Source organism: Necator americanus, chromosome II (assembly GCF_031761385.1).
Source record: "Necator americanus strain Aroian chromosome II, whole genome shotgun sequence".
Taxonomy (NCBI): domain Eukaryota; kingdom Metazoa; phylum Nematoda; class Chromadorea; order Rhabditida; family Ancylostomatidae; genus Necator; species Necator americanus.
In genome coordinates this window covers 5,792,117-5,854,324 of record NC_087372.1, presented here as the reverse complement: position 1 = coordinate 5,854,324, position 62,208 = coordinate 5,792,117, and the positions used below count along the sequence as shown (strand labels likewise).

Sequence of the window (62,208 nt, the reverse complement as noted above, 5' to 3'; positions counted from 1 at the left end):
ACGACTTCTCGAACAGCTCTATAGGATGACGAAAAAGTTTGTTCTTGGGCAAACTGTACCTGATCTATGGGCCCTATAGATATTTGAGAGTAATTAGGAAGATATAGATTCACGGAAAATATGCCACAGTTATATAGAAAACGTTATCGCTTTCCTTTAGAAAATTTAAAAAAGAATTAAAATTTTTGAAATAATTTATTCTGACCTTCAAAATTCTTTATAGACTTTAGTGTCTTCAAGCAGCCGTCGAAACCACGGTCTTTTTTCGGTGACGCTTCATTTTTGCACCTGTTTTCTGCAGATCTCACTAGAACAACGCGGGCTTGGATTGCATTATCCTTGAGCGTGTTATTGATTCTCCCCGTCTTCTGGCTAAGATCCAATTTCCAAGGATTCGATTTTGTTCATTGATATGACTTTATTTTGGTCCCGTATGTTTTTTTTTCTTCTGAAAACAGAAAATCTGAAATCTTTTTTCTGAAATCATACAACCTGAAGTATTTTTCTGAGCCTGTACCTTGATTTCGGTTCACTTCGCTTCCTCCATTTTTCCATTTCGACAAAACCAAATATTTAAAATTATTCACACTTTTTTTTCAATTACACATTATTTATTTTTTCAACTATTCACTGTTCAAATAAATCTCTAGCCTTTTAGAGGATTAAGGATATACGTTTGGTTTGTTTGTTGTCCTTCTTGTTTGATTGTTTTATTTTTTTTGTGTTTCCCTTCCCATTTGTTGCTTTTTTTATTTTTACAGGTATTTCTTATATTTATTTTACACACTTTTATATATTTTATATATTATGTTATATTTTATGTTTTACACACATTTTTATGCATATATATTTTACATATACCTTTTTACAAGTATTTTTTGTATTTATTTTACACACATTCTATATATATATATATATATACATCCTATATATATACTTTAAGTATTATTTTATTTTTTATATTTTATATTTTACACACATTTTCATGTATATATATATATATATACTTTAAGTATTATTTTATTTTTTATATTTTATATTTTATACATTTGTCATCTATGTTACACAATTCTATGTATATATACTTTGACTATTATTTTATATTTTATATTTTATATTTTACACACATTTTCATGTATATATATATTTCACACATATTTTTTCCTTTTAACAAGTATTCTTTGTATCTATCTTACACAATTCTATGTATATATACTTTAACTATTATTTTATATTTTATATTTTATATTTTACACACATTCTATATGTACTTTAAGTATTATTTTAAATTTTATATTTCACACACATTTTTACCCTTTTTCTATTTACATGTATCTAAAGATGTACAGCTTGAAGAAACCAAGCAATTAATGTACTTTGTGCATTGTCAGTTGCTCTTGCAGCCGATTACACGTATCTCAGCTGCTGCAAATATAGCTTTCGATGAATAATTCATCAAAAACAAATGGTTTTTTTTCTTCTACATACAACACTTACAATTATAATCAGATCAGGTTTACAAGTTTAAAAATTAAAATAAAACTTAAAGATGTAAAAAAGAATCATAACAAAAAAAGTATGTAAATGATGTAAGAGATTAAAACATTTACGTTATAGACTTTGTTTGTTTCTTCCTTTTTTTTCCATTACAAAAATATCTGAGAGGATTACGGTCCTCATCCCTCATGAACTGCACACTAAACATATTATGTAGTAACATTGTAAACATGTTGAGTGACAAATAATCCATTGTTTAGTAAACATTACAGATAGAACAATAATTCACACATAGAATTCATCGACAAACGTTGCATGCGGAATGCAACGTTTGTCGATGAATGACGGTTGAAACATGGCAAGCGCATAAAAATTGAAAAAAAGGCGAAGAAGGTTTTTTTTAGGCGTCGATGCTTTACAGTAAACCATCAAAAATACTTCTAAAATAATGTTTTCTAGTAGGAAAAGCAAAATTTTTGTTGAATGTGTCGAAAACTATCGTGTACATTTATTTTGACATGTATTCGCATCCAAACACATTATTGGGATCATTGTACCTGTATGGGAATTACGATAATATTATCTAGTGTTATACTAAAATAATGGTCGGGTGTAGCGCAGTCGGTAAAAGGTTCCGCTTCCTGCATGATCGATCGGAGGTTCGAATCCGCCCTAGTGCTCACCAAGCCTTTCATCGCATCGTGGTCGATAAATTGGTACCAGACTTGTCTGGGAGGATAAAAACACTGACTTGACACATCGGCTAGCCACCGCAAATGATTGTATAGGCCAGTTAAACGTTCGTAAACTTCCGATGATTCTGAATTGAAGTGAACGTGATGGCGGATCCCAAGCGGATTGATTGACGCCAGACACTTTATCCTTCTATGACACTTTGTACTAAGGAAGGCGGTTAGGAATAGGAGTGATATAACCAGTTTAGATTCAATTTAACTGTGAACATCTCAGCACTTACATTACAAGTGTCTGATGAATCCAGATTTTGATCCTAACTCGCTCGATATGCACTCACTTTGAACCACCTGCATCAGTAACAGCACATTAATGATGAAGCTTGCAGTGCCCACTTGCAACAAGGAAAATATGTTGCAATAACTACATAGAAATATTAAAAATTTTTATGTAGGTTGTATTGAATCTTTTGGTTTTTTTTTTCTCTGCGCCATTTCTGAAGTTTATACCAATGCAGAGATTATAAATACTTTTCAAGTCATCGTATTCTTAAAGGTTCTAAAGGCTGCATACCATTGTGCGACAGCGTCTTCCCAACGACGCAACTTATTACGGGTGGTAGAACACGGGCAACCCGCAATGCGCCTACGATTGCGTGGGCGGTTATCCTAAAGCGAATAGATAGAGGTAAGGATAGTTCACGAATATAAACGTAATCACACTGAATTTCCCCTTACTAATGCAGAAAAAGGCATCAGAAACAGCACTAAAAGAGATCCGGTCCCCCTAACGATACAACTTATTACGGTTAATAAAACGAAGGCGATCCGCAACGCGTCGGCAATTGTGTGGGTGGAGCTTCCACCTCTTACTGGAGTTATATTAGTTGGACTGCGGACGTTTAGCGATGGCGAAATCGCCCACATTCTATCGCGTAATGAGTTGCATCGTAGAGTAGACGGGTGCGATTGAGGTTATTTCTCACGCCTTTTTTCTGCACTACTAGAGAGAATTGAGCGGGGCGATGTTCATATTCGTGAATAATCCGCTACTCTAATTTATTCATCGAGAGATCTCAACAATTTTCTCCTCTTTTTTCAAACTTTTTCCTTTAATTTCATTATAAGCATTAGCTGGTTTCAAATTGCTGCATTTGTGTAACCAGATGGAAGCACAAATCTTGATTATAAGATTATTTCCTGTATTCATAGGATTGAACATGATAAGGATCAAAATTGATAGACGGATATTTTTTGATTCAAGATTTGATTTGAGAAAATATTTTCACATTGCGATTAGGAGCACATAAATATTCATATTCAATGCAAAACAATGCACAATGTTCATAATTCGGGATTCCTGTTCCTTCTCCGTAGCGGGCGAAAGCGAAAGCGACGACGATCTGAGCCATTGCTGTGTTTCTGTCGGTTGTCGAAGAGAGAGCTATCGATTCGTCGTCAGTCCGGACAGACTGCATTCCACCACCACCGCCACCACCACCACCACCACCGTCTAACGCACCTCTCCTGAATCATCAACATGCACTCAGACGTTAGCAAGCGGCCAATTTTATAACGTTGGATGTTAGGATTAAAGAATAAAGTGAAAAAATGGAAGTGAATGAAGTTGAGTGGATCTCATCTTGTTTTTTTTCAATCCAGAAATGAACACAGGGCTCTTATTCCTCAAGAAACCTCATTATCTCCCACATTTGAGAAAACCATGGGTTATGCAGCAGGTACTATACAGTTTTACACAAATCAAAAGAGGTAAAGGTGTCGCTTGAGCCTCCATGGATTTTTCTAGTCCAAGAAAATTAGCCAGACAAAAGACCAGATCCACAATTTACAGGAGACTTCTCGGCTACAAAGATCCAGAATAACATAGAGATTAGTAAAGAAATTAATTCATATATACGAAACACTGTAAAATCACCATCAAAGAATTAGGAAAAGAAATTAAATCAAAGAATTGAGAAAGAAATGAAAAGAAAGGGAATTAAGCACCGTCATGGAATATTTTCAATTACCTGTTCCAAACAAATAAACCTACACGAACCTACAGAAAATCCGAAGAAATTCTAGTCACAGCTGCATCACAAGAAAACATACGAAAGTTAACGAAAGAAAGTGCAAGTGAAATTTGAAACTTATGGAGCTTTCCAGCAATTTTCATATGTTCAAACTGCTACATATTTTTCATTATGTGTATGATCAGTGGGGGAAAAAAGAGTTAAACGAAATTATTCTAGAAAATTCTGAACAGTTCTGAACAACGAATATTTTGAAGATGATAAGATGGTTATGGGATAGTTAAAGGAAGGATCTGTAGGGACGATGATCCACGAGCTCCGAGCATGCAATCACGTTAAGGACAACAATCCGAATACAACAACAAATCCGAGACATCATTCAATCGCTGGCATGAACATGCGTATGATTTTTGAGATCGCTATACTCCTCAAAAATATTGAACGAGATATTTAAAGGAAGAAGCAAAATTGATCTACAGTACAACTCTACGAAGTGTGAAAGTTTTTCGTTAGAACACAGTTTTGAAATAAATGGTCGAAAATAATGGAACGATGAACCTACTCAGGATTGGATCGATTCAGGATTAGTGTTACTTTTTGTGTGAATAGTAGGCCGTTGGGTCTACTATTTTTAAAAATATTTTTTTAAAATATTTATATATATAAAATATTTATATATTTTTAAAAAGTGTAAGTTGGGAATTGGGAGCTAAGTGCAGATCTATCCAGAAAAATCAACTTGTCTTTGATGGGATCATATTTTCCTACGATACAACGCTCTTCTATGGACAATTTATGTGATAATTTTCAATTAAAAATTTCAAGTAAAAATTTCTGGAAGAGGTCAACTCGGTCTCCAGAGATGTTTGTTAAGTGGAAGGGAAATCCATCTGTACGTACGCTTGTGAGCAGCCACTAAATTACGGTACAAGAAAAGTTGTTGGAAAATTCCTGGTCTCGCTTGGATCCTTTTCAACTGACAACGGATAGAAGCTTTTTTTTCCCGGGAAATCTTTCATAAAAAAAATTTCTAGACCCAGTTTCGGCATAGGATAGAATCGTTGCACAGTTCTTCCCAATGAAATTTTTTTTTGCTTCGATCAAAAAGAGAGGATAAAGCGGTAAGGAAAAATATTCCATTGATGGAAAAAATGGATGGAAAAAAGCTTTCAATAAGCATAGTTCCATATTCTTCTGAGGAAAGCGAAGCTGTCATCCAAAAACATATCTAAATCACGAAAATATCATTGACCTGACGGAAATCGTAGTAAACATGTGTTTTCAATCTAGGATTAGCTAAGTTTTTTTTCGATGAGAATACATATTTCGCATTATCCGTATGCGTAGTCATGATCGACTAATTTTCAGGATCTGATTGCAACGCAGCGTCGAACTGCGGACAGTACTTTGCCGGTATTAGACATTCTTTAAGGACATCGGTTCAGCTGTCAGCTGACAGTGACTATATCTGGAGTTTTGGGCTGTCCCGCGACGGAACCGTGTAGGGAAGCGGTTAAAATATGGGATTGTAGAGTTACGGTACTCCTAAGGTACGAGTTCTTCTACTCTGTGCCCTCGCCCGACCTCATAAAGACGGGCGTAGAGCAGCAGCACGACGAGCAGATGTTCTGTCGTGGGATAGTCTGGCTGCATGTGACCACCACAGAGGCGACCCATCTTTGCTGGACCTACTAAATCGATCAAAGATCGAATCCATTCGTGGATGTGGAACGGAAGGTGGGTCCGTCAACGCGGAGCAACACGATGGTCCCGTTCACCGTGTGTGACCAGTTGATTTGATCGATTCGGCTCTCAATTGAAAGTGGGGGGCGGCCTTGTGCGGGCAGAGGCATGTGTTGCACACGGCCGTCGGTGTGCGCCGAGCAGCAAATGTGATACTACCATCCGCATCGATTGATGTGAGCATCAGGCTCATCCGTTCATGTTGAGCTCCGTGCTCGTCTACTTATCATGCTCATAATGTTTTGTATCGACCTCATCCTCTTTAACATTTCCTCCTCTCTCAAAAGAGTCAAAATCAAGTTGTTATGATCATGTTGTACTCTGTTTTGTTATGGCTCAATCGATGTGCACCTTTTGTTGTTCGGCTGTCGTGATTTTTTTTTTGGAGTTCCTATAGTTTCTGGAGCAATTTCTGCCGGTGCTTTTTTCCATATCCATATATTCATCAGCTTTTTCTACATCTTTTACATAGGTGAACTAGTCCCCAAGATCATACCGATTTTATCTCCGGTTCTTCTGGATCTTTTCAACTCTTACTAGCGCAGTTAATTCGTTGCTCATTTTGATGCTATGCTCATGAATTTCCATAAAATCATATTCTTCACCGTTTCCAATTGAATTCTATCTCGTTTATCACGATGAAGCGGAACGTCCGGCACAACGTTGTTTTTGCTCACCTCGTCTCTTATCGCTTCAATGCCCGTTGCTCAATAACTTTATCTAAAGTGCTCTAAAAAAAACTTATGTACGTGCTTCCAGCCGCTCTTATATCATTTATCAGCTTAGAAAAGAGTGAGATTTGTTATTCACAGTCTTCTGTTTATTGAAAGATTTCTCGCAGAGCACAATCACGGAAATGTACTTTGGTGAAGAAAAATTTAATGGCGAAAGAGGTGCTCTGATATATTCCTGAATGCTTCTTTTTCTGGCTTGTTTACATTACACTTCCATAGACGAAAATTAATTCGAGTTTATTATTTTCTGAGGGAGCTAAATCTTCTTAACAATCTCCTAGAAAAATTCGCGAAAACTGGTCCCTATCGCCTATCTCTGCTTGAATGATTTCTGCGGTTCTAATATTAGATAGTTTTGGGATAGCCATGAAGGAATCTTGAAGAAGGGTGATCTAGATAAGTTTGTGAATTGTCGTAGTCAGTGTTAGCTTTGTTGCAGCTTGAGATGAACACGGGGACCAATTCTCGTTCAGGGTAACCTTAACCTTAATGTAAACGGATATGGTCCCGATACATTGTCCACGACATTTTCTGGGCTTTAACTTTGAAATTCTTAAGTTTTTTTAAACAATAACATAAATGTTTTATGTGTTGTTCCCATATCGATCGAGGATGGGAAATACCTATACTTTAAATCACAGCGGGAGATGGTCACGAGTGCACAGCGCGCGCTCTTTGTGCAATTGCACAACATTAACAGCTGCAGCACAAAAACCCGCATTTGTGTGGAAACGACTATTGTCGTGATCACAGGAATAGATGTACTAGGTCACGTTTTTATTAGTGTATCGAAAATTTCCGTATCACTTTATAATTGATCTACCAGTCGATAAGCATCAGTTATCGATTGGATGCAAAACATACGCGTCTGCTGCATTTCACTTCAACATAGCGAGACGTGTTTGGAAGAAAAATACGTTTACTGAGGTGGATCTGGATTAATTCTTGGCTTCCGGTGGATTTTTTTTTCATGATAATGATCTATTGAGGATTTGATTGATTGGGATTACTTCATGGATTACTCACAACGTCAGACTTATTGGAATTGCAACAAGTGCTAAGTACAGATGTAGGTTAATGATGTCTATCGTGAAATCCTTTGTTTTCCCTCCCAACAAATGCTAGTGGATTTGTGAACTGCGTTTTGGAAAACCTGCTGTTCTGGAGAGGACGCGATTATTTCAGTTCGCGTGGATTACAATTTAATTTAGGGTGTAACCGCTCTGGACACGTTAGTTCAGTTGATCGCGCGCGACCAGCGCCCGACATGAGCGGCACGCCGCGCTTGCAGAGAGAAAGGTTATCACGAGGAGGAGGTCCATGAACTAAAGCGAGGGATTGCGTCCTTCTTGACCGACTACTATCCCTCCCTCATGCTTAGAGACCTTTTCGGTTCTCAATGCTTCCGCTGAGGATTTTTCTTCGGATTTTCTTCTTGGGATACCGAAATCCGAGAAAAAATGTGAATCATTTGCCACAAAAAAGGTATCTTAAGGATAAAATGAAGTGTTATTGGCATATCTGCTTTTATTTTTCCGCGAGAAGTGTAAAACACTTAAGAAGCTGTAGTAGATGTTTTGATTTATTGATCTATAACTATCTATCTAGATCCTTGCCAGAGTTTATCTGGGAGTCTTTAGAATTTCCGTGGAAAACGAGGGGCGATAGCGATATGTATGTAGTTGAAAATTGATAAATGTTCTCGCCAAAGATCTAATACTCAAAATAATTCTCAGCACAGGTCGAAGAAAATTTTTCATCTTTTAAATTTCAGATTTGTTCCGAGCGATTGACTTTTATGTGAAGTACATGCGGATGATTTTCCAAGTTATTTTATATTTTTTACTTCTTTGAAAATGACTATCGGTGATTATTTTTTTAAGAGATTTAATTATTAAATATTGTTATTAATTGTTGAACCACTGACGACATAATGTCATAGATCGTTGTCAAATCAAATCGCAACCTCTTATTGATTATTTTCGATTTTAATCTTGCATTAGTCAGAGAAAAAGTATGGAGAAAAATGTGTTAAATATGAATTTTTGCATGAGTATGAATTTTGTATCAACATGCACGTGGCGAGTGATGTGCACGCAATGCTCGTGACTATAAAAAAGAAGCTTTTTCAAAAAAAAAACCCTAAAAAAGAGAAAATTGCAAAGATGCCGTTATTGCAAATAAAGCCGAAAATGGAGCCAAATGATAAAATACAGCTATTCAAATTTAGTAGTAAGAATGAAAAAAAAAGCAGCTGGTCTGGAAATTTTCAACGACTTTTCACTTTCTTTAGAATATTGTTAGTTCTATTGCTTTTTTATTTTTTTTTTAATGGGAAGAATAATTTGAAATCGCGCAACATATCGTAGTTGATTATTTGTCCTAACATGGACATTTGCGTAGAAAGCCTGTGGCTTTATTTCTCGTGCTTAAAGAATAATTACTTAATTATTTATTTGAATTGTTAACGATTACTAATGTTTACTAAATACTAAATTAAGGATATGAGGATATTTCCACGAATAAGTAGTGTTGGGGTTGTACTTCACGAGTATAGGTGTGATAGCGCTCAATTCCTCACACCCACGCCGAAAACATGCGTGGGAAACGGTTTTGTCGCACCAAATCTTCCTACGAAGCATCTGATGACACAACATACGTCGACGCGTCTGCGAGTGATCGAAGTATCGCTGGGCTACTGACACTGCCGCTTCTGCTCGCTGTCAGGCACGACTAGTACGCCCGCGCTCGCAGACATAGCACGTTGTTAGGTGTTTCGTATGGGGATTCAATACGACGAGGCAGCACCTCACGCCGTTTTTCTGTATATACGTGTTTTTTTTTGTCACAAATAAGCAGTAGTGCTAAAATTTTCAGCACCATGAAATTGAGGGTATTGGAGTCCCTGCAAAAAAAATACACGGACTTTAGGCACGAAATAATGTAGCGTGATGTCCCATAGAATAAAATAAATTTTTTTAAAAGAAAGGTTCCCAAATGTACTTCTTTGCATTGTTGACATTTCCAAGATGAATGTTTTCAGATTTTTCACTCTTGGAGATTATTGGTGTAAATTTTCGATCCAGAAGAACAGTTGATAAAAGAGAAATTTTGCATACCGAGTAATTTTTAAAAATCAGTGGATGAAAATGAGTTTTTTCAACATGGCAAGAATAGAGTAAGAATTTTTTTAGTGAATTTTTTCATGGTAAAAATTTTGGTGTATAAATACAGGTTTAAAAAAAATGCACAGACAAGTCCACAGATTTTGCGCACAACAGTAAATAATAGAAAAAAAAATTTCCTTTTGCGTATGGGAAAGCAGCCATGTTGGGAAACCCAAAAAAAAAGAGAAAAGGAGGAAACACTGCGGTCTATCCAGTAATAACTTTGGTTGTTATGTTGTGGATCAAATAAGAAGGCCACCGTAGTTTTTTTGTCTCAATCTATGTCGATTTATTCAAGTTATAAATGATTGTTTCGGATTTTTTTTTGAAATTAAAAAAATTAGAAATTAAAAAAAGTTAAATTAAAAATAGGAAATTAAAGTTTTTGGCATCAACGATTTTTCATGTAAATACAGAAACTCATTATAGGAAGGCAGTTATAGTGAAGGCCCATAGTCCTCTATAGAAGATATCTCGTATTGAAAAATATTCGGTTTCCAATTTTTTTTGTAAAAAAGTCTGAAATGTCTCTCTGAAAAATCTTGGCGCTGAAAAAATGTCAAACGTTCATTTATAGTATTAGGTTGAGTCGAAAGTTCTCGGACAAATTAACACAATATTTTTTATTTATTTTACAATTTTTAAACGATAACTGTAAATCGTTTGAAGCATGCCCCATTGGTATCGATGGTCTTCTGCCAACGTTTTTTCTGCCAACTTTTTAATAAATAAATAAATACATATATACTATAGTTATAGTACCTTTATATCATATTTATAGTTTATATCCATTTATAGTCCATTTTACGTAAGAAGGCGATTTTATGTCGTTGCCTCGGAAAAGCTTGAAGATCACGTGTGTACCTGTTTATGGGTTTATTTGTACAAACAGCGCAACCATAAACAAGATGCCCCGGCTAAAAATCCACATGGTCGTTATGCAAAAAATAAACAAAAACTTAGTAGTAAATAAATAATAAATGAAGTAGTAAAAGTAAGAAAAACTACATGATACATGATGTAGCTAAAAAAAATATTTCTGTTCTTCTCCGAAATAAATCATAAAATCAATCGATACGGATGTTTCGTGTTTCGAAAGGGCAAACGGATCGTCTCATTTCACGTTGAGACATGTTGAACCAGTTCACAAATCGGGTTAGAGAAACTAGTTCATGAAACAGGTTAAAACATGAATTCGACAAGTTAATAGGGCTTTACTACTAAAAAGGGGGAAAAAACGAAGGAAATTATTGGGATGGCTGTCTCGGTCGCTTTTCCAGTAAAATCCAGAAATTTCCAATTTTTCTAAGGACTTTTCTATATCAAGTATTTTTCTACGTTATCGCGATTACGGATTTAATACTTCGTGATCGCTAATCGTTTTGTTGAGTTCATAGGAACTTGTTCAGATTTAACATTCCTGGAGATATTTCTCAGCTCGATGTCTCCACTTCCTCCTCCTCCTTCGTGTGTCCCGTCCGGGGCCCCACAACTAGTTTATCAAAAAGATCTATCATCTATTCGTATAGATGAGCTCATCGAGTGATTGTGGCGGGTCCAGAATCCGGTTCTTCCAGGAGTCCGTGTTTCTTCCACTACACTCGCACACACACACACACACACAGAGACACACAGACACACATCATACAACAGCTCTTATCTTCAGCTGTCAGTTGTGTGGTTCGTTTTCGTATAAGCAATTCCCCCCGGGGGAAATTTTCCAGGGGTATAGTGTGAGAGTTTCTCGATGTTGGTTCGCGTTTCTACCGGGAAATACGAAACCTACTATGTATGTAACTTGTTTCCCTCGAAATCCGTCGCAAACCGTCCCGATTCCTTGGGAGTAGGCAAAATTTCGAATACCATTCGAAAATACCATTCGACATTGTACTTGAAGCTGAAGGGATAAACTTGTCCATTTAAAAATTTCTCTAAGAGTAAAATCCAGAGACCCTGAGGTGACCAAGTTTTTTTGGATACCAAAAATTAAGGAATTGGGGCTATGATTTTCTGGAGTTGAAAAGATAGGCTAGGAATGAACCATTTTATCCGTTAATTTATATGATAAATTAATAGTTTATAATAAAGTTAGTTCATAATCTTATTTCGAATCTATGTGCAATTCATACCATAAACAAATGTGATCTACATACAGGTGTGTTTAAAGTGTGTGTGTGTTATTTATTAGTTATTTTATAATAATATGTTAATTATTATATAATTATGTAATACGTACTTTAGTTATTTTATAATGATGTACTAATAATAGTTTTTGTACTTATACTTGATTTATTCATATTTACATATTTATTTGTAGTTCACTTATAATCTACTTTTTATTTACTTATTGACATTTAGTTTGTAATAATATATTAATAGTTCTGCACATGCAGTAGCCTTTTACGAAAACGTTATTTCTTGAACTGTGGAAAAATTTTCATCTTACGAATTTATATGATATAAAGTCATAAAATCGGTTTCTTCTGAGATCACCTTACAATTTTTAAGTAATTTCAATCATTGGTTCCGACGTAGACGGGATTTCCTAGGCTAAAATGATGTGGATCAAGTTCTGGATATAGAAACGGGTCTTGGAATTTTTCTCGGATTTTTTTGATTGGCTTTATCATATAATTTACTACTTAAGGGTAATCCTCCTACGTGGCAGCACCATTTCTGTAATCACCAACCCTTTCCAAGGGTAAAACAAATAATATTGCGCTAATTTTCCTCATTATACTGGTAACATGGAGTAAGCGGTGTATCAGTTGGAATATTTGAAGAAAGAAGACCTCCGAGATGTTCTTTATAAGCCCACTGAAGCGCCTTTCTGGAATGAAAATAATCTTACTCTGGTTATTTATTAAATAATCCCCTTAAAATGAGATTTCTGAAAAAAAACAGATATTTATGCACAAAAAGCTATCCCTCTATGTATAAATATTGAATGGAAGCACGTCAAAAAAAATCTTTGAAGAAATTCTGTTAAGAAATCCATAAACGCTCAACTGTATGAATATTTCCTGAAATCGTTTTGAAATAGAAGTTTTATTATCGTCTCAGAGAAGTTCTATTCACCTGTAGATCACATTTGTATATGGTATGATAAGAGAATTATTTCCAAAGAGTTATCCTGGAAAAAGGGGAAAAAACCGTCGAATGCTGTGCCTCAGTTTCCTTCAGCTCGACTACTATCCATAAATTTCAATAAATTGAATGAATTTAAGATGAATTCTGAACAAAATACAATTGAACGAGTTTTATTTATTTATTTTTATTTTCTTGACGTTTTGGTTTTTTTGCCGTCTTCAGGGGTCTAAATAGAAGTTGAATGAACCTCGTAGGCGCATTATTAGAAATGTAGACAGAATATGTCGAGGTTTCAAGACAAGAGAATGTTCGAATATAATAATATTATCTTTAATTGAATGAATTTTAAAGCGAACTATAATGAGTGAATTTTAAACAATTTGTAGAGAGTACTTTTTTCGGACTTCTTTTTTTTTCGAAATTTCAATCAAGTTTCAAGGGAATTGAGGTTAGATTTCGGTGGTTTTTCACTGTTAAAATGGCGTGATTTTTACTCATCGTGGGGATCGCGAAGGGAAAATTTGCACTTCCCGCTATCGAAAATCGTGGAGAATGCTGGAAAATGTAGGAACGTGAAGCGGAATTATGATTTACGTTAGGATCTAGTGCGTTGAAGAGCAGCAGGCCATTTTTTTTTCCCCACGTAGAATAGCTGGCTTTTGATGCATAAGCCATGCTAATTTTCGTCGCCTACTGGAAATTCGCAGCGCAAAAACGAGGTTCGGTTACGAGCATTGCGTTACGGCTAAGCATGAAACTAAAAAGGATCGTGATCATCGCAGAAATGGATGGAATACCACTCTCGTGAAAAACTATAGCTTCTGATTAATGTGGTACCACGACCTGATAAGACATCTACAGAGAGTACTCTCTTGTGTAATTCTCTAAATTGGATTGTATTTTGTTTTTATTACTTATTTTATTACTTTCAATTATTTTACTATTCTTTAAAAAAATTTCTATTGCTTGAAAATGCTGCTTGGAACTTTTTTTTTGCGATAAATCTCTTTTATATCGACTAAAATTAAGAGAAAAAAAAGATTTTCCCCCACAATCCTCCTTTTCTTTTTCCGTTTCGTCAACATTTTCAATTATTCTTTCTTTTATTTACAATCTTTCTTTACTCGCAATTTTTCACCACCCTCCTCTCGCATTTCCTATAAATTTCAAATGTAGCAATTTTCTCCGCTAAATGAACCGTAAACGAGGAATGTTAACTGTAGAGAACTGGTCTGTTCAAATGACGCTAATAGCCGCACAGGATATTCTGATCAGATGCGTTTCTTTTTTCTCTTTGCTACAGTACTACACGTTTTTACTGTTGAGCTGTTGAGCATAATAATGGTGGATATCAAAAATTCGTGGAGCAGAAATTTTTGATGTTGTTCAATATTTGATCTGTGATCGTAACCATTAACGTGTGTATTTCTGGATAAATTTTAGTCCGCTCACGTCAGTTGTTCAATAATTTTTTTTGTTCAAGAAGGTAACTTCTGCTCTGAATTGAAACTTGTTCGGAGTTCTCCTCGCAAAAAAAAAAACAAGTGACGCATGTAAGAGAGAGCGGGTCACGGTATTCTCGTGTATTTTTTAACGTATTAAAAAAATCTGCTCATTTACTGCGATCGTCGGTGTTATTTTGTGGGAATATTTAAGTCTGTGGAAATTCCGAGATTTTCCACAGAAATCCCTTGAATTTTAAACTTCAGCCACTCTTTATCCATTGTTCAACCTGATCGGAATCACTGTCCTTTTCAAGATCGAAAAAATCCCCTCTTTTAGTGTGTTCATTGTTTTATTTCTTAATTTTAGAGGAATACTTGAACCTCCTGGAAACCTAGCCGTTTTCCAGGGGAAGTTTCCTGTATATTAAGTTTCGATCGATGTTTATCCATGGTCCACAACGATCGGAATGGCTGTCCTTTTCGAGATTGAAAATATTGCCAATATCCTATTAGTCAAGCATTCATCCTCTAGTTACAGCCCTCCACAGCAATCTCAGGATATTCCTGTATATTTTATCATATTTGAACGAAATCTTCTCTTTTACTGTGATTATATACTTCTATTCAAGGGAAATATTTGAGCTTTATGAAAATCCATCCGTTTTCGGCAGAAATCCCTTGGACTTTTGCCTTCAACCATTCTTTATCCATAGTCCGGAGCGATCGGAGTGAATCAGTGAAGATTTTACCAATATCCTATTAGTCAAGTATTCATCCCCTGCATATATCCCTGCAATATGACCTTCAGAACGTTACGGAGAGGTCCGTGTGAGCCGATCCAGGAAGTCCCCCGCGCAATGACTGCAGCCAGCCCGTAATGACTTGAAGATCGGAAAGGATACGTTGTCGTCGTTGTCGTCGAGCCAATATGCAGTGTGTGTGTGGTGGTGGTGTGCGGTGCGTGTATGTGCGCGATTGATGGTGGAGTGACCTAGTTTGGGAGTGTTTTGTGGTGTATGGGAGAGAGAGAGCCGACGGGTTGAACCGGGCCGCGCGCCCTATTTCATGCACAATGTTCTCGCCGAGGAGCCCGGCGCCGCGGTTGTAGCAGCAGCAGCAGATAACGCCGTCGCCGTCGCTGGCCGACGCTGGCGCTCGCTCGCTCGCTCGCACACACACACACACACATACACTACGTACGTACGTACGTACGTACGTGGCCTCGACCCCCGCCTCGGCCCATCTTCGTTCAGAGCACAGCACAGCAACCACATTACTCTCTTACACCTTGCACAGGGTGTCGCTGTTCAGTGACCTCCACTTTTTCCCAACCTGCTCCTCTATATAGACATGCTCACCTATTTTCGCTTCCACGAATGAATGAATAAAGTAGATCTATTATTCTGGATCTAAGTTGGACGAGAATCTACTGCTACATTATACGGTGCATCTCCATCTTCACCTAAGGCAGCAACACGAAATCCAAATGAATCCATGAAAGAGTGAATGATCCAGTCTTGCTGAAAAAAAAACACCTTTGAGAAGATTCTGCGCATCTGTAAGCCCAGTAATTTTATATTTTTGTCATGTAATTTTGCATATTTTCTGATTTTAACACCTCTATTCACATTTGTAAAAAAAATTACTACTGTAGAAGTATTTTCGGTAGATTGTGTTATATCAGCAAACGAAAAAAAACCCTTGTGGATAGGATTTTACACTTTTTTCCCGTAATGAGCCGTATAGAGATATATAAATTAGAAAATCCAAAGTCCTAAAAATAAGTCATTCTCCAGAGCGAAGCAATAACATCCTGATTCCTAATAATTCTTCCTTAATGATTCTTTCGCCACCTTCTTAGTTTAATATATAACAGTTGGTCAAATGATTGAGAACTTGTGATACGTTCTACAGGTTTCTATGGAACCTCCACAACCTCATCCTGAATCAGGGGAACTTTGTGAAGTTTCTTTTACTGATCGCAAGTAATTATCTAATTCTACTAACTCACTAATACTAACCACTTAATAAATCTTGGAAATTTTTGTTGCATAGTTTTCGACGAGGATAAGTTGTCCAATGGGTAGATCCACGATCAGATTAGAGTTAGTGACGTCATGCAAGGATGCGGGCACCAGTTTATGAGTTGAAAATTATGTGTTCGGCTTTTTTTCATTGCTCTCGCTCCTGTAAATAATAATCAGTAGGGGGAAAATTCCTGAATGATCATTGATCAAATAGTTTTACACTTTATCCGATGCGAACAGATTATTTCATTGCGCTGCGCGTCTTTTTTTTTCGACGGATTTACGAGTTGCATGTTGCGATGGTTTTTGTAAACAGTTGAAATGACGTGAATGTATACCCACGAGATCGTGCGAATTCGCGTAAATAATAAGTAATAATAATAATATGTGGGTAAAATAATATGTAGTTATTTTCAAAGCGTACTTGTAGTCTAGGTTTTCCTGAACATTCTCTTGTTTTGTGACAAATCCTGGATTTTCGGGTGGCGTTCACTTTTTCACGTGATCCAGAATTCTCTGCGGCCTTAAGGATTCAGCTACTGGAATTTGAATTTTAGAAAGGGCTCAGATTTGGTATTCTTTTTAATTTATCTGTTCCTCAATCAAATGTTCTTACGCTCGTTAAGACCTCTACTGGGAATTTTTGAATGACGTAAGTTCGTCTTTTCTCTTTTGAATTTCTGGATTTATCTCTCCATTCAATATGGAACAATTATTTAAATTTTATGGAATTAGAAGGTTCAAATTGGACTTTCTGGAATCTTAAATATGTAGGAGTCTTCTTTTAGAGCATCTCTTCTCTGAACTTGTTACTCTTATGAGTGAAAAAAGAATGAATACATAAAAGGAAATGGAAAAAAATTGAAGTTTCAGAAATTTTCCTCCGTTACCACTTTTAATCGTTTTAAAGATTGATATTTTGTGACCTACTTCTGTATTTCTTTGTAGGATAGGAATTTTTGGAGCAGAATTTTAGGATAGATAATTTCTGGCTTGATCTAATATATTTGCTTAAATGTTTTTGTATAATAAGTGTAGAAAATTCCAATCCCTTTACATACGTCTCGAACGTACAGTCATGAGAAGCGTTTCACTAGAAAACATCGTTGCAAATTCGTAGAGAACAGCAGCAAATCCATCATAACGTTGATAACGTTGATAGACAACAAAAATCACGTTTTCCAGAAGGTTCGAAGAAAATGTGTTGGAAGCCTCGTTGGTTGCGCTTATTTTTTTTTTGAATTTCATCGTGTGGATTAGGACTTCTATCGGTTGGATTTTTTCCATTAACTCCCATAACTCTTTTTCCTTAGTTGATTCTTGTTATACAAAAGGTATTGGTCAGATTTTTGGAAAAAGTAGGATTATTTTCACGTTATTCATCAGTAGCGGTGGTAGATCACAAGTTGAAAGACGCACCGTACAAAGACTGTATAAAGCTGCGCTCCGGGCCTCGGACCGTAAAATCCCTTTCCATCCAACATCACGCCGAATCCCTCCTCGGCTTGTCCTCGTTATCGCACATCCAAGGATTCGGATTGGAATGGTAGCATCGGTTTTTTGTTGAGCACATAGATGGCTCCATACCATCACCACCACCACCACCACCACCGCCACCACCGCCACCACCACCATCACTACCATCTATTTTAGCACTAGCAGCAGCAGCAGCTGCTGCTGCAGCAACTGCAACCAGTTCTCTTCAGATACGGTGAAGAATCGATCGAAGAAAGGGACGAGCTGGATGGACGGATAGATGGATGGATGGATGGATGGATGGATGGATGGATGCCTCTTCGTGCCTGGCTAGCAATCTCTGGCAAGGTTCATACCATATCCGGTCCGTGTGCTTATCTTCCTAACTGGCATTCCAAAGCGCTGGACAACTTTGTCGATGTAACAATGACAGATTTCTAGGGAAATGCTTCGCATACATCTTAGAAAATTAGAAACTTGACGTAGACGTGTAGGAAATTTTTGAGTAGGATTTTTTTTTCGCAGAATAAGTACTTTAAGCTGTTGCACTTCATATTGCAGTTATTTGGTGGCTTTTACTGCTTTTTCTGAATTTCACGTCACTTTGAGGAGGAGAACACAACGGCAAATTAGTGGAAACATGTTCAAGTGAATAATTAAGCCCATAAAAAATATAAAATATAAATATGTAGGAATTCAGAGTTAAATAAAGAAACACAATCAAGAGGTCAAGAGGAATGGTTGAGAATATTTTCAAAAAATCGATTTTTTTCTGGAAGCAAATATGATCTGTTCTCCCCATTTTGTAGAATAATTTCCTTCAGGTTCATTTGTTCGGATTTTTCTGGTTAGGATAAAATGCTTTACTCTATTATTGACGATGAATGATCTATTTTATTAGTATTACTCTTACTAGTCTACATAGAAATTAACGTTTTTGTTTTATAGATGGAGAATTTCCTAACAAACATTTCCTCAGGGTCAACTCAAATGTACTAAAAGTAATGTTAAATGTAATGTACTCAACTTGATCCTCAATTTGATGAACTTATACTGTAACTATACTTTAGCTGTACTTGATTTAAGCCTAACTTTATCGATATTTGAGTAACGCAATGTTTTCATCAAGGTAAAGTGGAGGAAATTAAATTGAGGAAATAGGAGAAATTTAGAATTTGTGTTTAAAAATTAAAATTCACAAATCCTGGTGATGAATTTCAGTTATTCAAGCACATTCTAGTAAATGAGGTAATGCTCATATTCTCAGACATTTTTTATTTGGAAAAGTCATGACTTGACTAGTGATGAAAAGAAGTGGAACTAAATTGGTCTTCACCAAGTTTGCAGCAGCAAGCAACAACAGCAGTCCCACTGAATCGCTTCACTATTTCTTTTCTATCATTAGCATGTTGTTTTCGAATGGAGATGTGGAGAGATTCTTTCTCTCACTTCACTAAAACTAAAACTATGACGTTGGAAGAGCATTTAGTCGACATTAAGAATACGTTACAGAGAAATTATGACAGCGACAGTGTTCTTCTCATTCGCTTTTTTCATGGATTTTTCTCTTTTTTTTTCGGAAAACACTGTGCTGTCCTGTCACAAACCTTTTAGATGAAATATGATGCTTAACAATACAGTGCGATTTTGTGGGAGCAAATACTAATAATAAATAGTACTAGGTAATTCAAATACATAATGTAAATAGTAAATAGTGTCCTGAACAGAGAATTCCATAAACTGGAACACTGGATTTCGTTTTTTTTTTCGTTGAGTTGCGCTTCCTCATTAAACCTTTGTTTCGAAAAAAATCAGAAGCAAATTCTGGAGGGGAAAATTTAGCATTTCTTTCCCTGTGGCCAAAACAACCTACTACTGTTCCTGTTCACGTAGTGTTCTCATAGTGTCCGGGTTCGTCAGCGTGCTGATTTTCACTCACCTCCTTTAGAGAACGTTCCATTTTCACCGATGAGGGTAGGTTTTCCGCGGATAGTCATTTGTTCATGGAAAGAAATTATTCAGAAAACTTTCTTTATTATTAGAACGCTGATATTATTTGAAAAAGTTATGTTTTCTTGTAGATTTCATGCGTAGGTTCAGGATGAGGCCACACATTTTAGTTTAAGCATTCATGAGCTGTGCTACTTCCATGGGTAGTGACTAGAAATTGACTTCTGCAGCAACCAGCAAATAATTTGCAATCGACTACTTCAAATGAGCCCCGGACGACGATGTGTGACTTCCTGGAACTTTCCACACAATCGTCATCGATGCCAGTTGTACATTTGGAGTCGTGACCAACTCGTGTATGGCGCCTTGTTTATGAGACAAAAACGGAAACGTGATCGTATTCTAGTGTCTCAGACGGAGAGAGACGATCGTCCGTCGAAAAGGGGGGGAGAGGAGCATGTGATGGCTCACACCGCCGGCTACGCCGCGAAACTCGTCCAACCAGTTTTTATCTTCGAACGCCACCGCGCCGATGTCAGCGAGGAGCCCGACTCCGAGCGAGCGAGCGACCGTGCGAGCGCGCCTAGCCCCATTTCTGGCCCACTTCAACCATCCGCAGCCATCTCAGCAACTCATCTTGTCGACACCGATTTACGGTGTCGCACAAATTCGCGTCAATGCGGCTCCGTTGATCAGTGTTGTCGGTGAATACGTGGGGAGTTTGGTCACACTTTCATATTATTATTCCATAAATTTTACTCTATACATGGTATCCTCTATCATCGATCCACCTTGAAAATAGATTCTTCCATTTCTATCCACTATTCCTGAGTTTATGATAATTTTTTCTTCGCTTGATCCACAATATAAAAATTTGGGCCATATCCTGGACTTAATGACGCAAACATGAGTCATTTTGTTGTTCGACCATGTCCATGTCTCTTTTTTTTTCTCGTTTGTACGGTTTTTAAACTCTACTCGGCAGTAGGGGAAAAAACTCAAACTTGTTACAGTACAAAGTAAAAGGCATACCGAATTACGGAAGAAAAAATTGGCACACTGCCTAGACACGTTGCCATAAGTTTTTTCCATCAATTTCATCCCATCAAAAAAAACCTTTGCCCTTAGAAAATCATGGAACTCCTGGAATATTTACATAGTTCTTAACAGACCATTATTTATTTTACATGGATTGATCGTGCTGCTTTTTCCTTTCCTAACCTTTTTTTCTTGTAGAACGTGGGAATAAAATTTTACCACTTTCTCAAAGTAGTTTTCCAGAAAAGGTTGTCATAAAGCAGAGTGGTTCAATTAGCTTCACTTTTTTTGTAAGATGCTCTAAGGTTTGGACACCACGATCATCAATTCGTGGAAGGTATTACGGTATCCTATCATTATTTGAGAACTGAATGATAATGACTTTAGATATGCATATTTTGGGAGATTAAAGGGGGAATTACTTGAAAAATTCATATTTTTTGAAAATTATTCTAAAAAGAAGAGTTCATTTTTGTTATTATAGGATGAAGAGGACTTTAAAATAGGTTGTTACTGTTTTTTCAAAGTAAATCTCTCGAAAAAGATGTGATAAACCATGTCCTTTTGCATTAATTACAAGAACATTTTCACTTTTGGAAATCTCTCTCCTACTGTTTTACAATCCTTAAACGGGATTGGATTTCTGGAATATTCTATCGGTCGAATTTACGACCGTTCGACTAGAATAGAATTAACTTTCACTAGAGTTCCATAGGTGATTTCTTGGAATGAGATCTCAAAGGGAAAAGACTAAGTTGATATTAAGGTCTTCTATGTTCACTATTCTGAATTCTTATTTTTGAATATTTATGCAGTATTCACTTTATCCAGGAACTCATCCTGCTAAGGCTGACTTCTTTTAGTTCAAACAGAGGTCTTGAAGAGAGTACATTGAGCTGGGATAAAGCCTATTAGAGAAATTTTACCACTTCTGCAAATTAACTACTGTGAATACCCTTCAAAGATCGTTTTTTTTTCCCAAAAAGTTATGGTAATAGATACATGGATATCACATGCAGTACTTGTCTTATCCTTAGAACTGTAATGAGCTTACAGTATGCTTACACTCACCGATATGTGTGTTTAATATCGTGCTCTTCTTCTAGTTAAGAAGAAGAACTATGCGAGTAGAAAAATTTCTCTGGAATTTAATCGAGAAAAACTGATCTGACTGATGTGCTATCCGGCTTATTTAAACATAAAACAAAAGCTGCTTACTTAAAATGCTTTGAAATGAAATGTGGTGATGATAAAAAGTTTGTGTTGAAAAAAAAAGAAGTTCGGCTCGATTTGGCACGGATTCACGACACACACTTCGCCAGAAATTGTTGCGCTTTTCCAGCCAACGTACGGAAACGTTTAACTGTAAACCACACAGGGAATGAATGGATGGATGTGAAGCGCACGAAACAACACACGTCACTAAGATTACTTTCTTCGTGTACATAGGGTTCATTATCGGAGTGTTCTTAGAAATTTCTGGTTTTCGGTTGCTCGTTTGTTCGTTCCATTGTTCACATCTCATACTTCCCCATACGTGCACTAATTTCATTTGTTCATTCTTCGCCTATATTGACGTCTTAACCATTCGATTCGGTTCGTTTCGTATTATCCATCCACATATCCATGACCTCGGTTGAATTTTTCAGAATGCAACAATCCAAGTTCGTGGTAGTCGAAGTGACTACCACGACCTCCACGATGACCTTGATACAGTATCTGGTGAGCGTAACGCGCCTTGTGTGCTCAATTTTACGATTTCACGACGAAACATTGTTGAAGGATTTGATCGTATGTGCCCACACCCTATTTCAGATCACTAACGGATTTGATAAATTTGCCGTCGTCTCGGATCTATCCGATCATCCATCGTTGAAGTACAAAGTCACAACACATGCCGGAAGTTCATCACAAACATCACAGAATAACGGTCTTGAACGACAAACAGTCGGTACTGCATCGACAGTCTCGGATCGGAATGGGAAGCCGAAAGTGTCCATAAATGAAATCGCTACCGCTCTCTCGAGAAAATCCTCACCATCGCAACCACCGAAAAATGGTTTTTGTGGGGTGAGTGTCCTTCATAGAAGCGGAGAACTATGTCATATCGTTGGGCGTTTGTGTGTTACGAACAAATTCGAGGCACTACATTGCTCTGGATTCGATCCACTAACTGTTTTTCTAAAATGATTTTCTTTTCTTGAACAGCACATAAAGTTCTGGAGAAAAATTCGGATCCACTAGAAGAATTTTTTTCTCTGAAATTTTTGAGAGCTATGCGAAAAAGATCACTGCGATTGTATATTTCGAGGATTACAGTAATAACTCATAAGATTATACAAAATCGTTATAGAACTACAGTTCCCTTGACTAATCATGGCATATGAGCTTCAAATCCGAGGTAGATCTGGATGTTACCTGAATTTCTTCTAATAGTCCATTCAAAATATTTTTTACGGCTTTATCCTGGCATTTTGCAATGATACAGTGGTAAGGGGACTAGTTATCTTTTTAAAATTTTCAAAAAAAACTTTCTAGAGTCGATCAAGTCATTATTTCCGGGTTCCTCTGAGCAGAAGTTCATCTCGGTTTCAATTTCAACTAGAATTCATTTTTTTAGTTTCGAATTTTTCATAACTTTACAGCTTTTACAATTAGTTCCCACATTTAAAATAACATATATTTTAAAAAATTTCATCCTATTATCCACGAAAATTTTTTTAAGGTGGCGTTACTTGGATCTGATTACGTGATTTTTTGGTGCTTAAGAAGTGATTTGATTGGTTTGCGATTCACATACGAATATCAAACAACAAATAGATAAATAAATAAATAAATAAATAAATAAATAAATAAATAAATAAATAAATAAATAAATAAATAAATAAAGATATGTCTATAACATTTTCGAGACGTTTTAAACTCTAATGCTGATTTTAAAATTCCTTCTAAATTTAATTTAAATTTTCAAAATTGCTATGTCTTCATATCGGGTCTAAATTTCTGGTATGGAAAAAAGTGATAAGAAATTCCTTGGAAATAATCCCAAATATTTCCTTTTCGTGAATATTTTTGCAACAAATCATTTCAGTTTGGTATTTGGTAAATAGGTTTGTCACACAATGTCTAGTTTGTCCCGATTCCTTTTGTTTTCCAGAGTTTTTATATGTACTTCACGTGTATTTCACGGCACTGTTCCTTTTATAAAATCTGACATCATGTCATAGCAATTTATCTCTTTCTGTACTTGTTTACTTTTCATTGTTTTGTTGGTTTTTCTCTATTTTAATTCCTTTTCAACTGGGAGAACAGATGGAAGGGGAATGTTTCCGCGTTTTCCACGTTTATGCTGTTTGAGCTGTCTGTTTTATGGAGAAAACTATGGATATTTTGAAATTGTCAAAAAAAAAAAAAGAAATATAGGCTGGGTTATATATTTATTCTGATCACATTTTATTCCATTGTAGTTTATATATCCGCTAATTTTCATCGAATTTATCCAACTTGAGAGTTTTTAAAGCGTATTTATTAGAATTCAATGGATTTCAGGGATAATATTTGTGAATGGACGATCTCACTCCTATATCCTTGGTTTTTGAATTCAACTCTTTCTTTTTCCACAAAATTCTTTTACTTGTAGGTAAATTCACTTCCTACTAACAGTATCATTCGCTCGATGATTGCTGAAAATCCGTCAAAACAGACGAAATTTTCGGAACAGTGTGAAGGTCACGTTTGGAATAACTGCCAATTAAGAGCCGAGCAATTGTGGGTGGAGTCAAAGTACCGTAACCTTTAGTTGCGTGCGCCCGTGTCTTCCGTTTTCCAGATGCGCACATTTTGGGAGGGGCTTTATTGTTTGGGAAAGGGAAGAAGAAGGAGAAGACGAATGTTCGTGTTTGTGTTTGTATGTATGTGTGTGTGTCTGTGCCTGATTGAAACATTACAGTATCGCTCGTGCTTCACTACGCAGTGAGTCCTGTACGGATTCCGTAGAGGTTTTTTTTTCGTCTTAGTACTTTCTTTATTTTAAGAAGGTTGGAGGGAGGGATGGGAGTGAGGTTCAGGACCGTAACGAACTGTTAATCCTTGATGTTCTTGTTCTCAACAGCATTCACTTCCTCTACTTCCTTGGCTTTCTTATAGTATTAAACTATGAAGTTTGTTGTCCACAGGAATCCTAACTACAGTAGAAGCAACCATGCGACCGTTTACGTTTAAAGCAACAAACGTACACTACAGTTCTTCTCATACGCTGACATTAACTGCCTTTTGGATTTTTTCCAAGAGGAGTAGGAACTCCCATCATACTCCTTCAATGTTTTTATCGAACGTTAGTACATATTGAAGTGGCTGGAACTGGCATACACCGTGTGCGGGTGTGTGTGTGTGTGTGCAACTACAAATCTGGTCTATGGAATCTATGGAATGCTGGAAGCACTCGAAAGTTTTCCTAATGAGGTTTCCTAAATGTTATGATACTACTAATAAGGGTTCGGCTGCTTAACTTTGATTGCAGGGTGAAATTCACTGCATCTTCTTACTTTGTAGATATTTATACTATTTATGGATATATGGATAGATTCTATTATATATTATAAATATATAGATAATTTATGGATATTATTTTTTTGCTCCTTTGCATACAATGCAAAGATTTCAGGAAAACAATCGTCATGACATTCTTATTCATTACTGACGGATTTTTACACAAAAAAATCTATTGCGGTCACAAATCAAAGAAGTACAAGTTCAATTAAACAAACTATAATCAACTGAAAATCATAAAAGTAAAAATTATCGATGCTAGTTTGAAGTTTTGTGATGGTAAAAAGTTTTAATATTATTTTAATCAATTTTAATTTTACACATAGTTTTTTCTTGTTCTTTGTCCGAATCATTTCTTTTAAACTTTCATTTAGTGTCAATATGTAGTCAAGAAATTGTCTAAAAATTATACTTTTTTCCCGGAATTCTAATTGGGAAACGCTTTTGATATTCATACATTTTTTTCTGATATTTCACATATTCTTTTGATGCTGATTTTTTTTTCGATATTTTTGACCACCCTTTCATTAAAGATTTTCCTTTTTTGCTTAATAACTTGGGTGGTCAAAAATATCGAAATTTATTGACGAACCAGATTAAAGTTATTTTTATTTCAGTTGTTCAAAACACCAGAAATGCAACTAAATATAGCATTACTTAAACAGTTAGTCATCCTCAAGGCGCTTTTTCTGATCAAGTTTAGCCAATAGTCTCAATATACATCTTTTTGAAAAAAAAAACTATAAAAAAAAGTTTCTACGAATTGTTCTTACAATTTTGGTTAATGTCCTTTGACATTCACTACAGTAGTTGTTGATCATAAATCTGCAACCTGTTTAAAACAAAAAAAAATTAAAGATGTTAAGTTAAAATTACAAGTTTTAATCGACGCTTTTTGTCCTAAGCGCGTAACCATTAACTAATCTACTTGTACGTTGTTTTTTTTCAAAAGAAATGTAGAAAATAGCGAAGAAATTCATATGAGGTGTGTTATTAGAATTATTTTAATTCTATCTATGCACTTTCTGATAATATTTCTCTATTTTTGCTTTCTTTTTTTCATTTCTTGCTTTTTATTTTCTTATTTATACCTAACAAAGCATACCAGGATGGACTTTTTCCGCAAAATTCATCACCTATACTTGCTTTGTCCAGGATAAAAAAAATAGTAGTTCAGGTAAAGTTAGCAATTTTTACCGTTACTTTACTTTCCGTTAGACTTTTTAAAACGTTCTTCTTTTCACCATCAAATAAAATATATTTTATGGTCAGCCTAACTTCTTTTACTTAATGAAAGCCTTTATTTTCATTCCAGTATACTACCCCCTTAGGTGTTAGTTTGAAGTTTTCCACTAGTTTATTTTTTAGTACTTTTTACTTGTCCTTTATTTTTGGTTTCAGTATTTTTCCGATTTCTTCGCTGAAATGGGACTTTATTAATTTTGGGAAAAATGCTAAAAGTTTCCTTTGACTGATTGAAGTACTTTGAATTACCTCTTTTTGGATCTTATGCGCATCCACGTTCCGTCCACATTTGAAGTCTCATATAATTTTTTTTTTGCTAAAGTTATGATGTTGTCTGGAGCTTTGTTGTAAAGTAGAAGTCTGTCGCTTTTACTGTATTGGGCGACGTACTTGGACTCATCTTTCAAACTTTACTGCCCCACTTTGGATTAGTTATTCAGATAAAAATTCAGCCTCTTTTTTAAGAGGGAACCCTCAAATCTCACCAAAATCTCAAAAATTTCAGTTCAGAAAACCCTAAAATCTCACCAAATCTCAAAAATTTCAGTGTAGTAGCCTCCGAAAACCTCAGCGATTCATCCGAATGACTTTCCGTCTTTTCAGACATTATCCCCGCAATCGGTCCTAAAAGCTCAGCTAAATGGCGGTAACAGCTGTAAGGCAGTCAGCGCCCTGTCACGAATCCTTGAAGATCAGAGCCGAGCAAACGTGATGGAACAGAAACATGAGCATGAACGACGTGAACAAGAACGACAACAACAGGAAATTCAACGGATTATCCTTGCTCAAGCAGCAGCGGTCAGTTGTCAACCAATGGTTGACTCATTCAGTGGTGCAATGGAGCATGACGACAGTAATGGGTACGATAATTATGGTGCATTTAGTGTGTGTGTGTGTGTGTGTGTGTGTGCTTCTAGGGGCAGAAGAAAAAAAATAGGCCGCATTTGCAGATCTCCAGAACTTGACGACACTGGAATTATGGATGCGTCAACAGTTAACGCTTCCACGGGTGACCTAAATGGAGGCATGGATCTTGATGCTGGAGCGGATTCGAGCGATGGTGGGAGTGGTTTGGGACCGTCCGATGAGCAAGTACGAGCGTCGATGATACATTTGCTGAATCCGGTGCTTGGTAGTGCTTTCGGGGTAAGCAACGGAAATTAGTTTTTACTGCTTTTTACAATTTATAAAATAATTTATGAGAGAGATTTTGGGGTCACCAAGGAAGACAACTGCGTTCACGTCATTCATTCATTCATTTTGAATAATTTGTTCATAACAATAATTCGATCATTCATTTTAAAATTATTCCTTTTAAAATTTCTCCTGAGATACCACCAAATAGTGGATTATTGGTTATTTTCCAGCAAAAGTGAATCTAAAATGTGTACTCTTGTGCTTAAAATAAACTTCTGGTTCCAGAACTGTTAAAGGAAGCTGAACGTTATGAATTTTTATGCTCTAGACAGCTTAATCGCATCTTGGATTACGATAAACAACACACAGATCAGATTCAGGATAGTTTACCTCGTGTTTTAATCCTGATTTTGAAATGTCTGGACGGTGTCTATATAGCTCAACTATATCTTTATCGTAATTAACTTAAGGTATCAACTCTAGGGATTTTTGACCATATATTCTCCTTTTTACTGTTTCCACAACAGCAAGAAGCTGTTTAGTTAGAATTTAGTAAAAATGCTTCTAACTACCGTAACCGTCTTGTTTATAGGGATGTTTTTTTTTCTAACAGGCTTCAATTCTGGATGTCCTATTTTTATAAACAGAAATGTGCTTTTTACCTCTTTGTGCCAATAAATGTTGGAAATTCAGAGCTCACGGATGAGCAGAACCAACTAAAACTCCTACCTTTAAATTCTTTATTACAATCTATTTTGTGGATTTCTTCAATTGATGTATATACTTTGACGATTGGTGCCAGGAAAAAAGAAGAGAAAGAAAGAGAAGAGAAGAAAAAAGAGGATATCAAATGAAATTTGTTAAGACACTGCGCGCGAGCAACTCTAATTCTTCTCATTTCGATAAAAATCTATTATTTATGAAACAAATTTTATCACAGGTTTAACTAGAAGCCTTAGGACCCTTTATAGTCGGCGACGAATGCGTTCAACCATGTGAACGCGTGCTCTTTCTCTGCTTGACACATATTCCCTGGTCTTTCAGCCATGGATCAATCAAAAATACATTAATCCCATCCTCAGTGCAACATATTTAACGCCAACTATACAAAAGTTCTTATCAAGGACGTAACTTAGAATTCTTGGGAAATTTTCTTCCTGTTAGTACAACTTAGAAATTGTCCAAAAGAAGAGCCGGTGAAAACTTGTTAGTAACGCATACCCTGCTACCTCAAACATATTTTTCCCGAGAAAAAAAAAAGAAAATTATTGAGGTAAAGTAAGCTTCCGACACGTTATTAACCGTACAATTTATAGAGCTCCATCATTGAAGAAGTAAACAGTGGAAAAAGAAAAGGAGATGAAGGTGGAAGTAGTGGAGCATCGAAAAAACATCGTTGGATGACTGTGGATGAGCTGGAAGAAAGCCGTTTTGGTCGTAGCAAAAGTTATGGAAGAGTGCATTGCAAGGCCACATATAAATGTGCGGTGAGTCGTACAGTACGAAAAAATAAAACAATAAAGATTTTGTAATTTTATTTGGCATTTGGGAATTTTTACTACATACATCTACAGCAGCTGTTTGTTTTGTTTCCGCTGGAAGTAAACTCTGAATTTTATCTGAAACTTATACTTCCCGCCCAAATTCCAGAATTGTCAGGTTTTTTCTCTTGAAGATTTTCCAGGTGGAAGTCCTAGAAACTCAGCAACAACTTGGTTCCCTCCAAATTTCCAGGAATTCAAAAGTCCAAAAAGTTCCAGTTCCAAGTTTTAAAAATTTAAATTCATTTCATTCTCATACCATCCAATAGTTCAACGAGAGAAATCCTTCAAGGATTTTGACGTCACGGTTAATTGAACCCATTTAGCCAGTCGCTCCATTCATTTTTTTTTTAAATCACACTTGAATTAGGTGCACAAGTACTGTGACGTGAAATCTCGTGCAAATTTTATCTACTCAGAACTGAGCCCTTTTGCGTTGTACTTTTGCTGCAATTTTACACTATGTACGTTGCTAGCAATCCGGAAGAGTGGTGCAGTTTGAAGATGTGTTTTTTTTTTCGCATTTCTACGCCATGATTGTCAGCGTACATTATTAAACTAACTGCAAAGCACGCCTACGTTGGTGTAATGTTGTATTAGAAAGGAATTGGTAGCAGAAAAATCATATAGGAGAAGATGATTAAAATAAGCAGTTTTAGAGTAGAACTAGTAAAGGAGGATGGTGGTGTTAGATCGAGAAAGAGAATCTCTGTTCAATCACGTAGAAATGTAGATCAAATGAGTATAGAAATAAGATCAGAGGATGCCGAATAAACTATTACTACTATTAAGTACCTACATACACATAAGTCGCTGCCATTTTTAATTAATATCAAACGTTTTTAATTCCACGAACCCTTAACTCCAATATGTATGAAACGATCGGGTTCTGTATGTCCTAAAGTTTTCATCTTAGGAATAAAGAAATAAAAAGAAAGAAAAAAATCTTAGAAAAGTTGATATCCATTGTTTTTTTTCTTTCAAATATTTTATAGTGGTAAAATAATGCCATATTTGGGCGTTATGTGTAGAATTTAATAGCTCACGTCTACGTTTAAAGATTTCCTGAATTGGTTAGAAACTGATTTTATTTTATTGTTATTTATTACTATTATTATTATTATTATTATTATTATTATTATTATTATTATTATTATTATTATTATTATTATCGACTAAATAAACCGTTTTTAAAATGATTTTTCCAGTTTAGTCTCTGAAATTTTCGGGATCTAAAATTGGATTTTGTGCCCTTCATATTGCGGGGTTGGATGTAAAGGAAACTATCCCTTAATGCTTTATTTGGAATGAATCTGTATAGAAAAGGTTGTAAACTATCAATAATGCCCCATATTTACTACAACAGTAATTTTTGAAGAAAACAAAATCAGTAAAATTTGCTTATTTGAATTATATTTTCTTTAAGGAACTTCCTAATGTTTTAGGTCGTAAATATTTACATTCTTAAATCCTCTGCAGTTCCCAATAGATACCGTTTATATTTTAGGTTATAGGTTTTTTTTTGGTATTCCAATTAATAGTAATGTGATTTCGAATGAATATTCAAATTCAGAACTCTCTTGCTCTATTCGAATGTTCGAGTAGTTTTAAATGTCAGAAGAAGCGATTAGCATTCGAACGAAAATAACATGTAATTATACGCTTATTTGTATTACATTTATATTTTCATTCATTCAGTTTATTATTACACTTATATATATATTCATTTATATTTATGGCTCTATATACGAACATCGGAACTAGCATATAATTATATGCATATTTGTATTATATTTAAACTTTTATCAATTCATTTTTATTTATTATTTTGTATTACATTTATGTTTCTATATAAAACCATTTTGATGTCAGCCTGAAGTATATATCACTTGCAGACGATCCCTACACTCTTCATACTTTTTCGATTCTCCTCCTCTCCTCGTTGTTTTCATCGGCATCCATCCTCTTTCTAGTTTCTGAAGGTGTTCAGCTAATGAGGTGCTACCTTTTTAGCTTTGCGGAAAACCTACGACACTGAACTCGACCGGCTCTCGATGGAACTTGCTGCGGCATGTGATCATGATACATTCGGATTCGAAACCATACCAATGTTGGGATTGTGATTTTATTGGGATCAAGAGTAACGTGATCTCGCATGCACGTCAAACGAATCATCGTAGCGATGACGCACATGATATCACGTATGTTTCTATTCTTCTATGTATGTATATTCGATTAAATAGTACATAAATTGTCCATAGAGGAGCGTTGTATCGTAGAAAAATATGATCCCATCAAAGACAAGTTGATTTTTCTGGATAGATCTGTAACCAGTTCCCAATTCTTGCACTTTTTAAAAATATATTTCATAGCGTTACCATTACGAGGACTCAGGACTCTTCTAGCTCTTCCAGTGATGAGCTGGGGAACCTTCGCTACTCCTAAACCCAGCGATATTGCCACCACTAAAAGTTGATGTCAAAAAAATTAAAATTTCCTCCTCCATTCCGTCCCTATTTTCCTAGCACAGCACATATTTTCTTTCCATTAATTCGATTATGTTTTTTTTCCAAAAAAAAAAGACTGATCACTGGTTTTTTTTAAGTGTTATTTTTCTAATATTTATGTACGACTATTTCCTATGTTCTTCTAGGTATACGTAGCTTACGTGACGATCTCGAACTAAATTAAGGATTTTTCCTTAGTCATATATTATCCAGACATTCTATAATTATTTAGGATTCCACAGTAGATCAATGGGAAAGATCAATTTAGGAGTTGGGATAAAATAAAAGCCCGCCAAACCCTAGGAAGCCACTTTTTTTAGCTGATGAACTAAATTAGGTGAAATTCTTTCCCCAATTCCCGCACAGATTAAAGAAAAATTCCATAAAAACCATTCAAAAAAATAAGGGATATCTTCTTATTGTGCCGTTAGATTGAGCTAATTTTGCAAATCCAATAATATGGGAACGATGAATCTCCGATTGCCTTCCACCACACATCGTCCCATCGTTCCGTATTGATTCCTTGGATTGATCTTTTCCGTCAACCGTACGATACGTTTTAGGACCGATTTAATGCGTAGCGAATGGAACACGATGCTGCATCAATGTTTTCCCGATTATGTGAAAGCAAAATCACGTGGATGGCAAGCGAGTCACGATGATGCGGACACAGACGTAGTGGTCCCAGGAATCGAATCACCAGAAATTAAATCCGAAGACTAAATAGGATCGGAGCCCAGATTTTGTTTGTTGCCTTCTCAGTGTATCGCTCTATTTCTTCTTGCCTCTGTATTTTCCTCTTCATTTTGTGATATTTATACGTTTATCATTTATTGGTTCAGTTTGTTCGTATACTCGTTCGTTCATTCATTCATTCGTTCATTCGTTCATTCATTCGTTCATTCGTTCATTCGTTCATTCATTTCTATTTTCATGTGTTCATTCTGGAATAATTCCTCTTGCCGACATATACATTCACTTGCCTTGAAATTGTTGTGATGCGCCGACATGTTGCCTTTCCTGATGCCTTGCGAAGCGAATTCTCCCCAAAACGGGTGTTCATTGTAAACTTAGCTAGATGTTCTTTCCTACTATATATTCATAATATCATTGAATCGCATATATAAACAGCATATTTTTTTCTATTATATTCGTCTTATACAGTTTAAGATTTTCATTTATGCTTGTGTTACACTGTTTGAACAAATCCGAAGGGGCACAGGATTTTCCTGAAACCTTTTCGGATCGACTAATCGGACGAAACAATCAGAATCCTTGAAAAAGGGGCGAAATAAATACCTGGAACAGTCATCGAAAGCACATCGAAAGCGCTGCTGCTTCGAAACAGTGATCCAGAAGATGATTTTGTCTGGAGCACACGAATACAGTAACCCAGAAATGAGTGAATTCTAGCTAAGTCTCGTTAATTACGTTTGTACCGTACGACCATCTTACCGTTTCAATGTCCAGGAGACTCCTCTTTGCTCGGGATTTCTCGGAGTTCAACTAGAGACGTTTGGATATCATGGTACTTTGATCTATTGAGCGCAAATCCCAACTTAGACCGGTAGTGATGAAGTTTTTCGTGAAAATAACTATGGAACTATTGTGGAATTGACAAAAAAAACTTTTTTTTGTAAAAATACAAGAATAAGGGGATTGAAATGACCAGTAATCATGATGCTTTGCGAAATACAATTGGATGAATAGTAATGGATGAAAATATGCACCCTCCGTGCTCCATTGAGAAATCGTACAAAGCGAGATTCAGGAAACTCATTTAAAGGCATCACCACAGGAATCTGACGTAGTATGGATTTTCGATGAACAAACTCTATACGGGGTCGCGGATTGCGGAATCAAGGAGTGGTTCAGCAATCAATTTTTCCTATTATTCTGTTATTTTTGATAATTATTAGCGTTTATTTGAATTTTCCACGTGCCTATCATTTATTTTTATGTTTAACTGGTTGTTTGTTCAACTTATGCACGCTCATTTATTCGCCTATCATTGTTTTGAGTGCACAATAGGGGTTGGTGAATTTAGTGCACCGTTCATGAAATCGATAACGTTCAACGGTCACGTGTGATACATAGTATACTTGCTCAGGATGTATGTTTTCATTCTGGATTCTCCATGGCTTTTCCAACAATATTCTACCATGTAGGTTTTTGCGCTAAGAGATCTTATCTATTATTAACTACCTCTTATTTATTTATTTTATTATTTACTTCTCTTTAGTCTGATAATCCAACTTCTTCGTCTTCTTCCGAGTCTGCAAAGCATTTCGTTCTATTTCCGATTCGAAGTAGCAAATATCATCCTTCCCTGTTTGAAGGCATCACCTCACGAATCTGATGTGGTATGGATTTTCGATGTACAAACTTCATACAGGGTCGTAGATTGAGGTATCAGAGGTGGTTCCGCCCATCTCTTACTAATCGTAGTAGAAAACGGCGTGAAAGACTCCATTTTTCACGACGATTACACTTGGACGCGCTACGTTGCACACGCGCCGCAACCAGCTGCGCGGCGGTCGAAAGCCAGTGAGTTCTTCTCGACTGCCCATTCAAGTGAAACCTATGAATAACTTGCTGAGGGGACCAGAACGTACACATAGAGGACCGTTCTAACAGTCCTCGTAGGAACTATAGTGGTTTCCACGCCACTTTTTTTTAGGACGACCAGGGAGACATGGGCGGAACCAACCCTGATCCCGCAATCTACAACTCATCTCTAGCTTTTCCCGTGAACGCGTTCGACCAGTGCGTTTATATGGGTTGCTTGGCATACATGGATACTCGAGTACTACTGGTTGTAACAATGGAATCCCAGGATCTGTCGAGAAGACTTCCAATACTATGTAGCGGAGGATTTTTTAATGCTTGCGTTTTGTTTGTGTGTCCACCAGAACTCCACTGTCCATTTCCTTCCAGCATCGAGGTCAATTTTGGTTTGAAGCTTTCTTTATAACTAAATAGGAAGATGCGTAGGTGTTAACATTGTCATTTTACCCCACTGGCAGGCCATTGAGCGTAATAAATAAATAAATAAATAATTAAATATTCTTATGACGATGCCATATGTTGGGGGACCAGGGGGACCAAATTTACTGATTTTGAGATGTTTGCAAACATCAATTAACCTTTCTGAGTAAAGCGTGGTTACGAAGGGGAGCACTCAACCTCGCTCTTATTTCTGGAAGAAAATAACTAAGTCACTCGGGCCCTGAAACCTAAGCATTAGTCCTAGAGGATTAAACTAAAGAGACCGAAGGAGACTACCAAGAGATAAAAGGAAGATAGAGCTTCCAGAATTGAGACCGTGGTTGAGTGCTTCCCCCAACTAAACTTCACCTATCTTCTTTAGATAGTTTTTCTTCTATTCATTGTTTTATGTATTACTATTTATCTGACTCCTGTATGCATACATGCGGTAGCCGGAGCCGGTGCTCCGACCCGCTTCACTTTCGTACGATTTTCCAAGGGACCCCTTCACTTTTGGACACTTGGCGAAGGGATCCTTTATCACCTGGGCTGCACTTCATGAGGTAGACTCCCTTCACCTGGGGAGAGTCCCTCCCCCTATCGAACTCCTCCCTATCGAAATACATGATTGCATGTTACTACTTATTTTATTTTATTTTACTACTACTTATTTTATTTATTTTATTTATTTCCCTCCCTTCCCTACTGAGGAGCCTCAGGGGACGCTAATCTAAAAGTGGATCGTCTAGATAGAGACGAAACGATCCATCCGAAACGATTTTTCTTCAAATTTAGTCTTTATCTTCTTTTTTATGATATATTTTTTGAATGGATCAACCTTTTAAAATCACTCATTCGAAGGGAGACCACGCCATGGATTTAATAACGGGAGAGATGTTCGAGGATAGTGTTCGATCACCTCTGACCTAACGATCGACAATCAATCCTATTATGGAACTTTTGATCTCATTTTGTGATCTTCATATCATACATACAATGAAGTCCCAGTGGTGTATTCAAAGTGAGGTTTTAGTAGGAATTTAGGAGTTGAGTAACTTGTAGAACAGAACTTGTAGGATATACATAAGTAAGATTTGAATAAAGTGAGCTAGACATCATATGTGTGTCGATTACTATCCTCTCTCGACTGTGAGCTCTATTTTTACTTATTATTCTGTTATTTTTTAATAATTATTACTATTTATTTGAATTTCCCACGTGCCTATCATTTATTTTTATGTTTCAAACGGTTGTTTGTTCAACTTATGTACCTGCATTTATTCGCCTATTATTGTTTTGAGTGCACAATAGGGGTTGGTGAATTTAGTGCACCGTTCATGAAATCGATAACGTTCAACGGTCACATGTGATACATGGTATAGTTGCTCAGGATGTATATTTTCATTCTGGATTCTCCATGGCTTTTTTCAACAATATTCTACCATGTAGGTTTTTGCGCTAAGAGATTCTATCTGTTATTATCTAGCTCTTATTTATTTATTTTATTATTTACTTCTCTTTAGTCTGATATTCCAACTTCTTCGTCTTCATCCGAGTCTGCAAAGTACTTCTTTTTTTATTTTCGCTTCGACCTAGCAAGTATCTTCACTTTTTGTTTAACCTATTAACACTAACCCATTTCAATGAAGGTAATTTCCATATGGGAAGGACTGAAGTAAGTTTTTGACTGATCAGCTTTGAGCAGCAGCCAAGATTGGTATATTCGAGTCAAAACCACTTGAAACTCGGCACAGTTGCGTCAGCGATAGATCGATAGCGATGAGGATCGATGGAGACTCTGGCTAGTAGTACTAAGGACTTCCCGATGGTCCCACCACGATTCCAACCACCAGCTCCACCGGTTTGAACGCTGCCGCTTACGCAATTGCACCGAGCTTCAGGTCGTTTTGACCCGACTGTATACTGATCCGTTGATAAACAGCTAACGTTACGGTGTTATCGCCTTCGTCAGAGCAGAGAATGGAAAGAATCATAGCTATCTGTGAGTTATCCTCTCAAACGCCTCATTATCCCACAGAAAACGTTTAGACAATTTTCCATACTGAATATTATCGTATCGGCTTGTACTTACCTCATATGATGAAGTGAAAACGTAGCAGCGCACCTCGTATCACACAACTATTAATCACAACGGCTCTCATATGGGACCCTATCGGCCCGCCTCGTTGATGGCGTAGATGGAAAGCCCGATAACTGGTCTTCAAATGGGTATAGGTCGTTTGTGATCGCAGTGCATTCATTCTCTCTGTTCATTTTTGGGGTCTGATAATTTTTTTAGATGTGTGGAGGGTTTGAGGGGATAAATCACTAATTTCTTTGAATTTTCCAGGCTCTGACGAAGGCGATAACGCCGAAACGTTGGTTGTTCATGAAGTTCCGTACCATTCCTAGCCACAGCTTCAGTAAATGTCAATGAAAGCTTCGTATTCAATGTGACGGAGTAATCCATTATCCCTTCGACAGTTAAGATATGGGGGATCACAACGAAGTGTTCTAGTTCCGACATTCCTCTCCGGTGTTTAAATTTCCCGACGATTTTTATTTCTGGAAAATATTAGGGGCACCGGGAGATAATGTCGTTTTAACGTGTGCCTAAATTCCAGATTTCTTCTACCGCAGATCCGAAAACAGAAATTCCCCACTAGGTGTCAGAAAGATGGCAAGAATTCGTTGACACTACGGGCATTTATATCTTTGGCTAAGACTAGAGATCTATTGAAAAATATTTTGCAAAAAAAATGATCTTGCGAAAAATAAAACAAAACTGGTCTTCCGTACTCCAATATATTTTTTACTGGAGCTGGACGCTCAGGGATAAGGTGGATGGAATGAGTGTCAGCGAAAACGAGAGGACATAAAGAAAACCGGGGAAAGAACTGAAGGAGAAAAGAAAAAAAATCTCCCACACAAACGCGAAATCCCCCAACCCCCTTCCCAATAAGTGCAAATTGATCCTTATTCCTGTTATGCCTGTAGTGACTTTAAGCCGTTGATATTCATGAGATAGAGGGTTCCCTGTTAAAGGAAGCATACCACGAAACTGTGTTGGAGGTGTAGCCATACGCCCATACTCATGATTTACACCCTTACTCTTATCCCCTCCCTTAGTTGCACTGAAGAACGGCGTGGGAAACTGCTTTCGAATTCGATTTCCCTACGAGACACCTTACAACGTCACCTTGCTATGTGCGACGGTTCCCTCAACAGTCCGTCCACAAATTTTACTTGAATAGTACTTAAATTGACTGTAAAATAAAATTATGAATACTTGAATAGATTGCTGAGTAAGGTTCATCGGCTACTGTCCATTCGCTCGCAGACGTGGCACGTGTATAAGAATGGCGCGTGCAAAAAGCTTCCTCGTAGGAAAATTCGTGCAGCAGAGCCCTTTCCCACGCCGTTTTTCGAGACGATTAGGGAGAATTGAGCGTGGAAACGTTCGTACTTATAACTTAAATCCTTAACACATTTCATGGTTAGGTTCGAACATCGTCCATTTCGCGATGTGCTGCCTTTAAAGCCATCACCCCACGAATGTGGGGTAGTACGGATTTCAGGTAGGCAGTACCTATACGGGTTCGTAGATGATGGGCAGTAGGGTGGTTCCGTCCATTTCTTTTTAATTGCCGTAAAAAACGGACCGGAAGATGCGGCCTTGGACGTTCCGGGGCGCTATTTTCTACAACGAGTTGGATTGGAGCGCGCCAGCCCTGAGCATGCGACAACTGTAATCCACATTGATTAGAGATGTTGGTTCAGAAATTTTCGGGAATTAATTAGAGTTACGTCAATTTTGCAACCATGCTCATCAAAATCAATTTTGTTTAAGTATGACATGAAATTTCGACACCGATATGGTTTGAAACCGTCCGACTGCCAACGGAGCCTCTCATCCCTTCGAGGTTGATAAATTGGAACCAAACTTGTCTGGGGCAAAAAAAAAAAACACTAACTTGATACGTCAGCTACCCACTCCCCTCACCGCAAGTCGCAAGCGGATTGATTAACGCCAGACACTTCATCCTTTATCCTTTATTTATTGTGGACGAAGGACTGCAGCGACAGCCACGACTGCCCTCCTAATGATAGATTATAGTGAAGTACGCAGTTTTTATCCGTGATTCCGTCACATTCGGCTATTCCAACATCCTGTCTGTTGTTCAGGTCTAGACAAAAAAAAAACTGATATCCGCTTGTCTGTGAAAGCGATTATTACGTGTTCATTACAGTGACCAGTGTAATCATTACTGCTTGGCGATGAGGTCTTGCTACTTCTTGAACCTCTCTCTCAGCAGGTGGATGGTGGATTTGCCAAATTAAAGGGAAGACGTCGAGTAGATTTTTGACGTCGGACGTTTCCCAGCAAATTAGATGAACGCTACTGGATTATTGGAAGAGGCAATCGCGTAACTTCTGCGTCCTCACTCCAATTTTCGTGCTACCATCAATCCGAAAAGTGCTCTGAAAGGTGCTTACTCCTACTTTCCCGCTTGAAGGCACCATCCCACGAATCTGGATGGTGCGGGTTTAAGGTGGGTTATGCCTATGCGGGGTCGTAGAGTATTTGGAGAAGGGTGATTCCGTTCATTTCTTCCTAATTGCCGTAAAAAAACGGCCCGAACGAGTTCGATTGCAGGGCAAAAAGCGGCTTCGAGCGTTCCGGGGCGCTATTTTCGACAACGAGTTCGATTGCAGCGCACCAGCCTTGTGTACGCGGTCATCTTCCAGGCTATTTTTTACGGCACTTAAGAAGACATGCACAAAATCATCCTCCTCCCCATAATCTACGACCCCGTATAGACATAGCCCACCTGAAACCCGCATCACCCCAGATTCGGAGGGTGATGCCTTTAACTTGCCCGGCTCAACCTTATTTGATGCAACAGTAAAACTCTTCTCTTCTGCAGTTTTTGCCTTTTTTATCTTTACGAGCCCAATTTACGGGGCTTATGAATGAAGACGGATCTAACTAAAATTGCCGTGCTATCCCTCCACGATTTACAACGAAGCATGGACGTTATTCCCAATACCGGCAGAATTTGTTCCCTTGGTCTCCAGATCCTTGTGTATCGTCCACAAGAAACCTTTTAGAGGACGGTAACGTTGCCAAAAACTGCCGAGTGCGAGCATCAGTCTACTTGATCGGCATCAGTTTACTTGATAGAAGGTCCTATCTTCGGAAATTTCCAGGAATGCTGCCTTTGAGTAGTTCAAACTTCCCTGATCGCCCTGAAAAATGTCGTGGGAAACGGCTTTCATTTCTACGAGGTAAGTTGGAATGCGCCACTCTCGTGCACGCGCTGCATCCACAAACGAGCGATGAAGGATCAATGGGGTATCCTCAGCAGCCTATTCATTTTAAAAACAATGAATAGAAAAGTAAGTAGAAATGTGGCGCTTTCTTGCATTCGTCACTCCTTTTTTTAGGATGATTAGGGGAAGTTAGCCGGGCCGCGCTTATATTCGTAATCTATACCACCAAACTCTGTGTTTTCCACCCGGTCTCCCCACTACGTCAATTTCGTGATACGCTGCCGTTAACCCTTTCGGGCCTAGCTGGACTTACATGTGTCGCTAGACCTTCAAAAATTCCTGTGGGAAAAATGTTTTTCTTTTCAAACTTATAAATGAATCTGTTCCATCAGTGTTTGCAACCTCTGTACTTTACCCTTAACCCTGTTTGCGGGAGGAGCTAATCTAAGTCAGAGATAAGCTAAATTTTCACCTAATTAGTTGTAGTACTAACGTATCTCAGCATTTTTTTTGTGTGAACATGCCCCATTATTCATATGGCATGGTCAAAATAATATGTTGAGTGTTTCTAACAAGTTTCAGATAAAATACGCACCACCGGTCGCAGTTTTTGGACGGAGTAATCGAAGTGATTGTTGAAGAGTCAGATGCCGATGGTCTTGGCGGCTTCAGCGATCCCGGCGCTCCGAATTTTGGTCTTTTTAACAGGTATGTGTCACAGTGAACTCATGTTCTGCTTCTAACAGAAGACTTAAAAGTATCACTCCACGAATCTAAGGTGGTACGGATTTCAGGTGAAGTATTCGTAAACGGGATAGTAGATTATGGGGAGGGGAGTGATTCCGTCCATTTCTTCCTAATTGCCGTACAAAACGGCTTGGAAGATACGGCTTCGGGCGTTCTGACGCACTATTTTCTACAAGGAGTTCGATTGGAGCGCGCCAGTCTTGTGCACGCGCCGCATCTTCTGGGTCGTTTTTTTTACGGCAATTAGAGAGAAATAGACGGAATCACCCTCCTCCCCATAATCAACGACCTTGTATAGGCATAACCCACCTGAAACCCACACCACCTCATATCCGTGGAGTGATGACTTTAATTGTGGTGCAATTGCGTAATCGGTTGTGTCGCCAAAGGGGCGGGGACTTTTACTCATCTCCGCAGGCAGACTGGGACTACAGAGGGTCTCACATAGGGTGTGACCACCTACGCGGTTGCACCACAAGTCAGTACTTTTCACGCGGCTGTAGGCGCTCTGCTCGTATTCTTCCATAGTGCCATTTTTCGACACACTTAAATTATGCATTTTACATAAAGGTGCAAAGCAAAGCGAGGAAAAAGGAAGGAGAAAAAGAGATTCTTCAAAATAAAACATATAAAGACTGTCCTGGAACTATAGTAGGATCAAGACGACGTGAAACACGGTGCAGTTACGTAAGCGGCTGCGCATGAAGCGGCGCGGTGGAGATGACGGTTGGAATCGAAGTGGGACCATCGCGAGCTGCAATGACGGATGATGCCAGCGAGGGTCCTCCTGCGATACTAACATCGAAGTCTAAATATGTACACTCGAGTCAAAATGACATGGAGCAGAGTGTAGTTAAAGGCATCACCCCACGAATCTGAGGTGGTGCAGATTTCAGGTGGAGTTTTGTTTTACAGGATGGGAGACTACGGAGAGGAGGGTGATTCCGTCCATTTCTTCCTAATTGCCGTAAAAAACGGTCCGGAAGATACGGCTTCATTCGTTTTGGCGCACCATTTTGTACAAGAGGTACGATTGGAGCGCGCCAGTCTTGTGCGGCGCCGCATCTTCCGGGCCGTTTTTTACGGCAATTAGCAAGAAATGGACGGAATCACCTTTCTCTTCGTAGTCTCCCATCCCGTATACGAATACTCCACCTGAAATCTGCACCACCTCAGATTCGTGGGGTGATGCCTTTAAGCAATTGGCTGCACTCTAAGCGGTGCGGTGGAGCGGTGCGATTAGGATCGAGTGAGTACCCATAATAGCACCTCCCATCGCTGCAGTTCGCAATGCTCCCACCTCGACTCCAACTGCTATCTCTACCGCGTCGCTTGCAGCGGAGCCGCTTACGCAACTGCACCGTGCTTCGTGTCGTTTTGAACCGACTATACCTAGGTAGCAATGCGAGGCCAATGAGAACAAAAAAAAAAGCCATAGCACGACTAGGACGACAACTTGTATCCTTTTGGGCCCATTGAACCGATTTCGCAATTCTCGCTCACTCTACGCAAATGCGCAAAAGAAAGACAGTTGTTGATGCTTATCAGCCATCCTTCATCCCATTAGTTGTGAGGCAAGTTGTTATTTGCGTACAGGATTCGTGAAAATGTCAGCACATAGTTGACGCCAAATATGTTCAGCTATGTGTGCGCGATGCGTCTACGAATGGGGAGAGCGACCTGAAATCAGTTAAGCATCTCAATAAACCCACAATGTATGTAGACGTGTTTGTTGTAATAACATATCAAATAAAGCTACATGTTTCTTGTAATAACATATCGATAATTGAAAAATGAAAACCGATAGCTTACCTCTATCAGGTGAGGAGGAAGTAAATAAACTCAGGTGAAGAAAATTCTGACCCCGTAGTGTGGTTCTCGTAATATGGTTCCTGTGGTTCTATCTGCATCCCGTAAGATGTGTTCTAGCACACATTTGTAGTGAATAGGGCCAAGTCTAAATCCGAGCTCTGAGCCCAACTCAATTCCTCGATTTCCTTCCTTCTTTTAGCTTTGGTTTTCTTTAAATTTCAGCAGGGTTAGCAACGAAGTTGCTTGACGTGGAAAATAGAGCATCCATATTACACAGTGTCTTCATTTTTGCATCGTTACCGACTAGCCTACTATCTTTCTTGGAGGAGTGAAATTCTCAGGTATCTCGAGTAACCTGCCTTCTCATCACATCCATGGTTGCTGTTTTTTTCCTATATTGTATTGGTTGGAACGTAATTCATTATATGGAAGCAAGTACTTTTTTTTCTACCTTTTTATCACTATATTGTCGTTGCCTTGTGTTTTAAAATTGTGCCTTCTAATGTTCATATGTTAATCGCTATCTTTTTTTGTATTGATCACCACAATCGATTTTTTTACTCGTGAATGATTCTTCATTCAGAAGCATTCACTGATGGATATTTGAGTCATAAAACTTGAAACAGAGAGCGATGGAACAGTGGACACGCGACTATAAGGCGAGTTTGACATCTTCATCATTCCCTTCGCTTTTTCTCATTTATTTTTGAACGATCCACAGTTGTAAAGAATGAAAAAGGGGAGCGGGGACTAGTTTGTTCCCGGAAATGATCGCTACACGGCTATATTTTCAGAGGAGCCCTCAGCCGGTAGCTATGAAAAGTATCCAAGTAAAGAGGACACTCTTTATTGTACCAGACGTTTGCTGGCTGATATCTGGCACAGAAAAACTCCCTATAAAAATCGATTGATCTCACGTATCGATGAAGCAATATGAAGTGGAAGGCAGTATCCTGAAATAGAACGTTTACAAATTGGGTACGAGTAGTGGAGAAGCGGAACGAAGAGCTACTTCCTATTGTTCCAAAATGTTTGGTCACGTAAACACAGCTTTACTTCCTCGTCAGTCAAACTTTTGCACCATTTTTGGACATCAAACTCCATCTCTTGTCCAGATCCAATCTAGCAGATCGATCATACCGCACTTTCGATCACGATACGAACGTACGAGAGCGCATCAGATCTGCGATGGGTAAAATATGGGCGCACAGCTATCCAATCCATAGCTACAGCAAAGTTCCTGGACTTTGTTGTATTGGTCGTTTTCGTCCACTCACTAATATAGACGATTGTGAAGATGTTAGGAAACGAACGTTTATTACCTAGTTGAAGTAGTGTAATTACGGCAAGTGCAAAAAAATCGATTTCTATAGTCGGGTGAAAACGACATGAAGCACGGTGCAGTTGCGTGAGCGGTTCCGCTCGAAGCGGCGCGGTTTACATAGCGGTCGGAGATGTGATCATCGAGAAATGCAGCAATGAAGGGTGGTAGTAGGTGTCCTCACCCGGTCCCAACCGCTGCGCTCCACCGCACCGCTTCGTGCGCAACTGCTTACGCAACTGCAATGTCCTTTATGTCGTTTTGACTCTCCTAAAGTATCGCCTATTTGTGAGCACAGATGGTCTTCCTTCAGTCTTCACGTTCTTTTCAATTCTTTGGAGTACCAACAGACTATAGTAGAGTCAAAACGGCGGATGCGGTTGCGTAAGCAATGGCGCTAGAAGCGGCACAGTGTAGATAGCGGTTGAATCGAGTTGGAACCATGAACGGTGCCAGCAAGGGTGCTCACTCGATCCTAACCGCTACGCTCCACCGCATCTGCTTGAGCGCAGCCGCTCACGCAACTGCAGTGTGCTTCACGTCGTTTTGACTTTACTATATTTAGTGGCGGCTTCAGGCTAAGGGTTTTAATACCCTCTTTGAACAGACCATCCTGGTTCAGTGGAATGTTTATTATTGAAGGCAGACAGAGGCGGGTAGAGAATGCTCACAATAAAGGCGAGCAACTAATTTGAGTGGGCAGACCGTTACCTGCCGGACTCTGGAACGATATAGGTAAGTCATGCCAAGAACAACGAAAACAGCGAGGACTATCTAATTCCAAGCATCTTCACGATCATCGGTGTCGACGACAACAATAGTATAAAAGTCTTGCTTGAAGGTAGCAAACCACTAAATTGACGTAGTGTGAAAACCTAATGAGAGCATGGAGTTCGGAGTGTAGACTACGAATATGAGCGTAGTCCTGCCCAATTTTTCCGGATCGTTATAAGAAAATCGTGTGAAACGGCCTTCTTTTCCACGAGATAAGTTGCAACGCACCACCTTTGTGCACGCCCCGCACCCACGAGCGAGCGGTCAAAGATCAATGAGGTCTCCTCACCACCCTATTCAAGTACAGATAATTGGCGCGTTCTAACGTACTCCGTGGGAACAAACACCGTTTTTAGGGCGAGGAATTGAACGGCGTCACAGTCATGTTCGTAATCTACTCCCCGAGCTCTGTGTTTTCTACTATGTTTCCATACTACGTCAATTTCGTGATAAGCTGCCTTTAAATCTCGTAACTCTGTCTTCCACTTGAAAGAAGCAATGAAGCATGCAGGCTACATGTACATCCGTACATCAATTGGTCCAAACAATTCAATAATGTGTGGTCATCAAAACACTCGCGAATAAAGTCAACTAGACAATAACAACATCGATCATATAATCATTTATTGAGAAAAAACAATGAACAACGCAGAAATAATGCAAAAGATCACACATTTGTACCCGCTTGCCGAACTGCCGGTGTTGTACCTATTAATTCCGTTATGAGGACATCTTGCTGGCTGATGTGATTTGAGGCCACTAATTTTTATAGCCTCCCTTTACTTACTTATTTTCCAAGAGCCTTAATTCCCACCCTGTCGAGTTTATGTGCTTTTTGAAATTACTAAATCGCCCCTTGTTTACTGTTCGCGCGACCTATCCCTGCTTATTCATATTCATAATTATACTCTTTTCTACTTGCTGGTTTTCCGTTGTTTCTTTGTATTTATTCGTTGCTAGTTACTCAGGCACGCCTTTGAGCGTAATAAATAAATAAATAAATTTGTAATGTAACAACAATTTAAAAGGATAGAGTCACTGGCGTATCAATCCACTTGGGATGCGGCAACGTATTTTACTCCAATTCGTAATCGTTGAGGTATTGGAACGCGTATTGGCCAATACAATGACTTGCGGGGACCAACCGATATTTCCACACAAGTCTGGTACAAATTTATTGACCCCGAGGTATGAAAGACTTAGTCTGCACCAAGGCGGATTCGAACCATCGACCGTGTCGCTACAATGGACCTCTGATCGACTGCACCACACCTGCTCCATATCAACAATTTCTGGTAACAATAAAATGATGGGCTACGGACTGGAGATTACTGTAGTTGAGGGCTACGTAATAATGCAGAGTGGGCGATTTGTAGACTGTCAGCTGCCATACATGCGATTGTCGGAGCATCTGCTCCGACACCCTTCACTTTTGGACGTGTGGCGAAAGGACCGCTTTCACTTCTTCACTTCAGTTTTACGAAGCTACCTTCATCACTTGCGCTACATCTCATGAACTAGACCCCCTTCACTTGAAATGGGCCCGGCTTCCCCCTGTCGTACCTATGGCTGACACCAGCGATCCATTGAAACAATTAGCACCAAACAGACGGCTCTCACTCGAATTGAATCTGCTCAGCTTTAGAAATGACAAATGGAAGTGCAACGCATTCTTACAAATCATTTAGAAGCAGCATGTTATGAAATTGATTGTTAGAATTTCTACACGAATGACAAGCCTAGGATGTAGTTCGTGAATATGACCACGATCATCTTCTGTTCTCTCCTAACTATCCAGCCAAAGCGCGTGGAAACCACCTCGTTGCAACAAATTGTCCTACGAAGCACCTAATAACGTGCAACCGCAGACGTACGCGAAGTATGTGCCAATGGGAGGAAGAGGCAGTGCCAGCAGCGCTTTGATTCTCCGCTCACTCGCGGGCACGGCCCTTATGTCTGCTCTCGCAGGCGTGGCACATTGTTAGGTGACTTAGTCCCGTTTTTTTATGATAATGAAAAGGAATTGGGCGCGATCGTGCTCACACCCAAGGCTTAAACACGAACGCTATCTATTTATGAAGAGATCTGGACACCCTCAATTTCGTGTTTATTAATTAGTAAGGAGTTTCAGAGGCTTTCTAGCGCTTGTGCACAAAACTTCGTCGTAAAAAGCTCGCCCAAAGCTATCTACCCCTAATTCATGGCGTAAAAGCTTGTGTCCGAAGCGAAAAGGTTCACAACCGTTCGCAGTTGAGTACGAGCGTACAGTCGGGTTAAAATGATCTGAAGAATGGTGCGTAACCTGAAGATTGGTATTATCGATCTGAACCGCATAGCTTTGCGGTATTTTCCAGCCTGAGGGCTGGAATAGGCGAAAATGTCAATGCACAGCAGAGAACTACAAACCTTTCGGTACCGAAGTGGAACGCAGTGCGAGAATCGCAATTTTTTGGTCGGCTACATGGTCGACTACATTGCTACATGGTGGGATCTCTCGTGGGCAGTGCAAGGATCGGTGTGTACATTACGACTATGAACATCTTCATGCTCAATTCCCCCTAATCGTCCTGAGAGACGGCTCGCGAACGCAGTGAGTGTACGAGATTGGCACGTTATTGTAGGAGATTGGCTTAGTAGAAGTTTGCCAGGTCGTTTAACAAGACAATTAGGGAAATTTGAGTCGTATTCAACATCACGAACACTGTATTGTTCACTAGAGATCCCAGCATCGCCGACTTCGTTGTACGGGCCTTTTATGAATATGGGCGTACGCGACAGGGTCTAGTCGGGTTAGAACGACATGAAGCTCAGTGCAGTTGCGTAGGGACCCGCGTTCGAAGTGAAACGGAGGAGCCAGCGTTTAAGATCTGGATGAGGTGCTAGCAAGGGTCCCCCTTGACCCATAGCATCGCTTCGAACTTACGCATCGTTTCAGTCTGTTCATTGGTTTTGCTTGAACAGATTGTTGAGGAGACTTAATTGATTTTCGACCGCTCGCTCGTGAATGCAACCCGTGTACAGAGAAGGCGCGATCTAATAAACCCGCCGGAACTAAGACCGGCGCCGTTTTTCGGAATGATTAGGGAGACAGAGATCCCAACATCGTCAATTTCATGAGATGCTACCTTTAAGATCACAGTACTCTGCCATAAGCGCTGTACTGCGTCGTACAAAACTCTGAACACCTTTTGGATCCACTCCAAGAGTCCAAAATGGAATGAAAAAAATGGGGAAGAATGGGAAATACAAAGAGGAATGCTACTCAACTATGCGTAAGCTCTCTCCATTTAAAATTGTTTGACAGCTGTGAAAAACGCAAACGCAATTGCACTCAGTTTCATGTCGTTTTGACAAAACTATCTTCAGGGCTGGTATAAGCAAAGTCTCAACACATTCCATCATCAGCATTCATTCTCTTCTTAAAGGCTAATGACCTGAAACGTAGAATGTCAGTCGATCACCTCCTTCTTTATATCGTGCTATGTAAAGGAATAAGTTGTCCAAGTGCAATTGTTTGTCCGCTAAACCCGAATTCCCGTGGGCACGTGCAGAGCACGTGAGCACAACGAGTTGTCAACTACATAAGGAGCCGAATACACTGTTGCGAATACGATAATTCGCGAAGAAGTATCGATTTTTCGGGTTTATGGTTGCTTTTTTCTTGGCTCCGCGAAACGTCGCTTGCTAGGTTTCCTGTATAGCTTCCTTACGTGCACGATAATTTCTAGACCTTTTTTTGTAATCTCAATAACGTCTCGCCTACCGGCACTCCTTTATACGCTGATTACAAATACTGTAGCCATTTTAGGCAAATATGTTGGGTTTTATCGATTTCTCTGTTTTTTCTTTATAAGCTTTATGGAGCTCTGCCTGCTGGTCTGTCTGCATTCCTTGATTAAGAATATGGTGATCATTTTAAGCGAAAACGACCTACTCTTTAACGCCACCGTTCTTCCTGCTTTGTTCAATGTTTTGAAAATCTGGAAGTTTGTCAGCAACAGTGGAGTGTAATCAACGTTATCGAACGCTTCATCGGAAATGTGAGATTAGGAGCACATCGTTCCACAAAGACACAAAAGTGAAACTTCTCAACCTTTGAAAAAGATTTGATGTTTTTCGAATTCCTCCACCAAACAGAGTTCATTGAACACTCCCAGGACCAACACGAACTGATAGAATCATTATTGACATACGCACCCAATCCAAAACGGGGATATGAGAGGTATTTCATGGGAACGGTAAAGAGGGTCCCAAGGGATTCTTCACGAATGCCTACCAGGCACTACGCGTCCGGCGCCAGAGCATACGCGTACATACTAGGTGTCACAGTTGTTGTGTTTTGCAAGCCTAAACCACGGCAAATAACTACACAGTTGCAAGGAAATTTTTAAAAAAAGGAAAAAATTTAATAAAAGGGCTTAAAAAATATTATGTAAAATTTTTTTTTTTTTGGGGGATTTTTTTTTTTTTTGTTAAAAATTAAAAACAACCAACCACAAAAAAAACAAAAATTTTTGCTTTTTTCTAAAAAAAAATTAATAATTTAGTAATATTTTAAAAATAGGGGGGGAGGGGGAGAATAAAAGTAAGGAAAAAAAAAAAAAATTTTTTAGGTAGGAGAAAAAGTAATTTTTTTTAGAAAAAAAATATTGTGCGGAAACATGGTCCCGGCATGTTCGAAAATTCGCCGAGGCCTAATTCACACGCACCCGTACTTCATTGTTCTGTGCAGAATGACTTTACAGACTTTCCGCTACACTTTTCCGCTACAGACTTTCATAACCTGTTACGCTTATTGTCGAACCGGCAACCTATTTAAGATAGACCGCTTATTTAAGTTCTATTCACTTTGCGGACGTGGACATCGCTCATTGACAGCCACAAGGAAATAATACAGCGACGAGCGTCACGAAGGCGACGTTTAGTGCAGAGAGCGGGTGTCGCTTCCGGATATGCTTCTAGCTAAGCGACACCATCCTAGCGATAGTCGTTGACCCCGGCGATATCCATTGTCATGCATAGTATTCCCCGACGACTCACTTCGACCGTTACCAGACGGCGTAGCTTTGGGAAAAGAGTAAAATAGCACTTGGAAGCGAACTTTGAACAAGAGGTAATTTAAAGGCATCACTCCACGAATCTGGGGTGGTGCGGATTTCAGGTGGAGAGTTCTTATACGTTGTCGTAGATTATGGAGAGAAGGGTGATTCCGTCCATTTCTTCCTAATTGCCGTAAAAAACGGCCCGGAAGATGCGGCGCATGCACAAGACTGGCGCGCTCCAATCGATCTCGTCGTAAAAAATGGCGCGCCGAAACGCTGGAAGTCGTAGATAGACGGAATCACCCTTCTCTCCATAATCTACGACTCCGTATTGGCATAACACACCTGAAATCCGCACCACCCCAGATTCGTGGGGTGATGCCTTTAAGGTCCAGGAAAAAAACACCCTACAATGTCAGGATATGTACATCGACGTTCTCAAACCAATGAAACCACTGGACTAGGAGCGAAGCAGTAAATTTTTGAAATGGGAGTCCAACCAGTCCAGCGGGAAGACGGCCCTGATGAGGAGAGTCGAAAGAGGCTTTGATGTCCAGAAAAGCTAACCGCATTGGTTTTGAATACCGCTGCCATACTTCGATCACTCTCCTGACGATGAACATCCGGTGAATTATAGATCCGCGATAGAAGCTAAACGTTATAACTAAAAGCAGCACTGGCAATCACATGCGCCTTTTTTAGAGGCGTTTCGTCCAGTTTCGAGTGAAGCAATCCAAGCAGTAAGCTTACAAACCCAACTGGCCTATTCACGTTAGCACGACTTTGGGACGAGGAACTATCGTTGTACCCACGGTACTGAGTGCTGTTTGCGCGCTCCAATCCTCATCTATTCCCCAAATCAAACACATAGCGCGGGAAATTTTTGTTATTGAGAGTCTTCGGTTACTATATCCGAATACTCGCCATCGAGTCCTTGCTCAAGGGGACTTCTAGGGTCTTTCCTGGTTATTTTCATTATTTAAAACTTTCCAGGGGACATTGAGACGCGAGATTTCACAATTTTTATACTTATAAGCTTTTGTACGAATGATTGAAAGTTTCATGACTCTTTGGAGATTCTGTTTTAACCTATTGTAAATAGAACTATAGATGTTATTTTCAGTTAGGCCCACATGGCAGCCGCAGCAGCCTTCTATTCTGATGTGGACAATTCTTCCAGAATGGAGCTTACATCAAGGTACTTTATTTTTACTATTTTTTTTTTACTTTTTTTTTCAAAAGTTCATTCATTCATTTCTACTAGTTTTACTTCATAGATGGCTCTACCATCCGAATTCTGGCTCCTGTAGTAGCGAACATGTTTCCGACGTGTCATCTTCGGCAATGAGTGATTCGAGTCATTCTTCTACTAGCAATGATTCTGTTAACTACAACAGAACACTCTCAGCTAATTCGCAAGAGGTACATATTTTGAACGTATAACAGCTGTACTTGAGTTCTCAAAGGTTTTTCAGTCCAAAATGGTGCTGGGTGTCGTCCATGGTTGGACATCATTTTTGTTCATATTTTAATATCCAAAACCGTGACATTGATGTTTGCTTCAGAAATTCGAGAATTTTAGCATTGAAGAATTGAGATTTCGAGCGAGACTCACGTAGATTATCTGTGAGAGTTTTTGATGAGAAAAAAAAAATTTCTCTGAGCTACCTTTCCTGTATATATCAGCCATTTTTTTTCCGACTCACTTTCTCTTTCAGCATAGAACTACAAGTGATTGTGTGTTAACTACAAGTGATTAAGAACATTTTTTTGAAAGCTTCTGTAAACTTGTTAATCTTTAAACCTTAACTTGTCTGTTAACTGTGTTTGTATATGATTTGTTTTATTTTTTTCTGCCGTTATTTACACACATTTGTTTTCAGTCATTCGATTTTTCAGATTTAGGTATCAACGGAAATGGCGCTGATCAGCCCTTTTTGGATGAGACTATGCTCTACCTCAATTTAGGGTCGTATGGTTTTATTGGGGCTGCAGACTATACAATGACATGCAGAGCGCCAGTAAATGTAATAAGCCAATGTTTTTACCCTGCTAGGCTAGTCTGGTTCAATCTATCCAACCTGGAGACATGCAGCTTGGCTGGCTCTTGGGCAATTTCGAACCATCGATCATATAATTGGCACCAAACCTCTACTAAACGTATCACACTCTCCTCCTCGACCTGCTTTATGCAGGTATGAACTGTACGTGTAGCGCAGTCTGTAAGAGGTTCCCCTGTCTGCACGATCGATCAGAGGTTCGAACCCGCCCTAGTGCTCAGCAAGCCTGTCAATCCTCCGGGGTCGATAAATTGGTATCGGACTTGTCTGGGAGGGTAAAAACGCTGATTCGATGCATCGGCTAGATCCTGCAAGTGACCGTATAAGCTAGACACGCTTTTGTAAACCTCAAACGATTCTGAATTGAAGTGAATGCAGTGGCGCATCCCAAGCGGATAAAAAAACGCCAGACGCTTCATCCTTTTATCCTTTGAGCTACGCAGATTTGTTTTGCAGAAGTTCGCCTTTCCTTTGGGTTTGTCTTAGAAAAACAGCTAGTATTAGGTTGGTGCAAAAATAATGTGCGTTTTTCGTTGCCTTATCTTCACGACAAATTGTTTTCCCGTTACACTCATCTTTAATATTAGATGCCGTACGCGTTTTGTAGCTCATTTCGTTGTGGTCATTAGTCCTGCAGTGATTTTGAACGAGAATCAGTATTTAATCAGTATCAAGATTTAGAAGATAATTTGTGCAGGCAAGACTTATACCAAATCTTCTAGGAGTTCAAGCTGTGCAGGTTTGCAGCGGAGACACCTCGGAATATCAATGCTGTTTGGGGTGAGGGAGGCACCACCGAGTCCACGGTACGGGGTTGGTTCCACAAGTTTCGCTGTGACGATATGAACTTATCCTCAACTTACTTACTGAAGATAGGGATGGTCGCGGCCGCCCGGCCGCATTTCTGTGTTGACGACCACCTGCTGAAGGCAATAATCGAAAATGATCTGCTTAAAACAACGCGAGATTTTACTTAAGAACTAGCCGTTGACCATTCAACAGTCGTCCGCCATGTGGAAAAATTAGAAAGGTGAAGAACTTGAACAAGTGGGTGCCGCATGAACTGCGCGAGTCCCAAGGAAACCGCCGTTGTGAGATCTGCTCAGCGCTTCTGTTACGCAACAAGGACGATCCATTTCTCGATCGTATCGTTACATACGGTGAGAAATGGATCCTTTCTGACAACAGGATGCGTCCTGCTCAATGGATGCACAAGGATGAAGCTCCCAAGCACTTTCCGAAGCCGAAAATATACCCTAAGAAGACTATGGCGACTGTGTGGTGTACTACAGGTGTATTGACCACAGCTTCACAAAACCTGGTGAGACCAACGCTGCAGAGAAGTACTACAAACAACTGGATGAAATGCACCGAAAAATACAACTTCGCTCGGCGTTGCTGAACAGAAAGGACCCGATTCTCCTACATAACGCCCTACCACACATTTCAAAGGTGACGCCACTGAACTTGAACGAGTTAGGCTACGAGACTCTGCCTCACCCACTATATTCGCGAGATCTTTTGCCAATCGGCGTACACTTTTCCACACATGGACAGCTGGATTCTCTGTGGGACAGTATCGGGTTTGGGGTGTAGATAACGAGTATGAGCGTGGCCCCGCTCAATTTCATTAATAGTTTCCAAGTTGTGTTCCTCTTCCATCAAAATGGGTTGGAAAAAGTAAACTTCCATAGAGGAATTGTAGCACGCAGTCACGATCCCTTATTTTTGTTCCTTTTCATTCTCTAATTCAAATCTTTTGATCCTCTGTGACCTTCCTAATTTGAACCCCTGAAGTAATCGACAACGGACTTGTAGGAGGGAATTTTTTTCATAACTCCTCATATTGACTGATTCCTTCTTAAAATTGTTCTTATTGTTCTCAGCTATGCATAAATGTCGTGCATGTTTGCTAAGTTCAAAGAAAAAAATTTGTTTGTTGCAAAAACGAACTCGCATTTTCAGAGCTTCTTCGAACGCGGCGAATTGCAGAAAGGTTACGTCGAAGTGCCAATTCAGTGAGTTTCAAGGTATCTTAGCAAAGGAGAACTAATTGCTTTTGTGTGCTCTTATGTTAAATGGGACTCGGAAATAATGCAAACTCTTCATTGTTGTTTTTTTTTAATACACTCTACTACGAATGTTTTTTCTCACCGAGCTGAAGCTGAAGATTTCTGTCTCATCTACATCATCCGAATATTTCTCATTTAAGTGTGAACTCTTTTGTTTTCTTTATTGAAGTTGGATTAGGAGCTTTAGCATTTTAGAAGTAAAATTCAGAAATTGACATGTTTCAAAGCAAAATCCCCCTTTATCTCGCACCATCTCAATGATATTGCTGTGTTTGACGTCTTTTTGATCGCACGATCATTTGAGTAAGATTCAGTTATTTTATCATATTCAAAAGTGCGATTCTTATGATATTCTCACTTCTGAATGTGGTCAAATAACCGATGAAAAATATGCAGTTTTATGATGTCACTTACCCTGTAATTTTCGAATTCTTGAAGCCGTTATCTTGAGAAGTTGTGTAGCATTCCCTTTACATATATTACTGTATTACTACGAAGCTAATTCAAGAGATCTTAACGTGACGCTTGTCTATACTAGCCGCCCCCAATCCTTAGAATTAGCATCCACGTCGCGTTTGTTTACCCTTTTTCGCCTCCAGCTTTTATCACAGACGCAATGCTACACAGCTGATCGCGCAGATTTAGAATTCGAACCACTAACCACTCATTCTCCTTAGCAATTTAATTTTGTTTCATTAATGTTATATCCATTTTAGCTCAGATGTTCTATTTGTTAATTTACCTGGAAGAATTGTTAGCGCTTTGGTCCAGTCGCGTCGTATAGTTGTGGAAGGTGATGGAAAAATACGTTCTCTACCTTTTGGTAAGGAATTTTCACTCTTCTGTGTGAGAGCCGCACTGATTTTCCATTATACTGACATGAAATATGTTTCAGCGCTTGATGAGTTCAATAATTTGGCGCCGCACACTGACGATGGCATTAATCCGCTCCAACGCAGGGTTCTACATGCACTAGAGAAAGAGACGTCCACGAAGACCTTTGTATCATGTGATCAAGCGGTGGGTGGTGTTTCTTCTTCATTAATTTGGCTATGTTTTCTTGAAACTTGGTACTTAGGAACATTCTTTTGAAGATGACGTATCAAGAAACAGACGATATTGGTCCTTTTGGCAGGTTTAGAGCGGGAGTAGTAGCATGAGCGCGTCCTCCTCAGTTCCTCCTAATAGCACTGAAAATGCCGTGAGAACCGAATTAGTTCCTATGATGTACGCAAGAACGCGCCACTTCTGTACACGCTCCGGTTGCCTATTCATTGGTTCCACGTGAATAGGCTGCCGAGGAGATCCCGTTGATTCTCGACCGCTCGGTCGTGGATGCGGCCCGTGCACAACGGTGGGGCGTTCTCATGTACCTCATAGAAGCAAACACTATTTTTTTAGGACGATCAAATTTATATGAGTGAGACAAAGTTCATATCCATCGTCTACACTCAGAACTCTATATATGCCCACTGAGATTCAAACATCGTAAGTTTCGTGATACGCTGCGTTCGAAGAATGTAAGAGAGACTTCTGTAAAGTCCAGCGAAACACTTACTGCTTCCGAAATAGACGACAGAGAAGTGTTGCAATACATGAACTGGGTGCTCCACTAATAGGTTTGGTGTCCCTGGTCTCACTTTTTTCCGGAGTTCGACGTTTTTTTTATGTTACCTTGAGGATTATCTCAGGTACTTTCCCGAGTACGATAATTTGGCTAAATAGTAGAAGTTGCATGAATCGGGATCATGATAATTTACTGATTCAATCGGTGGGCAGATACTCTAGCACGATTCTCTGATTTTTTGCCGAGGTGTGTAGTCGTTGGAAGTATCTGAGCCCATCCTGTTCGGTTTCGGGGACAAGATCCAACATAGAATCAAACCACCCTTTTTTCCTGTGAAGGTTGACGTTCTATCCGAACTGTTTTATCAACGCAGTGTTCGCAGATCTTGTTTTAGCAGTTCCGTCGAAGAACATTTTTTTAATCATTTGCAGCTTGACTTCGTTAGCAGTTGGTGTCGAACATAACCACTTCGGGCTGAATTAGAACATCTTTTTCCGAAAGTTCGTTTCTAGCTGTTGTTGCTGCTCAGCATTCATCACTAACAGTTAAACTCACCCACAAGTTCGTTTGGTTGTTCGTCTCGCCTGATTTTCGTTGGAGGTATCAAGGAAGCCCACTTCTCCAATTCTATTTGCACTTATCACAATTAGCGCCTCATTCAGTTTGTAGGTTGCAACCAGTTTCGGTGCAAAGTTGACGTATATCAGCCTCGTGCTCTCTAAAGCAGCAGAAGGAATTATGATAGCATGTCTTCACTTCATTTTCGATGTCAGTGACTATCTTTAGGTGTAATCTCTTTCTGCATTCTTTATCTTCCAGACTTATGGTCGATCGTCCATTGTCGTGGAAGTCTTCGATTCTTTTTTTTAGTTCTTCTGGGTGAAAGAAACTGGGTGATGTTTGGGGAGAAATTCCCGAGAAAGAAATGTTCCTCATTAGAACGTATTTTGGGGAATTGCCTATTTTCCGCTTTTCGGGTACTAAGGGAACTAACGTTTGCGATGACATAACTGACATTGTCAATGCTTCTTCTTCAACATGTGAGCGATTATGAGCTTCGTCTGCTTGCAGAGCTCTACAAGACGGTTGCTCTCCGGCGTACTATGTGCAAGCTAATACCATTTTTACATCACATCGGATTTTTTTTTCGAGTCCCGTCTTCGCATTCGCATCAATTCCGGCGAGGTGTGAGGCTGTAGGGTGGGTACCTCGGACAACAGTGTGCTGAATTCGTTCATAAATGCTGTTCTAGTTGTGGTTTTCAGCGGATATTGTAAATGAATAGGTAGTTACGATTGAGGGTGTGACTCCTCTGCGATGTCGTAAGAAGACACATCTAGACGACGTTGTGCTAAATTAGTATCACACAGCCTCCTACCTTCTTCTCATCAGCATTAACGTACTAGATTGTACAGTCTTTGGCCTTCATTATGCGATCCTTAATGCATGCGTCCTAGACCGAAGTTCCGGTATAGATTGGAAAGTGCGCATTTTTAGAACTAAGTTGACAGCGAGCTGCAATTTGAGTTGCCGAAATGGATGTTTGTTGCCAAAAAATTTCTCCAGGCATTTGATCTACTGAGTCATAAGCTCTGGAATTGTGTTGGACACGGGAACGAAGGCTTCCGGCACAACACAGCACACGCTGATCAGCTAACATTTGCCTTTAATGTTCGGTAAAAGCATTAAAGCTGGGTGCAGATGACAATTCGACCCGTACATGGTAATGAGTAATGTGCCCAGGACTCGGTAACGTGTGATATTGTTCAGTTACCCAAGTACGCTCACAGCTATACGATTGTTACAATTAAATGCAGCATATTTTGGGACCTCTCTACGAAAAGATGGCGGGGTGTCGATGAATTTATGATTAGAGGTGTAGATGAAGCTCAATTCTCCCTAGTTATTTTTAAAATTGGCATGGGAAACGGTTTTCGAGTTCGAATTCTCTTACAAGACACCTGATAGTACGCCTTTTCTGGGAGATAGTGACTGCTGAACGGAATCAATTAGCATTCCCTAGCAGCCTATTCAGTTAAAACAAATGGGTACGCAGCTTAGGGAACCGGTACGTATACAAAGGTAGCGTCACAAGGTGTTCCGCTGAAAAATTCGAGCTTGAGTACCTTATCCCACGTCAGTGTCACGTGGAATTTCGTAGTGTGCTGTCTTTATGAAACAATTGCACAGGAATTTTGCTCGCGTCATTCTTCCAGAACACTATGCAACCTCACTCATCTTTAGTCTTCCAGGACAAAGGAAAGGAAAACGAGGAGAACAATTCAGTCAGTGATAACGAAACTAGTGGATCACTTGTTGATTGTAAGTGATTCGCTTTCTTTTCTTTCCATATCTCATCTGCTATGGCCAGCACTTGAATAATTCTTGAAGATACTCGTATTTGTAAAATACCAGACAGAAAAAGCTCTTCAACATGGTTTGGAGCAGAGAATGGGAGAGAACAGGCACAGTATTTACCTCTTCGGATACCTCCTACTTTTTGTGCAATTTTTCACCTTTGCTGAGGAGAAATAACTAGGAGCTAAAAATTGTCTCATTGTGCTGTAATTACGATTGGTGTGAAGATTCCCTTATAATATTAAAATTTTCCATGGGAAAAGGAAGGTTTGGTTAGTGAGCTTCAGCAACGAGCTTATGAGTTTTTAACGAATTAGTCACTTGATTTTCCGAGTGAGGGAAAGTTTGTTCGTATATTCGTGTAGGCCTAAATGATTCACTACGAGCTGTCGCGTTCCATCGTTGTTCAAAAGTGTTCCCTGATAGGTGGGGGTGGTGGCCAGTACGGGTTATCAGCGCAATTTACATGATGGACCCTACTCCGGGGTTGTAGCGGATACCAAAATGAAAAGTAAGCCAAAATGTACGAATTTCATTTCTAGCTACAATGGCGTCTCTGTCTCTTGCTTCGTCGGGAGCTTCGAAAGAGAACGAAGTTAGCTCGATCGATTCTAAAGGAAGTGACCAAAAGGTGAAACTTTGTTTTTCTTTTATTTTACTGATGTAATGTTCTTCACAAACCTGCAAAGTTTGAACCTTTTTTTTATGGCTAGTTATATCTACTTCATATGCTGTTGATTTTCTACAGGATTTGCTTTGCGCCATAGGACTATCATCAGATCAAATCGATCGTGAGTTCGATTACTGATAGATTTTACGTTGTGGCCACATTTACCTACTGAATTCAGGTCTTTACAATGCTCCTGTATGGACTCCCATGCTAAGAAAGAAAAGCGAAGATGAAGAAGAGGAATCTACGGCTGGAGGTAATGTTTATTAGTTCTTTCGGATAGAAAACTTTGAGGAGTGAGGCGTAGTAGGAAATGGGAAGAAAGAAGAGAAGAGAAAAATGTCATTTTCTCTTGGCACCTACGCCTTCGACTTCAATTCAGCATCATCGGATACTATTACTTGCGACATTTATCCTACTATACAAGTGTCTGGCAGTTGTCTGAGACCTCTGTTACCACTTTATGTGCTCTAGGAGGATGAAAGGCTTGGTTGGCCATAGATAGTTTCAAATACTATATATATATATATATATATATATATATATATATATATATATATATATATAATGTATGTTATGTTGTAATTTACATATGAATGATGGACCTTCCCTTTCATAAAATTTCCATTTAATCTGTACGAAGTATCTAAACTTTGATGCATAAGGTTATTGTTATTTTTGCATCGAGACTTAAAAGTCGCATAGAAAATCTGCATTTCCCTGTAGCAAGTGTATTCAAAAGAATATCATTAGATTAATGCACTGGAGATCAGATTTCTTGATTCAGAAGACCAGTCCATGTCTGCCGACCCCAGCGAAAGGTCTTGGGAAATTGCTGCGATTCTTCGGCCGCAAATTACTAAGAAGGTTTGTTAAGTTATTAAGTGGTTCTAGTCCATCTGGTCAGAGGTTCATTGCATTGACATATTGACGTCAACATATTAATGTAGGGTTCTGTAATAAAGGAGAAGGAGTATCTTGTTGTTTGGAAAGATTGGCCTTGGTACGATCAGTGGAGTTTGACACCTGAAAGTTTTGACGGCGACGGAAAAAGGGTATTCTTCCTGCGTTTTAACATTGTTCGTAGATGTATGCATGCGTTTCAGATGGCAGCGGCGGATACACGAGAGCGCTTGGTCTCACAGATGGCGGCCTACATGCAGCAAAAAGACAAAAAAGGCTTTGATGAAATGTTTCCTTCCTTTGGGCGTCGACATGATTTTACAGTTACATCTTTAACTTGTTAATTACAAGGAGTATGATAGGCTCTTTATTCCAGTTTCCATTCTATTTTATTTTTTTCAGAATTGGTATCGTGTGCATCTTCGTGTAGTTGAGCAAGCAATAAATGATGAGCTTGAAGATCTAGGAATGGCTCCGATTTACATTGAGAACTGGACGAATGATGAACGAGCTCTCATCAATGTCAAGGTTGTTTTCTTTGATTTCTTCTCAACGATATCACCTCCTAACACCATTTAATCATTTTGCTACACTCTCTGTCACGCATAGGAAAGGGACGCACTTTTTGTCACAGACGTTTGAAATCAAACCATGTTTTGCATAGATGTGATATAATAAAGGTTTTCTGCTCTAGTATTTGACGAGATGTGCGTTGTCGGTTTTGAACTATCGGGAGGTGAAAGCTACTGGTCGATCTTTACGTCTTCAGTATCCTGATGAAGGAGCAGGTTGTAACTGTAAAGACGGAATTTGCACTTCGTCTTGTCCCTGTATTAAGGTGAGTAGCATCATTTCTGCCTTTTCAGCACTATTTTTTTTTCGTTTGTTTCGCTTTCTGTTGTGTTAAACATTTTCCATTCATTAACTCTGAATGAGGTATTCTTTTTTTTTTCTTTCACTGCTAGTCGCGTGCCTTGATGCTGTATACTAAATGAGGACATGAAGAGGCGAAAGCTAAGGTTTCTTGTCGCAACAACTTTGTGCTAGTTGAATCATTCCATTCGGCAACACATTTAATACGTTTTTTTTTAAATTCTTATTTGCATTTCATTTATTTAATTTTACTATCTTTTATTTTTTATTTGTTTTATCATTTTATCTTTTGTTTCTATTTTGTAGCTAATGGGTCGAGATCAAATACGAATGAGGAGCAGCGGTAAAGTTGATGTTGAGAAGCTCGCGGAAGCAACTACCGTTGAATGTGGCACAACCTGTTCCTGCACATCAGATTGTCCCAGTAGATTTGCTGAGGTATTTGTTGTTTCGAGCTGGTTCTTGAACGTTGACGTAATTGTTGTAAAGTTGTTCGTGTAGCTTAGAAATTTGAGATTCTTTTAGAGAGGGCGGAAAGTACCTTTAGTGGTAATGTACACGACTGCGAAAGGTTGGAGTGTATTTGCGCCACAAATTATTCCAGCTGGAACTTTTCTTGGAGTTTATACGGGCGAGGTAATTGTTTATGACGATGCGATGATGTGATTTTCATAGTTGAAAAATAAATTTTAGATTATTCCTCTATGTAGTGCGATTTCGCAAGGGATATCCACTAGCTACCAGTTCACAAATATTGTAAGTTCTTTTTTTTCGTAGTTTTCAATCTGTTTTTTTTTAAAAGTTTTTTTGATATGATTTTTTCCCAGATTTTTTTTGGTGATTAACTTACATTTTTTTCGTGGTAATTCTCGCAAAAGTTTTTTGATCTTCTCTTTTCAGCATCAGATACCTGGTACAAAGCAATACGTTGTTGATGCTTCTCGTATGGGGAACGAAACCAGGTAACAATGGTTACGTGAGTATTTTTAATACTCCTCTCATAGTTCTTTCTCACATCAGATATTTCAATCATGCTTGCGGAGATGCTGCAAATCTTAAAGCAGTTTCACTTCTGTCGCGAGGTAATTTGCTGACCAACAATATGCTTTTCTTCACCAAACGGATGATTGCAAAAGGTTAGTTTGTTGGTTTGATTATTATGTCATTCTACCTGAGCAAGTAAACATCGCTAATTGTAATTCAGGTGAAGAGCTCACTTTTTCGTACCGCGGAAAGGATATGGAGGAGCAAAAAAGTGGTATCCGCTGCCTGTAAGTGTTATTTTTAATTTTAATTTTGCAATAGTTAGCATTCATAATGCACAGTAATATTATTCCAACAGAATTCTTCGTAAGTAAGAGAGAGTAATTCTGAGAAGAATGCAGAATATCTTTACATCACGTAGAACTCAAATACATGCGTTATTTTGCTGTAAGAAAGGCAGTATTAAGTGCGGCTTTAGCATCGTGCTGTTATTCGGGTTTTCGAGTGTTTTATCATTCCTGCGAACAGATTTTCGAACTCTTCGGTTTTCAGAGATTTTAGCCCCTTTTATATTTGAATGATCGAACACTTTCATTCATCTCATATTTGCTACATCGAATTTTCAAACAATAAGTAACAAATCAGACAAATATTTGTCCGATTATGTACTCCTTTTTGAGCAGAACCAAGATTGCTAATCATCTTTATTCTGGCTAACGTTTCGGCGTCTTCGCCTTCTTCAGAGCCTGGAAAAATTAAAGACACGTGTAATCTACTCTCTCAAACACCTCGTCATCCCATAAGATATGACTTAGCAAACAGATTATTCAAAGGCAACGTCAGAAAAGCGGACCACCATAGCGCTCACCTTCATAGCCACAAAACCGTGATGT

At 38.8% G+C, this 62,208-nt stretch overlaps 5 protein-coding genes across 9 annotated transcripts in view; 4 read left to right on the top strand and 1 right to left on the bottom strand.

Annotated features, from left to right (window-relative positions):
• Positions 1–17,911: 17,911 nt before the first annotated feature.
• RB195_016970 (uncharacterized protein) lies at positions 17,912–19,901 on the bottom strand (the record flags this gene model as incomplete). Its single annotated transcript, XM_064183744.1, has 2 exons — positions 17,912–18,114; positions 19,844–19,901. 2 exons carry the CDS (start codon positions 19,899–19,901, stop codon positions 17,912–17,914), a joined length of 261 nt encoding a protein of 86 aa, XP_064039625.1.
• Positions 19,902–20,118: 217 nt separating this feature from the next.
• On the top strand, positions 20,119–20,562 carry RB195_016969 (uncharacterized protein; the record flags this gene model as incomplete). Of its 2 annotated transcripts, none has more annotated exons than XM_064183742.1 (1): positions 20,119–20,562. In XM_064183742.1, one exon carries the CDS (start codon positions 20,119–20,121, stop codon positions 20,560–20,562), a length of 444 nt encoding a protein of 147 aa, XP_064039623.1. The 2 variants fall into 2 exon arrangements, with proteins under 2 accessions (XP_064039623.1, XP_064039624.1); XM_064183743.1 differs by having other exon boundaries at positions 20,227–20,562.
• Positions 20,563–22,542: 1,980 nt separating this feature from the next.
• On the top strand, positions 22,543–32,593 carry RB195_016968 (uncharacterized protein; the record flags this gene model as incomplete). The annotated part of the gene is made up of 7 exons (XM_064183741.1): positions 22,543–22,614; positions 22,708–22,962; positions 27,289–27,545; positions 27,636–27,831; positions 29,139–29,309; positions 31,377–31,564; positions 32,434–32,593. The coding sequence occupies 7 exons, from the start codon at positions 22,543–22,545 to the stop codon at positions 32,591–32,593; spliced, it is 1,299 nt and encodes a 432-aa protein (XP_064039622.1).
• A 1,392-nt stretch (positions 32,594–33,985) lies between these two features.
• RB195_016967 (uncharacterized protein) lies at positions 33,986–40,755 on the top strand (the record flags this gene model as incomplete). Of its 2 annotated transcripts, XM_064183740.1 has the most annotated exons (5): positions 33,986–34,038; positions 34,113–34,233; positions 34,551–34,685; positions 36,186–36,303; positions 40,715–40,755. In XM_064183740.1, 5 exons carry the CDS (start codon positions 33,986–33,988, stop codon positions 40,753–40,755), a joined length of 468 nt encoding a protein of 155 aa, XP_064039620.1. The 2 variants fall into 2 exon arrangements, with proteins under 2 accessions (XP_064039620.1, XP_064039621.1); XM_064183739.1 differs by lacking the exons at positions 36,186–36,303; positions 40,715–40,755 and having other exon boundaries at positions 34,551–34,844.
• Positions 40,756–50,961: 10,206 nt separating this feature from the next.
• RB195_016966 (uncharacterized protein) overlaps positions 50,962–62,208 on the top strand; it is a gene marked incomplete at both ends in the record, with an annotated part of 11,968 nt that continues 721 nt past the window's right edge. The window contains 21 exons of one of the 3 annotated variants that reach the window (XM_064183736.1): positions 50,962–51,026; positions 51,106–51,250; positions 52,611–52,694; positions 53,854–53,906; positions 54,677–54,783; positions 54,856–54,980; positions 57,780–57,849; positions 58,428–58,516; positions 58,634–58,676; positions 58,734–58,811; positions 59,343–59,422; positions 59,506–59,610; positions 59,662–59,781; positions 59,861–59,986; positions 60,153–60,296; positions 60,638–60,769; positions 60,857–60,967; positions 61,025–61,087; positions 61,232–61,293; positions 61,352–61,467; positions 61,536–61,602. In XM_064183736.1, the coding sequence (XP_064039617.1) occupies positions 50,962–51,026; positions 51,106–51,250; positions 52,611–52,694; positions 53,854–53,906; positions 54,677–54,783; positions 54,856–54,980; positions 57,780–57,849; positions 58,428–58,516; positions 58,634–58,676; positions 58,734–58,811; positions 59,343–59,422; positions 59,506–59,610; positions 59,662–59,781; positions 59,861–59,986; positions 60,153–60,296; positions 60,638–60,769; positions 60,857–60,967; positions 61,025–61,087; positions 61,232–61,293; positions 61,352–61,467; positions 61,536–61,602 (1,985 nt within the window). The remainder of the gene's footprint in view (positions 51,027–51,105; positions 51,251–52,610; positions 52,695–53,853; positions 53,907–54,676; positions 54,784–54,855; positions 54,981–57,779; positions 57,850–58,427; positions 58,517–58,633; positions 58,677–58,733; positions 58,812–59,342; positions 59,423–59,505; positions 59,611–59,661; positions 59,782–59,860; positions 59,987–60,152; positions 60,297–60,637; positions 60,770–60,856; positions 60,968–61,024; positions 61,088–61,231; positions 61,294–61,351; positions 61,468–61,535; positions 61,603–62,208) is intronic. The other 2 variants (XM_064183737.1, XM_064183738.1) reach the window with 2 other exon arrangements.